This window comes from Mya arenaria, chromosome 16 (assembly GCF_026914265.1).
Source record: "Mya arenaria isolate MELC-2E11 chromosome 16, ASM2691426v1".
NCBI lineage: Eukaryota > Metazoa > Mollusca > Bivalvia > Myida > Myidae > Mya > Mya arenaria.
Window position 1 is genome coordinate 19,019,036 of NC_069137.1, and position 72,089 is coordinate 19,091,124.

Consider the following 72,089-nt stretch of genomic DNA (forward strand, 5'->3'; position numbering starts at 1 on the left):
CCATCATCATATAACAGACTACGAAAGTGATCATACCACTTTCTGGCTTCTATACTAGTATCTAAAGACTGCTTCGTTTTAGCCTGTTTATTTTTCTTCCACATAAAACATGGATTAATAAGTTCTTGTCTACTTTGTGTCTGTAATTCAAGAATTTTTACACCGCAATGGTTCTTAAAAGCATTTCTACAGTCCTTATATAGTCTTAGATCAGACGCTAATTTTGAAGAGCGAAATTTGCGTAAATACACATACTTTTGTTTCTTAAAAAAATCACAACGCTCATCCCACCAACGAGGCTGCAATGATTGAAAGTTTTTCGGTGCTAAAAGCATCCTATTTCCCGCCTCATAGTAAAAGGCGGTTATTTTATCAATCGCCGCGTTAATATCTTGATTTATAAGATATGTTATTAAACGCCTATTTTCATTAAACAGCGTGTTAATACTGTTGCGGAAAGAGTCACTATGCCTATCGTCCCATTTATATTTCTTCACGTTAGATAAAACTTTTTTGAATTAATACAGTCACCATTTCACCATTATGATTTGCTGCTAAACATTCAATATTAAATTTACATTTAATCGGGAAATGATCAGACTCGTGTCGATCAAGTACTTTAAAAACAACTGATTTCTCAAATAGCTCCGATGACGCGATCGTGTAATCTACAACACTAGCATCATCATTAGAGACACAAGTAAATTGGCCTTCATTGTCACCTGCCAACCTGCCATTCAAAATATGCACGTCAAAAATACAGCACAGGTTCACCAAAGATTTGCCAAAGTTATTACCTCGCACACTATCTATATTTCTACGGACCATATTGAAAGAACTGCCTTAATAATCTACTTCCCCAAAAATATAATTCAAATTATCTAAAGGTATATAGTCTAAATAATCGTTTGTTCTTGCATTAAAATCTCCGCTCAAATATATAAGTGCATTTGGATATTCAAACTTAAGCTCTTCTAAATTTGAAAACATATACAATATACCATTTTTCTCTTCCCTACAATTATAAATATGTGACCCTTCAGGGTAGACTTATGTGTAATACATAATTATATCTTTTAATTTAAACAACATTGAACATTTGCAGTATACTACAACACAATCATTATAACAACTCTTAATGCGTGAAATTATGTTCAGTTTCTGTAAATTACTTTTTATGAAAACACTTATACCCCCACTATTTCGTATATTACCTGGATTAAATGGTCGTACACTATCATGACTAATGTATGATTGTAGCAAATTACTAAATTCACCAATACATTTACCCCATGTTTCACACAAATGAATAATATCAAATGCATTTAGAAAGGATTTAAATTCCATATTGTTTACATGTTTACCTAAGTCAGCAATATTCCAGCTGACAATGTTTATATTAATCGCCCCCACAGTATTGTCATGGTTTGAATAGCCCCGGCCGTGTCCCTCATCCATAATTGATGAATCAGACAGTGCGTCGTCCTCGGGTAAGTCCGTATTGTCTATGGTTGGACGGTTTCCGCCGCGTGAATCATCTATGTCACTGGTCACATGGTTAACGTCCAATCGCTGCCCCGAGTTTATGTTTTCGTCAGGTTGACCTTGCGGAATACCACGTGCTGGAGCACGTGGTCGAGCTGTTGATCGCCGTAAACCAATTGATACGATTGATTGAGTACTGTCATTGTATTTATATACATGATCATTGACAATAAGTTTGTCATATCTCACCGAAGCGTAGTTTCCTTTCCGTCTTTCGGTCATCATATGCTCCCCAAGATGTTTTCTGTGTTGACGAACTTTGTCACTGTAATCCTGCTGTACAGACAATGAGTTGTTTTGCTTGAGTAATGTATTTGCACGTCCTAAAATAAGTTCACAGTCCTTGTACCGTGTAAAGCGAACCATGATAGAACATTTACTTAAGTCCCGGGATTTAACTCGATGCGCACGGTCAATTTCAATAGTGTCCGCTTGTACTTCCAAATTCAGTGTACCTCGCAGGAATGCGCGTACTTTGTCCTCGGAATCAGCCCATTTCTCATTGAGGAACCCACTTATTCCGTTAAAACGTAGATTGTTTCTGCGTGACTGGTTTTCAAGTTGATCAAGTTTGTTTTTAAGACTTGACATTTCTTCACGAAGCAGTTCATTATCTTGTTAAAGTCATTCATTGTGTTGCTTAAGTTCATTTATAGACGAAAACACTGAATCAATTTTATTATTTATTTCTCCGATGTCTGTGACTAAACGACCATTTTGATTATCTAGATCAGTTTTCATATTTCTAAGGAAAGCAACCATTTCTGATTCATTATTAGACCTACTGTTTCCGTTATTCATGGATGCCCCGGTAGAAGGTGATGATTGTGACGATTGTGGAGAAGTATATGAGGACATTGTCCGCTGTCTAGGTTCAACACCGTCCTGGGTTAAGCAACGGGGGGTCGGGACGTCCGAGGGTCCTCCACATGCCCCTCGGGCCTCCGGGTACTGCTTTTGATGACTTTTGCTGCGAGATGTATCTTGTTTTGGTGGCCCGGGATTACTCTCGACATCTCCACACGTGGCAATCAAAATGGCTGTGCACGTGCACACGCGAAGAAAGAGTGAAACTGTCCTCTTAGTAGTCCTAGTCACAATTAGCACATTGTAATGGAATAACCGCCAGGTGGCGTTTTATATGCACGAGTGGTTAATAGGCACGAGTATTTCGTGCGCATATGAATGTTAAGGCATTCAGCTCTAGGAGCCCGATACGCTAACATCGATACAAATAATTGTAAAATTTTACCAGCAAATCTTTAAGGTGAAAGTTTTCTGTTATTATGCAATTTCATCATATGAATGATCGTTTTGTTCTCACTTGTATACATAGCGTTGTAATCGACACTTGTATAACTTGTTATAGTACGTGTACATGAATCATATAAATGATATGTATTTTATTCCTAATTGTAAAAGAGCTTACGGGTGATGAGGCCCGACATCTAGTGGTACGAGACAAATCCTGTAAATCTGGATGACAAACAGGCAGGGGTTTCTGAGTTTTCCCTAGAAGGAGGATTTTAACTCAGTTTTTCCTTGGCCAGTCGACCGCGTTTGTAACCTCCATTTTTTTGTCAAGCATGCTGTTAATAAGACTTACTTTTCTCATGTTGCAAGTTTATCCTGTATACGTTTATCGGTGTCCCAAATCGCTTAACTGAGGCATCCAAAATAATATCATTGAAAAGTATTGATTTTGTTGTTTACTATAGGATAGGAGCTAATAGAATGGTTTAAAGGCAAGTATCATGTATGAATAGAACATATATATATTTTTTACATCTTTGCATATAAACCCATATAACGAAGAGACATACTTGTTCAGATATATTTTATATACCTTGCCGGTTTCAAACGATGTATATGTAATTTTAAGTTTCATTGTTAAAGTATTCGTTACAAGTCAATAACAAGACAGTTTTCAGACAAATATCAACTAAAGTTATAACTAATTAATTATTTATGGGGCCTCTGTTTCATAATATAACAAAAAAACGACCACTCCAGATAATCGTTTTTCATATTGACGACAATCTAGCATGCAATTAGAGTAAATGAATATAATATAAAGAAATGTTCACTTGGAAATAAATCGTAAACAATGTTTAAAAAACATTATTATTTCAGCTAAAAATAAATTTCATGTAAGAATAGAACATTAATATATGTTTTTACGTCTTTGCGTATGTACCCAAATAACGCAGATACACTTGTTCAGATTAATTTTATATTGTTATATACCTTGCCGGTTTTTTGTCTATTAATGAAAGTGAATTACAAGAATTGAAGTAATTGGCAAGGCATGGTGTTCAAGACTTCGTGAAAGATAATGTGACAGAACTGACGCGCCGAAGTTTGCCAGGACCGAGAACGCGCTTGACGAGAATTTCATCCGAAACAGTTGCTTATCTGAGGAGTTTACAAAGATCAAACAAGGACAAAGAACTACAGTCCCACCGCCAAAACAATGCAACAACAAAATTTGCAACCATATGAAAAATGTCTTCCGTGATATGTGAGGTTTTTGTTTATCTCGTGCACAAGACTATGTTAAGTCGTGGCCACGACCTTTTTAGTAGTTCTTTGTGTGTTCGATTCACAATCGGTGAGTCAGTCGGTGAGTCAGTCGGTGAGTTAGTCGGTGAGATCGTAAGTTAATCTATTTGCATACGAATGTATATTCGTTGTGTTGGATAAGATATAGCATAATCAAAGACCGACAGTTCATATGTATATATTATAAACTGCGGTCAATAGGACCTATGACATGAAATATTTAGTGTTCGAAACCGCACCTCGTAGATTGAGTTATTTCTAGATTCACAAATGCTCACTCTATAAGTCCAATGTTTGATATGTAAAAAGGTACATGGTCATGATTGAAATCGAATCGCACTACTGTTAAAAATATGGTTCGTTACAAAAAGAAATTCGTTTGAAACAGGGTATCACAACAAGCGTATTTGCGTGTATTGTACACAATTGCAATTGTGACTGATATCTCTTACATATGTAAGCTTTACGGACCTCCAATGTTTATACATGGCACTTTCACATAGATTATCAAACCAGTTTGGTTTGTTTATATCACTTTAATCAGATCGTTTTTTTGACGTGCAATAAAATTTTTGCTTTAGAACTAAAAATATGCCATTTAAAGTGCTTTTACTTAAACTTAAGCATACATTGTATATGTTCGCAAACTATAATAAAGTGCGAGTGGGGTAAACTTACACGTAATAAGTATATTTTTTTATATGGGGGAATTCCATATATACCGTTGGTATGTGTAGATATTTATTGTTGTGTTATCCTTGCATAGATACTAGAAGTGTGTTTGTATGAGTATTAATAAATTGATCTGCGAAAAAATTCAAGCTGTGGGAAATTGGAATAATACAAAAGTAAATTCATGAAATCAGTTTTTAATGACCAAAATAAATAATGTTTATTTACTCTAGCTAACGTTACGTATGTTTCTTAGAATATCAAAAACGTCCTGAAAATAAAACAATTTTAAGATGCAACTTTTATGTATGTGATCATTTAAAAAATGTGAATTAATCAAGTAATCTGAACCAAATTTACTAAATTATACGGGAAATGACCTCTATCGCTGTTCCACCAACTTTGTTTTAATTGTTTAACTCTTTTTATAGAGTACGTTTCTCTACGGAGAATCATCGAAAACATGTGTATAATAATTTATAATTATTCTCAACTGTTTCAAAACAATAGGTATTTAGTGTAGTTATACTGTTAAGGTAACATTTTAACCAAACTGCAAGACACACTACAAACTGCATTTACCTTTTGGTATTACTATGATTCTTGTAACCGAGCCGAGGCATCAGTGCCTTTTCTTTAAAAAAGCAATGCCGACGTTCAAGGATATATATCTGATGAATAGCAAATGTAAGTGTTATCCATGCCTCTAAATTAGTTCATGTATATTGTTGAATATACGATATAAATTCGGCAGGTTTATTTGGCGTTTACATTTGCGAAGTATGTGTTACCTACAGTACATATTTCAGCGCAAAAATATCATATGATAACAGGGTGATGTATTTTGAATAAACTGCACAGTTTTCAAAAAATGTTTTATATAATTTTGACCTTAGTCAATTAGTCCATTGATATGGTTGTCGCATATTTAACTTTAACCAATAGCATCAACTCTTGCTGATAAGTCACATCTCTGCGCAACTGCATACCACATTCGTTGACAGTAGTAGAGTTCTCAATGATTATTTTCTAGTATTCTACAGTTAAACTGTTATTATTATAAACATTTACGTATGCAATAGGCTTTGTAATAGTACATATATTCAATTATAATTGATTGGAATTAATTTATTCTGAAGAAACTTTATTTTGTACCGGCAACCATATTATTTCGTTAACCGGACATATTGAATCTTGATAATCGTCTTTTTACGAACCGCTAATTTTAAAGATTTGTATACAAGATATATTACTGTCCCGATCATGTTTAATGCTTTCTAAATTATTAAATTATATGTCTTCTATATTTATTTAACTGTTTGCGAAACTTAATTTTCGATAACAATAATTTATTATCTCCGATGTCAGAGAAACAACCAATCGTATTATCCCTTTTGTTATGCACGAGTTATCATATGACTTTATGTGCGTCAACAAACCCCTTCTTTCCGCGTGCATATACATCTCCAATTTATCACATACATTGTACTTGTTTAACTATTGATTGATGTATTTCTCCTTTCAGGCAAGAAGAGAGACGATTGTAAGTATGTTTTTAAAATATAAATTTTGATGTATCGCAAACTCGTTTATGTATACATTCCTTTATTTAAATATCGATGATGTTTATGAAACGAAAACATAATGTTTCAATGTCGGCTTCTATTTTAGTGTCAATGTACCTTAACATGTGTTAAGATGTATTTAACATAATTTATCAGGTCGGAAGACACAAATCATTTTTTGTATGTTTAATGTAGACCATCAGTATCAATTCTACTCGTCTTACATGGCAGCTTATTAATTATAAAGCTAGTTTTATACATCCTCATATATAAATTTGAATTAATACCAACGTAGTTCGTGCATGCTAAATTATATGTGTATATATGAGCAACAATATCGAAAAGGATGAAAACAAAGTTACAATTTTGTGTTTGCTTTAATGAAAATGTACAGCAAGCCAACCATGGTATACGTAGTTATATTATTTTGTTTTAAATACAAATGCGTGAATATAAATAAAAAATAATTGTATTTCTAGGCGAAAACTTGATTCAGGAATGTTCATGAACTATTTAAAATGTGTTTCATAATTCTTGTATAACTTATGTAAACAACTTCAGTTTATACCCCGATTGGGACACGGCAGAGTATGACAATGGCGGTCCGTTTGCTCCGTATGGAGCGGGCGGAGGTCCACCGGAAGTTGCGGAAGGCGGGCCACAGGAGGAAGCATACGTCGGTCCACCGGAATTGACACTGGGCGTACTGCCACCGAATACCATGTTCCACGGGCCTTCAGGGATACCCCAGAACAAGTAATTATCCCTCATTGAACGACATTTTAAATCGATCACACTTGCCTTTGCATTCTCAGCGAGGCTTTTTAACTGATTGTTTTCACATTTCACATGTTTGAGTTCATTTTTTTTATAATCCTATATCGCTCGTGTTTTGTACAGACGTTGCTAGTAATCCATCATACTGGTCACTGATAAATGAATGACTTGCTTCAATGTCCTCGATGTTTGACTCCAGTAACCTTTTAAAAGTGAAGCAAAATGATTTTCTTATTTATCAAATCGATTTAATAATATGATGCCGGGAACATTTTGGTTAAATTGGTTTGTTGACCACATGATGTGTATCTACAGTCAGTTGGGCATGTGACCGAAAACTCACTTCTTTTCTGTTCTGAAATGACAGCGGGAAACACAAACAGTGCTCCAAAATCTTACCAATAGTCCATCGGCTAATAACCACGAGAATCACTCGCCCAGAAAATCCAAACACTATGCATGATAATGGCGCTGATTAGAAATTCAGTACACTTATCCTACCCGCAAAATGCTGAAACATAAGTAGCAATCAACGAGAGCTAATTCAATTTCTGTGGTAAATGACACATCTTACTAATAACACCATATGTGCCAGTGCAGTTCTGAACAATAATATCGTCATAAATTAAACCCATGGAAAATGTGGCGAATAATTACATACTCGTGATCTTTAATCGTTACATGTAATTTGCGAAAAAAAAATATACATGAATTGATAATTGTGAAGTGTCGTTCAACGTTTAGTAAGTAAGTAAGTAAATAAATTGTTTATTATAGTGACATGTGTATATAACATAATTACATTTTCAATACAAACATATAGTATATTTTACACACGGCCCATCGGACCTATAAGTCACCTAAATATTAACGTTATGTAAAGCATATATTTATAGTTATACATTTTTAAATTTGTATGTTACAGTGCAGTTAACCTGGTATAGGTAATCGAGTTTATACATATATAGCATCTATGAGTTATAAATATGGAGATTGTTCAAAGAGGTAATAATTTCATTCGATAAAGATTGAAAGAAAAAAGCGAAAGCAAACGTGTACATGTGCAAATATATGGAGGCAAAATAATTAAACATAAACATGTGTATTGAATAGAAACACAATGTCATTCATGCGTTAAGAATATATCGTATTTCTCCTTATGGTGTATGTCTTCACAATATATTTTGCTAACTGTATGACATGTTTTTGCATGAGATATGTGATTTTGCCTGTATCAGAGAGGTTTACAAATTCATCGTTGGACATAAGTGGTCCTAAACATGTAGTTCTTGCAGCATTGTACAATTGACATTTTATGACAAAATGGCACTCGTTTTCCACTTCTTGGGAATCACAAAGTTTACAGAGTCTGGAGTTGACTGGTTCACCTAAATAACGACCTGTTTCTATTCGTAGTGGCAATATACCAGTCCTAAATTGAGCAAGTAATGAACGTTCGTTCTTCTTAAGAGCCAAGCTCAAATACTTTTCACATTTAAATTCTTGTTTAAATTCACGGTATGTTCGTAGTTTTGGCATGGATCCTACATCTGTTGACCAAATGTTATTAGTGTAATGATTTCGCACAAGCATATGCACAGTCGGGATTTCAACAGGTAGCTTAACATTGAATTTATCCAATAATCTGATATGCATCATGATGTCCTTGACCTCGCTTGACCAGTTTGTAGTACATCTGTTATAGTCCGTTTCAAATACTTGCGCGCATAGCCGGTCTCGGTCCATTAGCACGAGTCTATTCCAGAGGCGTAGCATATTACTCCATCTGCGGTAGCGGGTGGGAATCCACCCGGTGTCCCCGGTTAGGGCGGGTATTGGAGCAAATCGATGAACACTAAGAGCGTAACGTAGGGCACGGTTTTGGACGTTATCTGATGATTGAAATTGCTTGTATCCCCAACCCGAACTACAGTTATCCATGACGGGCACAACACATGCGCTATGCAATTTTTCATAGGGTTTAAATCCAAGGTCCTTCAGTGTGTGTACTTTACTGATGACACTTCCAAGTGCTCTGCCGGCCCCTTTCGAGAGACCTTCACAAGTAAACGAGAAGTCGCCTTTATCTTGGAAAACGATACCGAGGTATTTGTATTTGTCCACGATTTCAAGGACATTTTCACCGATGTGGAAATTAAACTGTGGTCGTTGAGTGCGTCCTTTCCGGAAGTGCATGCATTTTGATTTTGACGTATTAATCATCACACGCCAACGTTTACACCAGCTGTTGAGAACATCTAGCATTGACTTCAATTTTTCCTCACTGTCGGCCATAAGCACTATGTCATCAGCGTACATGTGCATTGATACCTGATTTTCTCCAATAGCTACGCCACAACCCAGGTCATTTATTTCCTTGACGAGATCGTTGGCGAAGATGGCAAAAAGTGTCGGCGACAACGTGCAGCCCTGTTTCACGCCTGTTACAAAGTCAAACCAGTCGGTGTGAGAGTTATTTATCCGGACACAAAATGAGGAACTGGCATAAATATTCTTGACCGAGTTGTATAACTTTCCATCTACTCTAGTCAGCAACAGTTTGTACAATAGCATGTCTCGATCAATATTAACAAAACAACGTCGCAGGTCGATATATGCCGCAAAGACGTTCTTGTTGTTTCTAACAATACTATTTAAGGTGAATACATGATCTTCACACGATCTATTTGCCCGAAATCCGTTTTGTTCATCCGCAAGAAGATTTTCAATTTCAAGGTACTTCGAGAGCCGTTTATTCAAAAATGCAGTATACATTTTGCTAACGCACGATAAAAGGCTAATCCCTCTGTACTTCATTGGTATTCGTTTATCAGATTGAGGATCCTTAAGTATTGGGTAAATAATAGCCTTTCTCCATATTGAAGGGATAATGCTGGTGTCGAACACTAATTGAAATAATTGCTGTAGCACGGCAATAACTGGTGGATTTTTCAAAACGTCATACGGTAAATTGTCTATTCCGCAGGCCGAACCAGATTTACATTTCTGTATTATAAATGCTATCTCTTCTAATGAAATGTTGTTATTCAATGATTCGTTCGTTTCATATAGGGGATCATTTATATTGTTCTCAAGTAACAGTTTATGTAACTTTGCACGGTTGTAATGTCCATTGTCGAAATTATCAAATTCCTGGCAATTGTACAAGTCTTTGAAGTCCTCTTTCCACCGGTCAAATACTATGTTTTCATAACTCGTAACAGATCCGTCGGCTTCGTACACTTCAGTAGGAATGCGCGAGTCTCTCCGTGGTTCCAGCCCTTTGATTTTGCTCCAAAACTCTTTGGGGTTATTTGCCTCAAAGGTCTCGATTTCAATGGTTTGTCCTTTCTATAAACACGTTCTGTTCTATGGAGAGTCTTGTAAAACTTATTCCTGGCTGTAACATATTCCGAGTACAGACGTACTCTTAATGTCCTGTCATCCCTGCACTTAAGGAATCTATTTTCACGCTCTCTGAGCTCGTTCCAAAGATCTTGCAATTTATTGTTCCAGAATGGTTTTGTGTGTTTCAGTCTTTTTGATGTTCTTTTTGAACTTGACAATTTCGGAATTTTATCACTCATTTCAACCAAAATCACATCGCAAAGAGTTATGTATAGACTGTCAATAGATTCTTGAGTCTCCCTTGAGTTTTCTTTTTGCATGATAAGAGAAAGTAAAGCAGTTCTGACCCTCTCACTGTCCATGAAGTCAGACCGGATACGCCGAAGGTTAAATCGATCTTCGCGGGGGGTCTCTGTAGCAGTATTTGTACCAGATAAAGGTGCACTATAGCCCGTGTCAATATTTACACTTAATGCGCAGTGATCAGGAATGCGTGAACGCTCACTCAATAATCCCTGTAATCCTTGTTGATCAATAATGTCATGGGGGTTTATAACTTTAAAGTTTTTACAGCGCTGATAAATACCGTGTGGGACACAAATAAAATCAACAACAGCTTGCCCTTTTCTCGAAATAGACGTAAAGTTATCTAGATCACGTTGAAAACGGCCGTTTAATACACAGAACTTAGAGTCACATAGGAATTCAACGAAATCATGGCCGTGCTGGTTTACAGTTTTATCAATAACCTTTCTCTCCGGTATGGAGTCGCATTCATTAAGTAAATCTGATAATGAGCCTATCCTGGCGTTAAAGTCCGAACATATAACCATCTGGTCACAGTTTGCATGCGCGTATATCTGCGTTAAAAGATGCGCAAAGAAGCCCTGCGCATCTCGTCCTCGTGTGGATCCTTCCGGTGGCAAATAGCACGATAATACAATAAAATCGGACTGCGTAGCTTTATTTGTGAAGTTAACAGCTAGAATTCCGTCGTAGGCTCGGTCAACCACGCCAACATCATAGTCATTTATAATCCGCTGTTTTACCAAAAGTCCGACACCGCCAGACGCTTTGGGTGCATTTCTGTGAATTTCGGTTCTATTGAAGCCAAACCATGAATATCCCTCAACCTCTATTACATTTCTGTCAGGTAAATGAGTTTCGCAAACGGAGATGATATCAGCATCAAATGAGTTGATTATTGCAACACGAAGATTTTCATTGTCTTTTGTCCATCCGCAAACGTTAATATGCACTATATGGACGGACGTTCCAATGGGACGGGGTGCATCCTAGTTACCATCACGTGGGGCAGTGGGCTGCTGGTCGGGACGGGTGCGGATGCGTCCGTTGGCATCAACACGGTAGTTGGCGCCCTGTGGGAGATGGCGAAGAAGTGTCCATGCGTTGAGCTCTATGAGTCTTTCTGCGTGGGATTTGCTGCTCTTAATGAACACGTCGCGATAAGTTTCAATGTCTTTCAGCTTCATTTTGTTTCTGAGAACGAGTACCTTTTCTTGAATTTCGCCAAAGCTTATTTTCAAAGGACCCGGTTTTCCTTGAATTTTGCTTGGTAGACGTACTGTTCTCGTTATTGATACGCGGGAAGAAACCTCTTCACCCAATGCACGTATTAGGTTATTTGCCTTTTCAAGAAGATCCTCGCCGTCATGCTTCTGTATCCCAGTGGTAATAGTGCAGAAGTCAGGGTCATTCAGACGATTTACATTGCGCGGGGGCAAGTCGGCCGGGGCTTGCACACCATCTTCGACAGCTCGTATGCGAACTTGGACGTCCTTCATAGAGGTCATAAGCTCATCAATGCGACTAGTCTCTTTGCCTATGTCGAGCGATATTTCATTCTTGAGCGATTTTAGTTTAGAATCAATGTTTATGTTTATGTACACTCACAAGCTTTTCTGCTGTGAATTGCTATTGCACTATTATAATATATTTACCTTAACGGTAAACGTAAGGAATAAATTTTGATGTTAATGTTTTGGACAGGTTGAAGAAAACATGCACATTTAAGTACTGTGTCACTAGTGTGAAAACACATCAACACTTGTCTCTTTTTTTAAGGCTCACATTAAATATCCCGATTTATTTATCCGCCTTGCCAGATAAACTGTTTCTATCAGCGGCATTAACCCAGTATTCTGTATTTATACAACAATTGCAACATGTCTTGGTTTAGGCTATATATTCAACATGTATAAACTAATGAAGGATAGCTAAGAAAAATCGTTGAATCGTCACTATGGATTGATACAAAAGCACGATTTGTAACAAAGTAAATATCCAATATGAAATTTATGAAGAGAATCTTAACATTATTGAGCGCAGTCAATGGGAATGCGCATGCATTTTAATCAAAATATTTAAATTATTTTCTGATTAAATAAGATGTACAAAGTAAATTTCATCAAGTGAAGTCATTAGATGAATACATTTTTCTACCATTTACTATTGCTAAAACTCTCATTTTTTTTTCTAAAAACCATTTTGATTATGTTAAAGGAATTTTAAAACATTCAGAAAATATATTCATTTCACCAAAAAATAATCACTTTAATCGAACATATCAATATTGATTATACAGTTCATTCATATCATTCATGTCAAAACATCAACACTAATTATTTAACTATTCGCCGATAAACAACAATATCTTCAATGAGGGAGTGAATATGAAGATTATATTATGATTTGTAACTATTGATAACCGTTTGCCAATGTGTGTTGATGTGTGCATGTTACCTAGTTTAAATTCCAAGTAATCTAATTCGACTGATGTCCTGTTTCACTGTCCGTTCAAAAGTGAATATACCCTCGTGCATTGGTGTTAATGTTGATGGGTGTGGTATATATGCGTTGATAGTATGTGTTAGTAGATGTGTTTATCGTTCAATGCTGTTTTGGTAATTTCCTTGTACCTTCTGAAATGGTTAATAGTTTATTATTATATATTTACACCTCAACTTCCATTCCTTAAATGAACTGTCTTTCGGCAATTGCGTTCATCAATCGATGAACGCAACATCTTCGGATATGTTCGGATCATAATTCAATGCATAACAATATACATGAAAGCTATTGATCTTGTTATTGGTTGTATTGTGTCTGCAGGTCCCGTAAAATATAGATCAGCATTTTTAAAAGTGTTAGTTTATTATATTTTAAATATATTGGTACCAGAAGTGTTTCAATTTTACGTTTTAAAGTGATTTCAAGTGGTTGATCTTTTCCCGCGTTATTGTGACGTCATTTGAAAACATGTTTCCGGTTATAGTCGGGTCGTTCTATTTATAGAATGGGTAAGAACGGATTACTGAAAGGTTTTCTTAAATGAAATAAAGGAAAAAAAACAATTCTTGAATGAAATAATGAACTAGTGGTGTAAATATAAGGAATGAATTGCGGGGTTGATGTCATTATCGGGGATATGAACGCAATTGGGTTGGTCAATGTGTGTGGAGTCCGAAGGACTCCACGCGTACTTTGACCAACCCAATTGCGTTCATACCCCGATAATGACATAAACCCCACAATTCATTCCTTAAATATTTCAAATTAATTATTGACGCATTATTGACAAAGTTGCAGCATATCATTCATATCGTGTGAATAACATCCTTTTTTATAATCAATTTTAAAATATAATAATACATAATTTCAAGATCGATTATGGCAATATTCGTTACAAGGCAAGGAAGATAGATTTTCAGAACAATCGCAACCAACATTATAGTTTATTAATTATTTACTGGGCCTCTATTATGTGTAGGGTCTTAATAACTTATGAAGTGCCAACATTCGTCTTTATAAGCTGGCTAATATAACAAATAACGAACACTCCAGATAATAAGTATTCATATTGAACGACAATCTGACATGCATTAAGAGTAAATGAATAAAATATATAAAAATATACACATGGGTATAAATCATAATTGATCTAAAAAAAGACAGTGTTACTTCAGCTGAAAATAAATATTATTTTCTGCGTTTGAGTGAAACGAATTAGAACAAAATTTCTTTCCATTGTAATGGAATAACCGCCAGGTGGCGTTTTATATTATTAATATTTCGTGCGCATATGAATGAAAAGGCATTCAGCTCTAGGAGCCCGATACGCTTACATCGATACAAATGATTGTAAAATTTTACCAGCAAATGTTTAAGGTGAAAGTTTTCTGTTATTATGCAATTTCATCATATGAATGATCGTTTTGTTCTCACTTGTATACATAGCGTTGTAATTGACACTTGTATAACGTGTTATAGTACGTGTACATGAATCATATAAATATAATTATTCCTAATTGTAAAAGAGCTTACGGGTGATGAGGCCCGACATCTAGTGGTACGAGACAAATCCTGTAAATCTGGATGACAAACAGGCAGGGGTTTCTGAGTTTTCCCTAAAAGAAGGATTTTAACTCAGTTTTTCTTCGGCCAGTCGACCGCGTTTGTAAGCTCCATTTTTGTCAAGCATGTTGTTTATAAGACTTACCGTTCTCATGTTGCAAGTCTATCCTGTTGAGTTAATCGGTGTCCCAAATCGCTTAACTGAGACATCCAAAAAAATATCATTGAACAGTATTGATTTTGTTGTTTTCTATAGAATAGGAGCTTATAGTATGGTTTTAAGGGAAGTATCATGTATGAATAGAACATATATATAGTTTTTACATCTTTGCATATAAACCCATATAACGAAGATACATACTTTTATGTAATTTTAAGTTTCATTGTCAAAGTATTCGTTACAAGTCAATAACAAGACAGTTTTCAGACAAATATCAACTAAAGTGATAACTAATCTGTTACGTAATATAACAAAAAAACGACCACTCCAGATAATAGTTTTTCATATTGACGACAATCTAGCATGCAATTAGAGTAAATGAATATAATATATAGAAATGTACACTTGGAAATAAATCGTAAACAATGTTTAAAAAACATTATTATTTCAACTAAAAATAAAATTCATGTATGAATAGAACATTAATATATGTTTTTACATATTTGCGTATGTACCCATATAACGCAGATACACTTGTTCAGATTAATTTTATATTGTTATATACCTTGCCGGTTTTTTGTCTATTAAAGAAAGTGAATTACAAGAATTGAAGTAATTGGCAAGGCATGGTGTTCAAGACTGTGAAAGATAATGTGACAGAACTGACGCGCCGAAGTCTGCCAGGACCGTGAACGCGCTTGACGAGAATTTCATCCGAAACAGTTGCTTATCTGAGGAGTTTACAAAGATCAAACAAGGACAAAGAACTACAGTCCCACCGCCAAAACAATGCAAGAACAACATTTGCAACCATATGAAAAATGTCTTCCGTGATATGTGAGGTTTTTGTTTATCTCGTGCACAAGACTATGTTAAGTCGTGGCCACGACCTTTTTAGTAGTTCTTTGTGTGTTCGATTCACAATCGGTGAGTCAGTCGGTGAGTCAGTCAGAAAGTCAGTCGGTGAGTCAGTCGGTGAGTTAGTCGGTGAGATCGTAAATTAATCTATTTGCATACGAATGTAAATGCGTTGTGTTGGATAAGATATTACATAATCAAAGACCGACAGTTCATATGTATATATTATAAACTGCGGTCAATAGGACCTACGGCATGAAATGTTTAGTGTTCGAATCCGCACCTCGTAGATTGAGTGATTTCTAGATACAAAATGCTCACGCTATAAGTCCAATGTTTGATATGTAAAAAGGTACATGGTCATGATTGAAATCGAATCGCACTACTGTTAAAAATATAGTTCGTTACAAAAAGGAATTCGTTTGAAACAGGGTATCACAACAAGCGTATTTGCGTGTATTGTACACAATTGCAACTGTGACTGATATATCTTACATATATAAGCTTTACGGACCTCCAATGTTTATACATGGCACTTTCACATAGATTATCAAACCAGTTTGGTTTGTTTATATCACTTTAATCAGATCGTTTGTTTGACGTGGAATAACAATTTTGCTTTAGAACTAAAAATATGCCATTTAAAGTGCTTTTACTTAAACTTAAGCATACATTGTATATGTTCGCAAACTATAATAAAGTGCGAGTGGGGTAAACTTACACGTAATAAGTATATTTTTATATGGGGGAATTCCAAATATATCTTTGGTATGTGTAGATATTTATTGTTGTTTTATCCTTGCATAGATACTAGAAGTGTGTTTGTATGAGTATTAATAAATTGATCTGCGAAAAAATTCAAGCTGTGGGAAATTGGAAGAATGCAAAAGTAAATTCATGAAATTAGTTTTTAATGACCAAAATAAATAATGTTTTATTTACTCTAGCTAACGTTACGTATGTTTCTTAGAATATCAAAAACGTCCTGAAAATAAAACAATTTTAAGATGCAACTTTTATGTATGTGATCATTTAAAAAATGTGAGCATTTTCTTAATCAAGTAATCTGAACCAATATACTAAATTATACGGGAAATGACCTCTATCGCTGTTCCACCAACTTTGTTTTAATTGTTTAACTCTTTTTTATAGAGTACGTTTCTCTACGGAGAATCATCGAAAACATGTGTATAATAATTTATAATTATTCTAAACTGTTTTAAAACAATACGTATTTAGTGGAGTTATACTGTTAAGGTTGCATTTACGAAACTGCAAGACACACTACACACTGCATTTACCTTTTGGTATTACTATGATTCTTGTAACCGAGCCGAGGCATCAGTGCCTATTCTTTAAAAAAGCTATGCCTACGTTCAAGGATATATATCTGATGAATAGCAAATGTAAATGTTATCCATGCCTCTAAACTACTGCATGTATATTGTTGAATATACGATATAAATTCGGCAGGTTCATTTGGCGTTTACATTTGCGAAGTATGTGTGACCTACAGTACATATTTCTGCGCAAAAATATCATATGATAACAGGGTGATGTATTTTGAATAAACTGCACAGTTTTCAAAAAATGTTTTATATAAGTTTAACCTTAGTCAATTAGTCCATTGATATGGTTGTCGCATATTTAACTTTACCCAATAGCATCAACTCTTGCTGATAAGTCACATCTCTGTGCAACTGCAAACCACATTCTTTGACAGTAGTAGAGTTCTCAATGTTTATTTTCTAGTATTCTACAGTTAAAATGCGTGAATATAAATAAAAGTAATTATATTTCTAGGCGAAAACATGATTCAGGAATGTTCATGAACTATTCAAAATGTGTTTCATAGTTCTTGTATAACTTATGTAAAAAAAACTTCAGTTTAAAATACGACATCCTTATGTACATACTGTACGTACCTATGTTTGGATTTAAGATATAAGATACGTCTCCTTCTGTCGCAAAATCTTTAATGATTTCGTGATTGTACACGCGTGGAAATTAGTTTCAAGGCCATGAAAAAAATCACAAAAAGGAAGATATTACGAACTTAATTATATTGCAGAAACCGAATTTTAATCAAACAAGGGTCAGGAATAAAACAAAATAAGGAACTTACTTTTCTTGGTCACGATAATAACTGAAGTTTGTATTTACTCAGCAAAGTTCAAGCAAGTTTCACCTTTAAGACCTAACATTATTGGGGAGAGTTAATGAAATTCATAAGGATCTTAAACTCAACACAAAACAATCAAGAGTCGCATTCTATGCCTGTCATATTTCAGTTTTTCAGAAGTAAATGATCATTCGATGCCAGTCTTGTGGTAAACAATCCCTAAAATTCACAATATCACAATATCTAAAATGTTACCAGCAAATGAAAACCAAGTTTGTTAACATGCTTATACGTTAATACGTAACCTACGTAACCATGCATATAACGGGAACACGTTATTAACATTGCTACGCTAGTACCGGAATACGTTATGAACATAGCCATGCTACTACGTGAATGTAAATATTTCTTAGAATAAATTATAGCAACGTTAACCCTAGTGGCATGCTTGTTAATGCTGTACTATGTCTATTATCCTTTACCTATTTATAATCATCATTCATTTCAATAATATCACTGTAGCAGACATATTGTAAAATGTAATCAGGACATTATGAAACCATTGTTATGAACCTTATGACTAGTGTACAAATGCAGCATCACCTTCATAAAACTAAGTAAAACAAATATCACCTGATTTTCAAAACGTTCACAGACATCCTGACATAGCAACTAACTAATGATTGGTTGTTTTCACTTTTCAGCTCAATGAGAAAAACATTGATTATTTCAAAATAGTTCATGAACATTCCTTAATCAATAGATTTTTTCGGGAACTTGTCTAGGCTGATCGAGTGAATTAAACATTTAAATTATGTAGTATAATGTCTTAAATGTTTTCGCTTCTGTCCGGAAAGGGCGATTAAAAGACTGAAGGATACTAATTTGAGGTGAACGGCTCTTGTATTACTACTCCTTCATTTATTACGGATTATATGCAAAACAAATGACTATGTCAACAGTGTTTGATTAAACATAAGGTGACTAGGCCGATCTGATGAATTCAACGTTTGGAATGTTAATTACTATGTCTTAAATGTGTTTCTTTCAGACAGTATCAAAATATTAAAAAGCTAACGGAAGGGAATTTGAGGTACATAGTTTATCGCTCACGACTCTATGCAGTTTCGTATAAAATAATTCGCATATGAGCTTACCATTTCTTGGATAGAGGACATTTCCAAATATAAATACAATATATTCCAAAAATGAAACCTATAAACAAATAAGCTCACTTCTTATATCAAGTCGATTTTAAGATGCATCAGGCATAATATGACTCTCGTATTTTCTGGCAAGATATGTAAAATAACAGTTTTCTATAAAGAATGTATGGAGCATACAACTTCTTTTTTACAAATAGTGCATGGTCGAGATTGACTCAGAACTGTGCGGCAACAATGTACATACATTTAGCAACATTTTTTGTATTCACATAAACATGTGCCTGACATGAAAATGAAGAAAACAATTAAAATTCAAGAACATTGTTATATAATATAAAATATATCTTGTTTCTCGCATATGTAAAATTGACAAGATATGTTTGACTAATAGTATAAACGAATTTGATCGAAACAATCAGCATACAAGGGTTATAATTCTCATAAATAATATGAACATTGTATTTCCACACGACTCATGCATCGGCAGACTCAATACCGGACGCCCGACATTACCTGGTGATCTTATACTGGTATCGTTTTTCGACATTCTATGCATTTAATGACGGAATTAACATCCACAAAATGTGACATGTAGCTATGCTGTTAACCTAATGATGAGAAAAAAGACAAGTATCACTATGTTTACTAATGACAATACTATGGCATTAACTCTCTTTCTGTACGATTTAATGAAAAATACATGTCTACGTATTTATGCAGAATTGTGGTTGTTGCTGACAATGACAGTTTATAGATGTACTTGGCAGTACGGTTTTTAGCAAAAAATGTAAACAGGTGTTTGTATATTCACAAAATGATCAGGCCCTTTCTCTGCTAGGCTGAAATATATTCGGAAACTTTGTTTTACAAAGTGTACAAACTAAGCAAACACCTTCTGTACAACACGTGTTTGGTTTAGGATTCAGCATAACATGATTAATAGCGTAAAATAGTTTAGTAACTGACAAACAGGCAAACATTACTTAACCATGCCTTTGTGAATACTAATATATCATGTGCTTTCCTCCTTAGTATTCATGGAAATGAATCATGCGCATCAAGGTCAAAATCCTTTTACAAATCACTAAGGATGGTAACCGGTGATCCGGAATCTAATCCGTTCGTTGGATTTTAACTTTATAAACGCCCGTTCTTCATGTGTTCTGGTGAGACCAAATCCGCAATGCTTATACATTGATGCAGCTTATTGTGAATGCCAAGCCGCCAATGCAAGACACTATGTGTCGTCAATACTGTTAACATAACAATGAAACTTTGAAACATATGGAGACGAAATTCACTCCATTTATGTATATCATGACATTGGACAGCTATGTAATCTCTTCCGTTAAATCAAAGCATTGATGAAGTATTGAAACTATGACTATCACATAATACAATATGTGGTGTCATCAGAACAAATATAACAATTGTACTTAAGATCATTTTCGTAAACATAAGTATAAATATATAAGCAACATAAAATCGAACGCATTAAACATGTTTAACGTTGGATGTTCAGAAGGGTTCAAAAAGCTAAATTAATGATTAAACTATTCAAGCGTCTCTATATATGAGAGTTTAATACTTTATTCTACATTGGGTAATGCTACGTACCGGTGATGTTTGCAGTATTTTACGTACCGGTGATGTTCGGAATATGTTACATACCGTATATATTCGCAATATGCTACGTACAGGCAGTGTTCGCAATATGCTACGTACCGGTGATGTTTGCTGTATTTTACGTACCGGTGATGTTCGGAATATGTTACATACCGTATATGTTCGCAATATGCTACGTACAGGTAATGTTCGCAATATGCTACGTACCGGTGATGTTCGTAATATGCTACGTACAGGTGATGTTCGGAATATGTTACCTACCGTATACATTCGCAATATGCTACGTACCGGTGATGTTCGTAGTATGCTACGTACCGGTGATGTTCGTAATATGCTACGTACCGGTGATGTTCATAATTTGCAACGTACCGGTAATGTTTGTAGTATGTTTCGTACCTGTGATGTTCGCAATATGCTATGTACCGGTGATTGTTTTCAATATGCTGCGTACCAGTGATGTTCGTAATATTCAACCTACCGGTAATGTTCGCAAAATACTACGTACCGGTGGTGTTCGGGTTAGCTTTGTAAAGATGATATTTGCAGTATGTTACGTATCGGTGATGTTCGCAATATGCTACGTACCGGTGATCTTCGTAATATGCTACGTACCGGGGTTGTTCGAAATATGCTAAGTTACGGTGATGTTCGCAATATGCTACGTACCTGTGATGTTCGTAAAATGATGCGTACTAGTGAGGTTCGTTTTATGCTACGTACCGGTGATGTTCTCAAAATGCTACGTACTGGTGATGTACGCAGTATGTTATGTACCGATGATTTTCGTGACATGCTACGTACCGGATATATTCGCAGTAAGCTACGTTCCGGTGATTTGCGTAATATGCTATGTACTGGTGATGTTCGTAATATGTTTCATACCGTAAATGTTCGTAATTTGTTATGTACCGGAAGTGATCGCAATATGCTACGTACAGGTGATGTTCTCTATATACTCCGTACCGGTGATGTTCGCAATATGTTACGTACCAGTTATGTTTGCAGTATTTTACGTACCGTTGATGTTCGATGTAGGTAGATACCGGTGATGTTCGCAGTATTTGACTTAGCGGTGATGTTAGGCAGTATGTTGCGTAACGTTGATGTTCGATGTAGGTACATACCACAAATATTTGCAGCATGTTACGTTCCGTTGATGTTCGCAATATGCTACGTACCATTGATGTTGGCAGTATGATAAGTATCGGTGATGTTCGCAATATGCTAAGTACCGTTGAGATTCGTAATATGCTACATACCGGTGATGTTCGTAATATGCTACCTACTGGTCATATGCGTATTATGCTACGTACCGGAGATGTTCGTAATATGCCATGTACCGGTGATGTTCGTTATATACTACATACCGGTGATGTTGTAAAATGCTACGTACCGGGGATGTTCGTAATATGCTACGTACAGGAGATGTTCGTAAAATGATACGTACCGGTGATTGTCGTAATATGCTACGTACCGGAGATATTTGTAATATGCTACGTACCGGTGATGTTCGCAATATGTTTTGTACCGGAGATAATCGTAATATTCTACCTACGGAGATGATCGTAATATGCTACCATTCTTGTAAGGTTTGTAATATGCTACCTACCGGTGATATTCGCAGTAAGCTTCTTAGCGATTATGTTCGTTATATGCGCTGTACCGTTGATGTTCGGAATATGCAACATACCAAATATTTTCTCAATATGTTATGTACCGGTGATGTTCGTAATATGTTACGTACCAGTAATGTTTGCAGTATGTTACGTACCATTGATGTTCGATGTAGGTATATACCTACTTTTTTTCGAAGTAAATTACGTAGCGGTGATGTAGGCAGTTTGTTACGTACCGTTTGTTTTCGATGTAGGTATATACCACAAACATTTCCAGCATGTTACGTACCGTAGGTGTTCGCGAAATGCTACATACCGCTGATGTTTACAGTATGGTATGTACTGGTAATGTTTTCAAAATGTTACGTTCCGGTGATGTTCGCAAATTGCTTTGCACCAGCGATGTTTGCAATATACTACTTACCGGTGTTTTTTCGCAATATGCTCCGTACAGGTGCTGTTCGCAATATGTTACATACCGTCGATATTCACAGTATATTACGTACCGGTGATGTTAGCAGTATGTTACGTACCGTTGGTGTTCGATGATGGCACATACCAGAATTTTTTTCAGTATGTTACGTACCATTAATTTTCGCAAAACTACGTACCGTTGATGTTTGCACAATGCTACGTACCGGTGATTGTTAGCAGAATGTTACGTACCGGTATGTTACAATCTACCAAAATGAGCCTTGGTGTTCATATTAATTCATTTTACATATGTGCCCATTTGAGGTCCCGCAGTAAAACTATTTAAAAAATAAGGTTCATCAGTGACAACAACTCCTATGGCATTATCCATCTAGTATTGTCCGGTTTGATGACAACAATTCAGTTATATATCTACACGCATAATTGTGGTCATTGCTGATGTGTATATGTATATGAACAGATAATTTCTGTACTCTGCTTGCATTGAACTATACTCTTGGTGAATGATATGTTCGAACTTGCAAACATGACATAGATTGTATTAGATTTTCCGAAAAAACAACACTTGAGTATGACTTAAGATTGTAGATTCGTGCCTAATTTTATTTCTCTAAATGTACGAAATTATTTTCAAAGTGAGTAATATAAATGTTTAAAGATAAGAGACTGTTTGTAAACAAATTTTGCAACAAACATTGCATACGATATTTGTCATTAATTTATGTTTTGTAAAAAGGCTTGAACATTGGTTTGTCTCGAAAATAATAATAACTTTTACATGATTTCGTTTCAGGCAGGAAAAAACGATTCAAGATCTGAAGGATGAAATATTGAGGTCAACAATTTATGTTTTACGTCTTTTTTTTATGAAACTTTCACTATGCAAAACAAGTGACTATTTCAATACAGTTTGATTCAACATTAGGTGTCTATGCCAATCGAATGATATAACGTTTGGATTGTTTGAAAAATAAGTCTTCAATATTTTCTTTTCAGGCAGGAAGAAACGAATAAAAAGCTGACGGAAGATAATTTGAGGTGAATGATTTATGTTTTACGATTTCTTTATTAACCGTTATATATGCAGTGTCGTGCATTGTCTTCGCGTGTGAGCTTACCCTGTCCTTGATTATCTGCATCTACGACACTACTTATATAAGGTCAATTTCAAGATGCCACTGAAATTAAAAGACTCTCGTTTACTCTGAAAGGTTCTGAACTGATATAAGTATTTAAATAGAATGAAACAGTTTTCTACAGTATAAAGTATGTATGGATCATATATTTCGTAAATTTAATACTTTATACTCCATCGCGGGGATAAACTTAGAACTGTTCTGCAACTATGTGCATAACCTTAACAACGTTTTCTAATCATTTACATGGTCATGTTACTTCAATGAAAATGAAGAAATCAATTAAAAATCAAATACTTGCTTTGAATATATCTTGTTTCTCAAAAGACTGAGGACGTATGTTTTAATACTGATAATTAAGAATTTGATAGAAACAAAAACGCGAAAGGAAACAAAAATAGCTGCAACGAGCGTAAATGTATGCACTCTTTAGTAATCCCCTATAGGCTACGAATAAAAAAAAAACTAACTTACTTACAATATGACATTTTATTTAACACAGTAATGCACATGGTAAAATGACATCCGGAACGGCCATGCCACAGTAGGCGTAGGATTACTTTTGGTGTAGTAACATCCAGAATCGCCATGCCGCAGTAGGTGTAGGATCCCTTTGGTGTTATTACATCCAGAATCACCATGCCGCCGTAGGTGTAGGTCCACTTTGATATAGTTACACCAACAATCTCTATGCCGAAGTAGGTGTAGGTTCACTTTGATGTTGTTACATCAGATATTGCCATGCCGTCGTTGTTGTAAGTTCACTTTGGTGTAGTTACATCCAGAATCGCCAAGCTGACATAGCTTTACTTGACATAGCGTTGTTAAACCTAAGGTACCAAAAAGTGACCGGGATTTGACCAAATTGCAAAAAAAATAACACTTAAGATTACAAAAGGCAGCCACTTATGTCATGTTTACAGACTCTATTCACGCTATAGTTAAAAGCATATAACGTTTTAAAAGGCAATGATTTACATTTCAGCAGCATTCGACAATGTGCGTCACTTCACATTTATTTAAACACATTTGGAAATTGGTATACGTGGACGAGACTAAGAACACTAGTTAGCTGGTTCCAAGTAATCAGTAGCTAATCAGTCGTAAACAGTTATCTGTCCGCACCATTTACGGTACTCCTTGAAATCTGTCAGGATAGAATTGTACTTCCATGGCTATAGTTATTTTTAATGCAATTTATTAATAAAACTCAAAACGACTCAATCATCGGTGGACTTAAAACCGTAATCCAGACACAACCTGGTGACGTCACACAGTAAGCATTGTGTTTGAAAGACTGTGCGTTAAATGTATACGGACTTAATACTTCATATTGAAGACCTGGCGTCCGTGTTTGCATCCTTGTGTTTAAGCATTTTTAACACTTATTAAGGGATACTCTCAAAGATTCCTGTTGAAATATTCTCAGTAAGTTACGTACCTTTGATGTTCGCGAAATGCTACGTACCGTTGATATTCGCAGTACGCTACGTACCGGTGATGTTCGCAATATGATACGTATCGGTGATGTTCGGAATATGCTTTTTCCGGTGATGTTCGCAAATTGATACGTACCGGTGATGTTCGCAATATGCTCCGTACCGGTGATGTTCGCAAAATGTTACATACTGGTGATGTTCACAGTATATATTGTTCCGGTGATGTAAGCAGTATGTTACAAACCGTTGCTGTTCGATGAAGCTACAGATCAGAAATATTTGCAGAATGTTACGTACCGTTGATATTCGCATAATGCTACGCACCGGTGATGTTCGCAATATGTTACATATCGTTGATGTTCGATAAGGGTTCATACCAGAAGTATTTGCAGTATGTTACGTACCGTTAATTTTTGCAAAACTACGTACCGTTGATGTTCTCAAAATATTACGTACCGGTGTTTGTTAGCAGTATGTTACGTACCGGTATGTTACAATCTACCAAAATGAGCCAAAAATGTTATTTCATTTATCGTATGTGCACAATTGAGGCCCTGTAGTAAAGCTATTATAATAAATAAGGTTCATCCGTGACAACAACTCCTATGGCATTATCCATCTATTTTTATCCGGTTTGATGAAAATGATTCAGTTCTATATCTACACGCAATATTGTGGTCATTGCTAATGGTTATATGAATACGAACAGATAATGCCTGTACTCTGCTTGCCTTGAACTATCCTCTGAGTGAATGATATGTTCGAACTACCAAAATTCGTCGAACATGACATAGATAGGATAAGATTTTCCGAAAAATGCACTTGAATATGTTTTAAATTTGCAAATTCGTGCTAAATACTTTTTATCTTAATTTACGAAAATATTTTCAAATACAGAAAAATAAATGTGTCAATATAGAGACTGTTTGAAAATAATTTTTGCAACAAACATTTCATCCGATATTCGTCATTAATTTATGTTTTGTGAAAAAGGCTTGAACATTGGTTTTTCTCGAAAATAATGTTTTTGTTTTTAATTCTACATTTCCCAAATGTGTTAATGTACTTTTTGGTTCAACATAAGGTGTCTAGACTAATCTGATGAATGTAATGTTGCAATTATGTTATTATAACCTTTAAATGATTTCGTTTCAGGCAGGAAATTTCGATTCAAGATCTAAAGGATGAAAAATTGAGGTGAATGATTTATATTTTACAGCTTTTTTATTAATATTTCGTTATGCAAGCGACTATGTTAATACAGTAATATTCAACATTAGGTGTCTATGCCAATCGGATGAATCTAACGTTTGGATTGTTTAAAATATGTCTAAAATGTGTTCCTTTCAGGCATGAAGAAATGAATAAAAAGCTGACGGAAGAAAATTTGAGGTGAATGATTTATGTTTTACGATTTCTTTATTAATTGTTATTTATGCAGTGTCTTACATTGTCTTCGCGTGTGAGTTTAACCTGTCCTTGATTGTCTGCATCTACGACACTACTTAGATAATGTCGATTTCAAGTTGCATCTGAATTTTAATGACTCTCGTTTTCTCTGAAAGCTTTTGAACAGATATAACTAGTCAAGCAGAAGTTTAACAGAAGTCAGTATTTGTGGATCATACAGTTGGTAAAGTAATACTAAACACCCAATCGCCGAGATAAATATAGAGCAGTACTGCAACTATGTACATAACCTTAACAACGTTTCCTAATTATTTTCATAGACATATTTCTTCGATTAAAATTAAGAAAACAATTAAAAATCAAATACTTGGATTGAATATATTTTGTTTTATCAAAAAACGAGGACATATGTTTTGATACTGATAATTAAGAATTTGATAGAAACAATCAGACAAATTTACAATTCACTATTTAATTATTCCCTAGCAACACAAACTTAAGCTACGAAAAAAAAACTAACTCACTAGCAAAATGATATTTATTTAACATGTACTCCATGAAATCCGTCAGGATTTAATTGTACTTACATGGCTCTAGTTATTATAATGCAAACTACTGAAGAACCTCCAAACGGCTCATGCATCGGTAGACTTAAACCCGTAATCCCTACACAACCTGGTGACGTCACACTGGTAACATTGTGTTTGACAGACTATTCGTTTAATGTCGGTTTGAATATCCTTTAAATATGACATGCTGTCAATTAGAAAGTCAGAACAGAACATGCATCACTATTTCACTGATGATAATTTGAGCAACTCTAATGACATTGACCATACGCGAAAATGTGGTCACTACTATTTATGAATATTTGTTACATGCATAATAATACAAATCAGACATTTAGTGTGTATCTCATTCCAATAAAGTATTTGCTTCACCATTTTGAAAGTGACCATAATTCATATTTAATTACATTTCGTGCTTGTTTTTATGAGCAAGTAATCAAAAAGAGTGTTGTTTTTTTTTATTTATCATTGAAAACACACACCAGACAGAATGAAATGCACTATTTCGATGTCTGACCCTATAAAACATGAAAGTGATTTTGGCTGAACAAGGTTTTAATAACACAACCTTAAAAAACAAACATCATTAAGCTTTATTTACCATTTTGTATATGAACATGAATGTATCCGGGTCAAAAGGTTGAATTCATATTCTATTAGATTTGATTGCCTTCGTAGTATTGTGTATGCCTTGTACTTCGTTGTATTTGAACTACTATATTTCAGAACAAAGCAACTTGAGAAATACTGTTTCTTGTATTACTGGCTGCATTCGGACTGTCATGTCTCTCTTGAAACACCTGCAAGAACATACATAAGTATCCACCCACCTGACACAAAAGGCTCTCATCCAAATCAACCGAACGTGGTACAATCTCTGGAGGAGGATATTAAACGCCTAGGGAATCCAACTGAGATTATGCCTTTAGTCGGTCTGAATGCTGACGAAATAGATGAATGGTACAAAACAATTGATGTCCATTTTAAACAGTGGACTGATGATTACCGAATGCTAGAAACAGCTCTCGTTAAAGGATCAGACGACTTCAAGAATTACTTAGAAAAACACAAACCTAGCATTCAAAACAAAATGTGTCCACTCTACATCTATTCAGCTGCCTGGGATCACACATTGACACACTGCGACAGCTCAAGATGGCACAAAGATTGAGGATACTAAGCACTTACGTGCCTGAACATAAATTATCCATTTTGCATAGCTTATGTTTATACATTCTCATACTGTAACAATATATATGTACACTATTATTTCATAGATTGGTTTTTTTAGTATTTGTAGAATTTTAGTGATGTGTTAGTCTTGTTTCTGGTGTATGAATTAGGGTATGTAATGTTAATATGTATGTGAATCTAGTTCATTGTCGTTAAGGTTCTTGTAGTGTGTCCATAGACAAGTTCTTCTTCATATTTCCCTGTAGTTTGTGTTGTATCATTGTGTAAAATGCCAATAAAACACTAATAGTGAAAATTATAGTAATACTTGCGTGCAATATGTAAGTCACATGACAGTTTAATATTTCGAATCTCCTTTTTGTATTACTGCAAAACAGTAAATTTAAAAAGTGTATAAACTATCCTGTGAACAACATAGCTGATCTCCTACTATGCAATGTATTCCATTTCTTACCTTCTAATTTAAAGTGACAATCTTATTCAAAATCAATACATACCCATGTATAACAAACATAAATTTATGTATCAACACTGATAAACCTTTAAGTACTTACTAAATAATGCATTTATGGAAAATATTTATTTCTGACATTAAGATTTTAACAGTTTATTTTATAGCAGAACGCTCAAAAATATCAAATAATTGGTGAATGCTAAAAGATTTACTGTGGTCTACATAACGTAGAAATACCGTGTTTTTGCTCATTTCATTCAAATTAAACGTTGTATCCTTCACAAGAACCATTGTTTTCGACATTTATTATTTTTAAATATTAGAAAGGTATTATTAATTGTGGTAAATCTTGTTTGGGAGTAAGAGTGCATCTTTAACTCTAAAGCACAAGTAGATTGAATAATAATTGGCTTTGTCATGACCGATATATTACATACTACTCAGAATAAGTAAAATAAACTTACTATACTTTAACACATATTGTTTGAGTGTGCAAGTGTTGTTTCCCCAAAAATAAGTAATTGCTTTGATAGTGTAGCATGTGCACACTTTTTGGTATTTTTACATAGTTGAAAATTAAATAAATGGTACATTATATAGTATTTGACTGTTCTTTATGTTGTAATTTGTGAAATAAATGATTGTATTTTAAAAAGTTGTTGTTTCATTAATTAAGAAAGAAAATAATACAATGGGAAATATTTATGCTTGTACTCAAACAAACAAGTATTTTAAACAAACTATAATTACATGCCAAAAGTATTGTTTTATAATTTTGTTTCCTGAAGAAATGGTTGTGGTAAAATAAAACATAGGTATATTACATACCCAAAATTCGAAAAAGTACTTGTTACAGAAATGAAAAAAGTAATAGTATTTGACGAAATCAAACGACTTATTGGATAACTTTATTTAGACTAGATTCAAACGTGTTATGTTTTCATCTGTCTCTGTCATGCTACAATATACCAAAATACATGGGATTTAGTTGTTCCCATCACATATTTTAAAAACTCCATTTTAAAAAGTGTCGGACAGCATTTGCTCCGAAGAATATATATATTAATAACTTTACATTTGGCATTTAAGGAACCGTTTATTTTGTTTTTTGATATTGACAAACCAAGGAAGTTAGTTAAAATAAACGTTAATGAAAACTAATATATATTGTGGTTATGTTTCCGGACAATCACACAGCACCACGAAAGCAACACGTTTACTAAAGATTTTAATCGCCACACTGTGCTATTAGACTAGTTTTTATTTACTTTTCTTAAATATTAAATTATGTTCACAAAGAAACAAACCAGATAAATATTTTACAAAGTTATATTGGCTTGCATAAAGATAAACTAAACCTGCTTAGGGATCCCAAAGAACCGTTTGATTACGTATGCAAAGTATGACATATTGATAATTGAAAAAAAACACATAGTAGAATTATATCAAACAATCAGAGTTCAAGTATATACTGATGATGAGTTATCGGACCAAAACAATGATGCGGGTTACATTAGAAATTAAGAGAACAAATAACCACCGGAGCGGAATCACTAAGACAAGTATTTTAAGAAATGGCAGATAATTAATTGAAACAGATTTGTTACAAACATAATTAAACAGCCTGTCAAACAAAAACCGCAATCAACGAGATGCCCAATATTAAACTTTGGACACAAAAATGGTTATGCTTTGAAGAAAACATAGTTGGCGAAATTCGTAAGTAGTGGGGATGAGCAATTTTGAGAAATTGCCAAAAGCTATGCGGTTCTCCATTCTTCTGATAAGCCTGTCTGGCGATCTCGCTCTGCAAGTTTGTTGAGTGCTTAACTAACATGGAGTTCTTTGAGATCATCAAGGATTATGTGGACGGTAAATTCTTACTCTTATGCTTGTTTTTCGTTATAGTCACATTAACCTAATGGTTGTAAAATCCTGGTTTGGTGCCATTGCAATTTAGAGGCATTTAGCCTAAAATATTTACTCTCTTCTTCATATTTATCAAAGGGGTCCTTCCTACAAGCTGTCTAGCACTGAAGAACTGCAATTTAACAATGTCAGAAATTCTCGTTAAACAGGTGCCATGTCAAATAAGTAGATATTGAGAGTTCCTTACATTACATTAAACATATGTGGCAGTAATAAGTCTTCAAGTTTTATATGGGTTTAATGTACATTTCAACTGATTTCAAGAAGATTAATTTTCGTTTTTTTTTTTAAATTGCATTTGTATTACCTGTGTCATTTTTCTGTCGCAAACAGCCTCGGATGTATGACGGCGCATGAGTAAAAGTCGTTCACAGAGTTATAAATATTTTTTTAACTAATTATGATGAGTTGACATGCAATTTTCTTCTTTGAAGTTCAAACCGATTCATAGTGAAGTGTTTTATTGCATACACATTAAGAATCCTCAGACTAAAGTTTCTAACTAAACTGAAATTGCAAAATAATACCAGCATTTAGACTCCTTGGTTCATTAACTTGCTTGGTGTTAAGCACCGAATCACGGTATACAACTTTCCTGCGTTGAACTAGTACTAAGTACACCATTTGCTAAGTACCACTCGCGGAACCAGGGCAGGGGTTGGGGGCGCACCCGGCGCATGCCTCCCCTATAATAGTCCAATTTACTTTTTATTTCAATAAAGGAGAAACAACCAAATGAATTTCGGTTCTAGGGGAGGGGCACAATTCAAAAGGTTACGCCCCTAAGTTACGCCCCCTCTAAAGTGGAATCCTAGAACCGCCTCTGAGTAGTACCCTTAAAATGCCGACCGCTAGGCAAGCGAGGGACTGGTACCATATTTAACCTTTTTCGATATGACACTGCCGGGCATTTAACCCCGACCTTCCGCACCCAAAGCAAACGCTCTCCCACTGCAATATTGGGCGGTCTTATACGAGAAAACAAAATATTTATTAACTGAATGCCCTTCAATTATACGCCTTGCACTAGATTAAAATAAAAATCGGACACTATCCTATTTAGCTTTGTTGAAACGTCAAACACGAGGTAAACTGAATCACGACGAACAAGTTACGTACTACTGTCTTACAATCTCTATTGAAATGGTGTCATGTGCTTACATTCTGATTACATCATTCCTTATTGATCACGTCATAACTTTATGTAGTAGTCGAAGAAGACGTTTCCAGTGATGACGTCATAACTGACAATGATGATGACGTCATTGACTTTCCTGGCGGTCCCGATGATGAGGTGGATTTCGATTTCCTGATTGACGCAAAAGACCTTTCCAGCATTGGGGAGAAGATATCGAAAATGATGGAAGGTTGCACACTATTCTTATCAATATTGCTGTTTCTCAAACATATCTGATGAGATATCATCAGAAACAACATGTTTCAATGATATGCTTATGAGGCTATGGTAACATGCTTATATAAACGGTATAACATTATTATATATCATAAGAATGCAACCTACACTCGCAGCCAATGCAGTTGCAGTAAGGTATTCATTTAGTTCAAGGTGTAATCATTAGGAATTCGAATTTTCGTGTGTTTTTAAAGATCCGCATACTGCCACTCATCCGATATATTTGCTTGCGTAATATTTTGCGTTTGCAATGCTCTGAATTGAATCTTAAATCGCAGTCACGATGTCAACTGGTGACAACACTACCGCCATTTAAATATCAGCCAAACCAACATCAACGCAAGCCCTACTTTGTACTACAAACACTACGGACTACTTTTCGATAAGATTTATGAGTTAACATTATAGATTAGCCGTGGTCTATGAAATAACTGCTTCCATTCCCACAAAAATGTTTACCCCAGTAGCCATCTGCATTATAAAGGCGACACAATAAGTTCCAACCACTATCTTTATTTCAGCAACTCAAAGCAGCCATTGTCTAAGCTTGTGGCGCACCGAAACGATAACTAAAGCCATCACCAATACCACAACCATCAACTCCACAATAACTAAAACCATCACCAATACCACAACCATCAACTACACAATAACTGAAACCATCACCAATACCACAACCATCAACTCCACAATAACTAAAACCATCACCAATACCACAACCATCAACTCCACAATAACTTAAACCATCACCAATATCACAACCATCAACTCCACAATAACTAAAATCATCAACAATACCACAACCATCAACTCCACAATAACTAAAACCATCACCAATACCACAACCATCAACTCCACAACAACTAAAACCATCACCAATACCACAACCATCAACTCCACAATAGCTAAAACCAACACCAATACCACAACCATCAACTCCCCAAAAACAAAAACCATCACCAATACCACAACCATCAACTCCACAATAACTAAAACCATCACCAATACCACAACCATCAACTCCCCAATAACTAAAACCATCACCCAAACCACAACCATCATCTCCACAATAACTAAAACCATCACCAATACCACAACCATCAACTCTACAATATTTTCTCCTATCTTTAATTGTTATGCAAAGCAAATGCCATAGACTAATTTTTTCATCACTTATACTTGTAGCTTCACAAAGCAGCCATGGTCTAAGCTGGTGGCACCATCACCACCATCACCACAACCACAGCCCCCACCGCAAGATATGCTCATGTCGCCATCTCTTCTGCAAATGCTGCATCAGCCACACGTTCCGTATCAATCTTATCTTCAAGAAGTTCCACTTCCGGTTCAATCGTAAGTAGTACAGTGTTGCATTGGGATAACTTCTTTTTGATATTAAGATACATGGAATTTGCTCGCGTGTCCTTCTTAATCTATATCGAAAAAAAACCTCTGTCCATAATTCGATAGCGGAAAATGCATTACTTATTCCTGATTTTCCTGCGTACCATTCTATAACCTCCATAACACATCAAAATCAATAATTTTTAATTGGTAGTCTCAGTTAACCACTTGGGAAACAGATTATCATGGACAGCATGAACTTGCAACATGAGCAAAGTATGTCTAGGTAACAACATACTCAAAAAATGGAGCTTACAGACATGGTCGACTGGCCGAGGAAAAACTGAGATAAACCCTCCTTCTGGTAATAACTCAGAAACCTCTGCCTGATTGTCATCCAGATTTACAGGATTTGTCTCGTACCACTAAATGTCGGGCCTCAATATCCATAAGCTCCTTAATAATGATGTATAGAAAATATATCATTTTCATGATTCTTGTTTACGTATTTATCAAGTTGTACAAATGTACAATGTAGTACATCAAGTTGTTCATTCATATCATGAAATAGCAAAGTAACAGAAACTTTCACAAAAATATTTTTTTTTGTAAAATTTAACCATCAATTTAATCGATGTGAACGTATCGATTCCCCATACCTGAATGCCTTTACATGCATATGCACACGAATAACTCGTGCTTATAAATCACCACCTGGTGTTATTTGGTTATAAACTAGGAAAAATAATTTCCTGCTAATTCTTTTTACTCAAACGTAGAAAATTATATCCAGATGTGTATTATGTCGTAAATGGTAATTAAACTTTTCTACGTTACGAATAAATAAATCATTCAAGTGTGTGTAAGCTTATTTAAATTCGCATGCGTATCGTTTGACTACCTTCCTTCTAATTACGGGTTCGAGTTGACCATCACGTTGTTTCGTTCTTTATACAACATGCTTATCGTTTGGCTGTCTTCCTTCCAATTACGGGTTCGAGTTGACCATCACGTTGTTTTGTTCTATATATAGCATATGTATCGTTTGGCTACCTTCCTTGCAATTACGGGTTCGAGTTGACCTTCACGTTATTTTGTTCTATATACAGCATGTGTATCGTTTGGCTACCTTCAAACTACTGGTTCGAGTTGCCCATCACGTTGTTTTGTTCTATATACAGCATGTGCATCGTTTGGCTACCTTCCTTCCAATAACGGGTTCGAGTTGACCATCATGTTATTTTGTTCTATATAGAGCATATGTATCGTTTGGCTACCTTCAAACTACTGGTTCGAGTTGAGCATCACGTTGTTTTGTTCTTTATACAGCATATGTATCGTTTGGCTACCTTCAAACTACTGGTTCGAGTTGCCCATCACGTTGTTTTGTTCTATATACAGCATGTGCATCGTTTGGCTACCTCCCTTGCAATTACGGTTTTGAGTTGCCCATTACGTTGTTTTGTTCTATATACAGCACATGTATCGTTTGGCTACCTTCCTTCCAATTACGGTTTCGAGTTGACCATCACGTTGTTTTGTTTTATATACAGCATGTGCATCGTTTGGCTACCTTTCTTGCAATTACGGTTTAGTGTTGACCATCACGTTGTTTTGTTCTATATACAACATGTGCATCGTTTGGCTACCTTCCTTCCAATTACGGTTTCGAGTTGACCATTACGTTGTTTTGTTCTATATTCAGCATGTGTATTGTTTGGATACCTTCCTTCCAATTATGGGTTTGAGTTGACCATGACGTTGTTTTGTTCTATATACAGCATGTGTATTGTTTGGCTACCTTCCTTCCAATTACGGGTTCGAGTTGACCATCACGTTGTTTCGTTCTATATACAGCATGTGTATTGTTTGGCTACCTTCCTTCCAATTACGGGTTCGAGTTGACCATCACGTTGTTTCGTTCTATATACAGCATATGTATCGTTTGGCTACCTTCTTTCTAATTACGGGTTTGAGTTGACCATCACGTTGTTTTGTTCTATATACAGCATGTGTATCGTTTGGCTACCTTCCTTCCAATTACGGGTTCGAGTTGACCATGAAGTTGTTTTGTTCTATATACAGCATGTGTATTGTTTGGATACCTTCCTTCCAATTATGGGTTCGAGTTGACCATGACGTTGTTTTGTTCTATATACAGCATGTGTATCGTTTGGCTACCTTCCTTCTAATTATGGGTTTGAGTTGACCATGACGTTGTTTTGTTCTATATACAGCATGTGTATCGTTTGGCTACCTTCCCTCCAATTACGGGTTCGAGTTGACCATCACGTTGTTTTGTTCTATATACAGGATGTGCATTGTTTGGCTGCCTTCCTTCCAATTACGGGTTCGAGTTGACCATGACGTTGTTTTGTTCTCTATACAGGATGTGCATTGCTTGGCTGCCTTCCTTCCAATTACGGGTTGAGTTGACCATGACGTTGTTTTGTTCTATATACAGCATGCGTATCGTTTGGCTACCTTCCTTCCAATTACGGGTTCGAGTTGCCCATCACGTTGTTTTGTTCTATATACAACATGTGTATTGTTTGGCTACCTTCCTTCCAATTACGGGTTGAGTTGACCATGACGTTGTTTTGTTCTATATACAGCATGTGTATTGTTTGGCTACCTTCCTTCCAATTACGGGTTCGAGTTGACCATGACGTTGTTTTGTTCTATATACAGCATGTGTATTGTTTGGCTACCTTCCTTCCAATTACGGGTTCGAATTGCCCATCACGTTGTTTTGTTCTATATACAGGATGTGCATTGCTTGGCTGCCTTCCTTCCAATTATGGGTTGAGTTGACCATGACGTTGTTTTGTTCTATATACAGCATGTGTATCGTTTGGCTACCTTCCTTCCAATTACGGGTTCGAGTTGCCCATCACGTTGTTTTGTTCTATATACAGGATGTGCATTGCTTGGCTGCCTTCCTTCCAATTACGGGTTGAGTTGACCATGACGTTGTTTTGTTCTATATACAGCATGTGTATCGTTTGGCTACCTTCCTTCCAATTACGGGTTCGAGTTAACCATCACGTTGTTTTGTTCTATATACAGCATGTGCATCGTTTGGCTACCTTCCTTCCAATTACGGGTTCGAGTTGACCATGACGTTGTTTTGTTCTATACACAGCATGTGTATCGTTTGTCTACCTTCCTTCCAATTACGGGTTGAGTTGACCATGACGTTGTTTTGTTCTATATGCAGCTTGTGTATTGATTGGCTAGCTTCCTTCCAATTTCGGGTTCGAGTTGACCATCACTTTGTTTCGTTCTATATACAGCATATGTATTGTTTGGCTACCTTCCTTCCAATTACGGGTTCGAGTTGACTATCACGTTGTTTTGTTCTATATACAGCATGTGTATTGTTTGGCTACCTTCCTTCCAATTACGGGTTCGAGTTGACCATCACGTTGTTTTGTTCTATATACAGCATGTGTATTGTTTGGCTACCTTCCTTCCTATTACGGGTTCGAGTTGACTATCACGTTGTTTTGTTCTATATACAGCATGTGTATTGTTTGGCTACCTTCCTTCCTATTACGGGTTCGAGTTGCCCATCACGTTGTTTTGTTCTATATACAGCATGTGTATTGCTTGGCTGCCTTCCTTCCAATTATGGGTTGAGTTGACCATGACGTTGTTTTGTTCTATATGCAGCTTGTGTATCGTTTGGCTACCTTCCGTCCAATTACGGGTTCGAGTTGACCATCACGTTGTTTTGTTCTATATACAGCTTGTGTATTGTTTGGCTACCTTCCTTCCAATTACGGGTTTGAGTTGCCCATCACGTTGTTTTGTTCTATATACAACATGTGTATTGTTTGGCTACCTTCCTTCCAATTACGGGTTCGAGTTGACTATCACGTTGTTTTGTTCTATATACAGCATGTGTATCGTTTGGCTACCTTCAATCCTATTACGGGTTCGAGTTGCCCATCACGTTGTTTTGTTCTATATACAGCATGTGTATCGTTTGGCTACCTTCCTTCCAATTACGGGTTGAGTTGACCTTCACGTTGTTTTGTTCTATATACAGAATGTGTATTGTTTGGATACCTTCCTTCCAATTATGGGTTCGAGTTGACCATGACGTTGTTTTGTTCTTTATACAGCATGTGCATCGTTTGGCTACCTTCCTTCCAATTACGGGTTGAGTTGACCATGACGTTATTTTGTTTTATATACAGCATGTATTGTTTGGCTACCTTCCTTCCAATTACGGGTTGAGTTGACCTTGACGTTATTTTGTTCTATATAAAGCATGTGTATTGTTTGGCTACCTTCCTTCCAATTACGGGTTTGAGTTGACCATCACGTTGTTTTGTTCTATATACAGCATGTGCATCGTTTGGCTACCTTCCATTCAAATACGGGTTGAGTTGACCATCACGTTGTTTTGTTCTATATACAGCATGTGTATCGTTTGGCTACTTTCCTTCCAATTACTGGTTGAGTTGACCATGACGTTGTTTTGTTCTATATACAGCATGTGCATCGTTTGGCTACCTTCCTTCCAATTACGGGTTGAGTTGACCATCACGTTGTTTTGTTCTATATACAGCATGTGTATCGTTTGGCTGCCTTCCTTCCAATTACGGGTTGAGTTGACCATGACGTTGTTTTGTTCTATATACAGCATGTGTATTGTTTGGCTACCTTCCCTCCAATTACGGGTTTGAGTTGACTATCACGTTGTTTTGTTCTATATACAGCTTGTGTATCGTTTGGCTACCTTCCTTCCAATTACGGGTTCGAGTTGAACATCAAGTTGTTTCGTTCTATATACAGCATATGTATTGTTTGGCTACCTTCCTTCCAATTACGGGTTTGAGTTGACCATGACGTTGTTTTGTTCTATATACAGCATGTGCATCGTTTGGCTACCTTCCTTTCAAATACGGGTTCGAGTTGCCCATGACGTTGTTTTGTTCTATATACAGCATGTGCATCGTTTGGCTACCTTCCTTCCAATTACGGGTTCGAGTTGCCCATCACGTTGTTTTGTTCTATATACAACATGTGTATTGTTTGGCTACCTTCCTTCCAAATACGGGTTCGAGTTGCCCATGACGTTGTTTTGTTCTATATACAGCATGTGCATCGTTTGGCTACCTTCCTTCCAATTACGGGTTCGAGTTGCCCATCACGTTGTTTTGTTCTATATACAGCATGTGTATCGTTTGGCTACCTTCAATCCTATTACGGGTTCTAGTTGCCCATCACGTTGTTTTGTTCTATATACAGCATGTGTATCGTTTGGCTACCTTCCTTCCAATTACGGGTTGAGTTGACCTTCACGTTGTTTTGTTCTATATACAACATGTGTATTGTTTGGCTACCTTCCTTCCAATTACGGGTTGAGTTGACCATGACGTTGTTTTGTTCTATATACAGCATGTGCATCGTTTGGCTACCTTCCTTCCAATTACGGGTTCGAGTTGACCATGACGTTGTTATGTTCTATATACAGCATGTGTATCGTTTGTCTACCTTCCTTCCAATTACGGGTTGAGTTGACCATGACGTTGTTTTGTTCTATATGCAGCTTGTGTATTGTTTGGCTAGCTTCCTTCCAATTTCGGGTTCGAGTTGACCATCACTTTGTTTCTTTCTATATACAGCATATGTATTGTTTGGCTACCTTCCTTCCAATTACGGGTTCGAGTTGACTATCACGTTGTTTTGTTCTATATACAGCATGTGTATTGTTTGGCTACCTTCCTTCCAATTACGGGTTCGAGTTGACCATCACGTTGTTTTGTTCTATATACAGCATGTGTATTGTTTGGCTACCTTCCTTCCAATTACGGGTTCGAGTTGACCATCACGTTGTTTTGTTCTATATACAGCATGTGTATTGTTTGGCTACCTTCCTTCCTATTACGGGTTCGAGTTGCCCATCACGTTGTTTTGTTCTATATACAGCATGTGTATTGCTTGGCTGTCTTCCTTCCAATTACGGGTTGAGTTGACCATGACGTTGTTTTGTTCTATATGCAGCTTGTGTATTGTTTGGCTACCTTCCGTCCAATTACGGGTTCGAGTTGACCATCACGTTGTTTTGTTCTATATACAGCTTGTGTATTGTTTGGCTACCTTCCTTCCAATTACGGGTTTGAGTTGCCCATCACGTTGTTTTGTTCTATATACAACATGTGTATTGTTTGGCTACCTTCCTTCCAATTACGGGTTCGAGTTGACCATCACGTTGTTTTGTTCTATATACAGCATGTGTATCGTTTGGCTACCTTCAATCCTATTACGGGTTTGAGTTGCCCATCACGTTGTTTTGTTCTATATACAGCATGTGTATCGTTTGGCTACCTTCCTTCCAATTACGGGTTGAGTTGACCTTCACGTTGTTTTGTTCTATATACAGAATGTGCATTGTTTGGCTACCTTCCTTCCAATAACGGGTTGAGTTGACCATGACGTTGTTTTGTTCTATATACAGCATGTGTATTGTTTGGCTACCTTCCTTCCAATTATGGGTTCGAGTTGACCATGACGTTGTTTTGTTCTATATACAGCATGTGTATTGTTTGGCTAGCTTCCTTCCAATTACGGGTTTGAGTTGACCATCACGTTGTTTTGTTCTATATACAGCATGTGTATCGTTTGGCTACCTTCCTTTCAAATACGGGTTGAGTTGACCATGACGTTGTTTTGTTCTATATACAGCATGTGTATCGTTTGGCAACCTTCCTTCCAATTACTGGTTGAGTTGACCATGACGTTGTTTTGTTCTATATACAGCATGTGCATCGTTTGGCTACCTTCCTTCCAATTACGGGTTGAGTTTACCATCACGTTGTTTTGTTCTATATACAGCATGTGTATCGTTTGGCTGCCTTCCTTCCAATTACGGGTTGAGTTGACCATGACGTTGTTTTGTTCTATATACAGCATGTGTATTGTTTGGCTACCTTCCCTCCAATTACGGGTTTGAGTTGACTATCACGTTGTTTTGTTCTATATACAGCTTGTGTATCGTTTGGCTACCTTCCTTCCAATAACGGGTTCGAGTTGAACATCAAGTTGTTTCGTTCTATATACAGCATATGTATTGTTTGGCTACCTTCCTTCCAATTACGGGTTTGAGTTGACCATGACGTTGTTTTGTTCTATATACAGCATGTGCATCGTTTGGCTACTTTCCTTTCAAATACGGGTTCGAGTTGCCCATGACGTTGTTTTGTTCTATATACAGCATGTGCATCGTTTGGCTACCTTCCTTCCAATTACGGGTTCGAGTTGCCCATCACGTTGTTTTGTTCTATATACAACATGTGTATTGTTTGGCTACCTTCCTTCCAAATACGGGTTCGAGTTGCCCATGACGTTGTTTTGTTCTATATACAGCATGTGCATCGTTTGGCTACCTTCCTTCCAATTACGGGTTCGAGTTGCCCATCACGTTGTTTTGTTCTATATACAGCATGTGTATCGTTTGGCTACCTTCAATCCTATTACGGGTTCGAGTTGCCCATCACGTTGTTTTGTTCTATATACAGCATGTGTATCGTTTGGCTACCTTCCTTCCAATTACGGGTTGAGTTGACCTTCACGTTGTTTTGTTATATATACAGAATGTGCATTGTTTGGCTACCTTCCTTCCAATTACGGGTTGAGTTGACCATGACGTTGTTTTGTTCTATATACAGCATGTGTATTGTTTGGATACCTTCCTTCCAATTATGGGTTCGAGTTGACCATGACGTTGTTTTGTTCTATATACAGCATGTGCATCGTTTGGCTACCTTCCTTCCAATTACGGGTTGAGTTGCCCATCACGTTGTTTTGTTCTATTTACAGCATGTGTATCGTTTGGCTACCTTCCTTCCAATTACGGGTTGAGTTGACCTTCACGTTGTTTTGTTCTATATACAACATGTGTATTGTTTGGCTACCTTCCTTCCAATTACGGGTTGAGTTGACCATGACGTTGTTTTGTTCTATATACAGCATGTGTATCGTTTGGCTACCTTCCTTCCAATTACGGGTTCGAGTTGACCATCACGTTGTTTTGTTCTATATACAGCATGTGCATCGTTTGGCTACCTTCCTTCCAATTACGGGTTCGAGTTGACCATGACGTTGTTTTGTTCTATATACAGCATTTGTATCGTTTGTCTACCTTCCTTCCAATTACGGGTTGAGTTGACCATGACGTTGTTTTGTTCTATATGCAGCTTGTGTATTGTTTGGCTAGCTTCCTTCCAATTTCGGGTTCGAGTTGACCATCACTTTGTTTCGTTCTATATACAGCATATGTATTGTTTGGCTACCTTCCTTCCAATTACGGGTTCGAGTTGACTATCACGTTGTTTTGTTCTATATACAGCATGTGTATTGTTTGGCTACCTTCCTTCCAATTACGGGTTCGAGTTGACCATCACGTTGTTTTGTTCTATATACAGCATGTGTATTGTTTGGCTACCTTCCGTCCTATTACGGGTTCGAGTTGACTATCACGTTGTTTTGTTCTATATACAGCATGTGTATTGTTTGGCTACCTTCCTTCCTATTACTGGTTCGAGTTGCCCATCACGTTGTTTTGTTCTATATACAGCATGTGTATTGCTTGGCTGCCTTCCTTCCAATTACGGGTTGAGTTGACCATGACGTTGTTTTGTTCTATATGCAGCTTGTGTATTGTTTGGCTACCTTCCGTCCAATTACGGGTTCGAGTTGACCATCACGTTGTTTTGTTCTATATACAACTTGTGTATTGTTTGGCTACCTTCCTTCCAATTACGGGTTTGAGTTGCCCATCACGTTGTTTTGTTCTATATACAACATGTGTATTGTTTGGCTACCTTCCTTCCAATTACGGGTTCGAGTTGACTATCACGTTGTTTTGTTCTATATACAGCATGTGTATCGTTTGGCTACCTTCAATCCTATTACGGGTTCGAGTTGCCCATCACGTTGTTTTGTTCTATATACAGCATGTGTATCGTTTGGCTACCTTCCTTCCAATTACGGGTTGAGTTGACCTTCACGTTGTTTTGTTCTATATACAGAATGTGCATTGTTTGGCTACCTTCCTTCCAATTACGGGTTGAGTTGACCATGACGTTGTTTTGTTCTATATACAGCATGTGTATTGTTTGGATGCCTTTCTTCCAATTATGGGTTCGAGTTGACCATGACGTTGTTTTGTTCTATATACAGCATGTGCATCGTTTGGCTACCTTCCTTCCAATTACGGGTTGAGTTGACCATGACGTTATTTTGTTTTATATACAGCATGTATTGTTTGGCTACCTTCCTTCCAATTACGGGTTGAGTTGACCATGACGTTATTTTGTTCTATATAAAGCATGTGTATTGTTTGGCTACCTTCCTTCCAATTACGGGTTTGAGTTGACCATCACGTTGTTTTGTTCTATATACAGCATGTGCATCGTTTGGCTACCTTCCTTTCAAATACGGGTTGAGTTGACCATGACGTTGTTTTGTTCTATATACAGCATGTGTATCGTTTGGCTACCTTCCTTCCAATTACTGGTTGAGTTGACCATGACGTTGTTTTGTTCTATATACAGCATGTGCATCGTTTGGCTACCTTCCTTCCAATTACGGGTTGAGTTGACCATGACGTTGTTTTGTTCTATATACAGCATGTGTATTGTTTGGCTACCTTCCCTCCAATTACGGGTTTGAGTTGACTATCACGTTGTTTTGTTCTATATACAGCTTGTGTATCGTTTGGCTACCTTCCTTCCAATTACGGGTTCGAGTTGAACATCAAGTTGTTTCGTTCTATATACAGCATATGTATTGTTTGGCTACCTTCCTTCCAATTACGGGTTTGAGTTGACCATGACGTTGTTTTGTTCTATATACAGCATGTGCATCGTTTGGCTACCTTCCTTTCAAATACGGGTTCGAGTTGCCCATGACGTTGTTTTGTTCTATATACAGCATGTGCATCGTTTGGCTACCTTCATTCCAATTACGGGTTCGAGTTGCCCATCACGTTGTTTTGTTCTATATACAACATGTGTATTGTTTGGCTACCTTCCTTCCAAATACGGGTTCGAGTTGCCCATGACGTTGTTTTGTTCTATATACAGCATGTGCATCGTTTGGCTACCTTCCTTCCAATTACGGGTTCGAGTTGCCCATCACGTTGTTTTGTTCTATATACAGCATGTGTATCGTTTGGCTACCTTCAATCCTATTACGGGTTCGAGTTGCCCATCACGTTGTTTTGTTCTATATACAGCATGTGTATCGTTTGGCTACCTTCCTTCCAATTACGGGTTGAGTTGACCTTCACGTTGTTTTGTTCTATATACAGAATGTGCATTGTTTGGCTACCTTCCTTCCAATTACGGGTTGAGTTGACCATGACGTTGTTTTGTTCTATATACAGCATGTGTATTGTTTGGATACCTTCCTTCCAATTATGGGTTCGAGTTTACCATGACGTTGTTTTGTTCTATATACAGCATGTGCATCGTTTGGCTACCTTCCTTCCAATTACGGGTTGAGTTGACCATGACGTTATTTTGTTTTATATACAGCATGTATTGTTTGGCTACCTTCCTTCCAATTACGGGTTGAGTTGACCATGACGTTATTTTGTTCTATATAAAGCATGTGTATTGTTTGGCTACCTTCCTTCCAATTACGGGTTTGAGTTGACCATCACGTTGTTTTGTTCTATATACAGCATGTGCATCGTTTGGCTACCTTCCTTTCAAATACGGGTTGAGTTGACCATGACGTTGTTTTGTTCTATATACAGCATGTGTATCGTTTGGCTACCTTCCTTCCAATTACTGGTTGAGTTGACCATGACGTTGTTTTGTTCTATATACAGCATGTGCATCGTTTGGCTACCTTCCTTCCAATTACGGGTTGAGTTGACCATCACGTTGTTTTGTTCTATATACAGCATGTGTATCGTTTGGCTGCCTTCCTTCCAATTACGGTTTGAGTTGACCATGACGTTGTTTTGTTCTATATACAGCATGTGTATTGTTTGGCTACCTTCCCTCCAATTACGGGTTTGAGTTGACTATCACGTTGTTTTGTTCTATATACAGCTTGTGTATCGTTTGGCTACCTTCCTTCCAATTACGGGTTCGAGTTGAACATCAAGTTGTTTCGTTCTATATACAGCATATGTATTGTTTGGCTACCTTCCTTCCAATTACGGGTTTGAGTTGACCATGACGTCGTTTTGTTCTATATACAGCATGTGCATCGTTTGGCTACCTTCCTTTCAAATACGGGTTCGAGTTGCCCATGACGTTGTTTTGTTCTATATACAGCATGTGCATCGTTTGGCTACCTTCCTTCCAATTACGGGTTCGAGTTGCCCATCACGTTGTTTTGTTCTATATACAACATGTGTATTGTTTGGCTACCTTCCTTCCAAATACGGGTTCGAGTTGCCCATGACGTTGTTTTGTTCTATATACAGCATGTGCATCGTTTGGCTACCTTCCTTCCAATTACGGGTTCGAGTTGCCCATCACGTTGTTTTGTTCTATATACAGCATGTGTATCGTTTGGCTACCTTCAATCCTATTACGGGTTCGAGTTGCCCATCACGTTGTTTTGTTCTATATACAGCATGTGTATCGTTTGGCTACCTTCCTTCCAATTACGGGTTGAGTTGACCTTCACGTTGTTTTGTTCTATATACAGAATGTGCATTGTTTGGCTACCTTCCTTCCAATTACGGGTTGAGTTGACCATGACGTTGTTTTGTTCTATATACAGCATGTGTATTGTTTGGATACCTTCCTTCCAATTATGGGTTCGAGTTGAACATCAAGTTGTTTCGTTCTATATACAGCATATGTATTGTTTGGCTACCTTCCTTCCAATTACGGGTTTGAGTTGAACATCAAGTTGTTTCGTTCTATATACAGCTTGTGTATCGTTTGGCTACCTTCCTTCCAATTACGGGTTCGAGTTGCCCATCACGTTGTTTTGTTCTATATACAGCATATGTATTGTTTGGATACCTTCCTTCCAATTACGGGTTCAAGTTGACCATCACGTTGTTTTGTTCTATATACAGCTTGTGTATCGTTTGGCTACCTTCCTTCCAATTACGGGTTCGAGTTGAACATCAAGTTGTTTCGTTCTATATACAGCATATGTATTGTTTGGCTACCTTCCTTCCAATTACGGGTTTGAGTTGACCATGACGTTGTTTTGTTCTATATACAGCATGTGCATCGTTTGGCTACCTTCCTTTCAAATACGGGTTCGAGTTGCCCATGACGTTGTTTTGTTCTATATACAGCATGTGCATCGTTTGGCTACCTTCCTTCCAATTACGGGTTCGAGTTGCCCATCACGTTGTTTTGTTCTATATACAACATGTGTATTGTTTGGCTACCTTCCTTTCAATTACGGGTTGAGTTGACCATGACGTTGTTTTGTTCTATATACAACATGTGTATTGTTTGGCTACCTTCCTTCCAATTACGGGTTCGAGTTGACCATCACGTTGTTTTGTTCTATATACAGGATATGTATTGTTTGGCTACCTTCCTTCCAATTACGGGTTCGAGTTGACCATCACGTTGTTTTGTTCTATATACAGGATGTGCATCGTTTGGCTACCTTCCTTGCAATTACGGGTTGAGTTGACCATCACGTTGTTTTGTTCTATATACAGCATGTGCATCGTTTGGCTACCTTCCTTCCAATTACGGGTTCGAGTTGACCATCACGTTGTTTTGTTCTATATACAGCATGTGCATTGTTTGGCTACCTTCCTTGCAATTACGGGTTCGAGTTGACCATGACGTTGTTTTGTTCTATATTCAGCATGTGTATTGTTTGGCCACATTCCTTCCAATTACGGGTTTGAGTTGACCATGACGTTATTTTGTTCTATATACAGCATATGTATTGTTTGGCTACCTTCTTTCCAATTACGGGTTCGAGTTGACCATCACGTTGTTTTATTCTATATTCAGCATGTGTATTGTTTGGCTACCTTCCTTCCAATTACGGGTTTGAGTTGACCATGACGTTGTTTTGTTCTATATACAGCATGTGCATCGTTTGGCTACCTTCCTTTCAAATACTGGTTCGAGTTGCCCATGACGTTGTTTTGTTCTATATACAGCATGTGCATCGTTTGGCTACCTTCCTTCCAATTACGGGTTCGAATTGCCCATCACGTTGTTTTGTTCTATATACAACATGTGTATTGTTTGGCTACCTTCCTTCCAATTACGGGTTCGAGTTGACCATCACGTTGTTTTGTTCTATATACAGCATGTGCATCGTTTGGCTACCTTCCTTGCAATTACGGGTTCGAGTTGACCATGACGTTGTTTTGTTCTATATTCAGCATGTGTATTGTTTGGCCACCTTCCTTCCAATTACGGGTTTGAGTTGACCATGACGTTATTTTGTTCTATATACAGCATGTGTATTGTTTGGCTACCTTCCTTCCAATTACGGGTTCAAGTTGACCATCACGTTGTTTTGTTCTATATACAGCATATGTATCGTTTGGCTACCTTCCTTCCAATTACGGGTTCGAGTTGACCATCACGTTGTTTTGTTCTATATACAGCATGTGTATTGCTTGGCTACCTTCCTTACAATTACGGGTTCGAGTTGACCATCACGTTGTTTTGTTCTATATACAGCATGTGTATTGTTTGGCTACCTTCCTTCCTATTACGAGTTCGAGTTGACCATGACGTTGTTTTGTTCTATATACAGCATGTGCATTGTTTGGCTACCTTCCTTCCAATTACGGGTTCGAGTTGACCATCACGTTGTTTTGTTCTATATACAGCATGTGTATTGTTTGGCTACCTTCCTTCCTATTACGGGTTCGAGTTGACCATCACGTTGTTTTGTTCTATATACAACATGTGTATTGTTTGGCTACCTTCCTTCCTATTACGAGTTCGAGTTGACCATGACGTTGTTTTGTTCTATATACAGCATATGCATCGTTTGGCTACCTTCCTTGCAATTACGGTTTTGAGTTGACCATGACGTTATTTTGTTCTATATACAGCATGTGTATTGTTTGGCTACCTTCCTTCCAATTACGGGTTCGAGTTGACCATCACGTTGTTTTTGTTCTATATACAGGATGTGCATTGTTTGGCTGCCTTCCTTCCAATTACGGGTTCGAGTTGACTATCACGTTGTTTTGTTCTATATTCAGCATATGTATCGTTTGGCTACCTTCCTTCCAATTACGGGTTCGAGTCGACCATCACGTTATTTTGTTCTATATACAACAGGTGTATCGTTTGGCTACCTTCCTTCCAATTACGGGTTCGAGTTGACCATCACGTTATTTTGTTCTATATACAGCATGTGTATTGTTTGGCTACCTTCCTTCCAATTACGGGTTCGAGTTGACCATCACGTTATTTTGTTCTATATGCAGCATGTGCATCGTTTGGCTACCTTCCTTCCAATTACTGGTTCGAGTTGACCATCACGTTGTTTTGTTCTATATTCAGCATGTGTATTGTTTGGCAACCTTCCTTCCAATTACGGGTTCGAGTTGACCATCACGTTGTTTTGTTCTATATACAGGATGTGCATTGTTTGGCTACCTTCCTTCCAATTACGGGTTCGAGTTGACCATCACGTTGTTTTGTTCTATATACAGCATGTGCATCGTTTGGCTACCTTCCTTCCAATTACGGGTTCGAGTTGCCCATCACGTTGTTTTGTTCTATATACAACATGTGTATTGTTTGGCTACCTTCCTCCAAATTACGGGTTGAGTTGACCATGACGTTGTTTTGTTCTATATACAGCATGTGCATCGTTTGGCTACCTTCCTTTCAAATACGGGTTCGAGTTGCCCATGACGTTGTTTTGTTCTATATACAGCATGTGCATCGTTTGGCTACCTTCCTTCCAATTACGGGTTCGAGTTGCCCATCACGTTGTTTTGTTCTATATACAACAAGTGTATTGTTTGGCTACCTTCCTTCCAATTACGGGTTGAGTTGACCATGACGTTGTTTTGTTCTATATACAACATGTGTATTGTTTGGCTACCTTCCTTCCAATTACGGGTTCGAGTTGACCATCACGTTGTTTTGTTCTATATACAGGATGTGCATCGTTTGGCTACCTTCCTTCCAATTACGGGTTCGAGTTGACCATCACGTTGTTTTGTTCTATATACAGCATGTGCATCGTTTTTCTACCTTCCTTGCAATTACGGGTTCGAGTTGACCATGACGTTGTTTTGTTCTATATTCAGCATGTGTATTGTTTGGCCACCTTCCATCCAATTACGGGTTTGAGTTGACCATGACGTTATTTTGTTCTATATACAGCATGTGTATTGTTTGGCTACCTTCCTTCCAATTACGGGTTCAAGTTGACCATCACGTTGTTTTGTTCTATATACAGCATATGTATTGTTTGGCTACCTTCCTTCCAATTACGGGTTCGAGTTGACCATCACGTTGTTTTGTTCTATATACAGCATGTGTATTGCTTGGCTACCTTCCTTAAAATTACGGGTTCGAGTTGACCATCACGTTGTTTTGTTCTATATACAGCATGTGTATTGTTTGGCTACCTTCCTTCCTATTACGAGTTCGAGTTGACCATGACGTTGTTTTGTTCTATATACAGCATGTGCATTGTTTGGCTACCTTCCTTTCAATTACGGGTTCGAGTTGAACATCACGTTGTTTCGTTCTATATACAGCATATGTATCGTTTGGCTACCTTCCTTCCAATTACGGGTTCGAGTTGACTATCACGTTGTTTTGTTCTATATACAGCATGTGTATCGTTTGGCAACCTTTCTTCCAATTACGGGTTCGTGTTGACCATCACGTTGTTTTGTTCTATGTACAGCATGTGTATCGTTTGGCTACCTTCCGTCCAATTACGGGTTCGAGTTGACCATCACGTTGTTTTGTTCTATATACAGCATGTGTATCGTTTGGCTACCTTCCGTCCAATTACGGGTTCGAGTTGACCATCACGTTATTTTGTTCTATATACAGCATGTGTATCGTTTGGCTACCTTCCTTCTAATTACGGGTATGAGTTGACCATCACGTTGTTTTGTTCTATATACAGCATGTGCATTGTTTGGCTACCTTCCTTCCAATTACGGGTTCGAGTTGAACATCAAGTTGTTTCGTTCTATATACAGCATATGTATTGTTTGGCTACCTTTCCTCCAATTACGGGTTTGAGTTGACCATCACGTTATTTTGTTCTATATACAGCATGTGTATTGTTTGGCTACCTTCCTTCCAATTACGGGTTTGAGTTGACCATGACGTTGTTTTTTTCTATATACAGGATGTGTATTGTTTGGCTACGTTCCCGCCAACTACGGGTTCGAGTTGACTATCACGTTCAACGGTCATCGTCTGTTCCACAAGGAGAATTCACGTAAGCATTAGTGTAATAGTTAAAACATTTTTTCATTTTATAACGATAAAGAAAATTATGATAACTTTAATTAAGTCACTCTCGTTGGCACGATGATGCTCGAGAGGGTAGTCTTGTGTTTTCGGAGAAACCGGAGTACACAGAGAAAACCCACTTGTCAAGCTTAGTGAACACTAATCAAACCACACTCAACATGGCTGGGAATCGAACCCGGGTCGCCTTAGTGAGAAGCGAGTACGCTTACAGGACAACATAGGCATACCTAGTTTAGTTTTTCTTTAAACACCTTTAAAAATGACCGTGCGTCTGACAAAACTTGTTATGGCAGAAGAAAGGGAAACATTTTCATTAAATCATGTAATATATATGTTTTCGACCATTCAGTGAAGCATCCCCCTGCGCTATGTTTTGGCGTTCCTGGGCTTCGAACGTTTGCGCGTGTCTGTCTTGAAGTATACAACGTGAACCTGCAAACCAAACACATCTGTGTTCGCCTAGTCGGTGTCCTTGACCTTAAGGTTAGTTTTTTCTTGTTTATATATTACGTCATTTCCTGTTGTCCATATAAATTTTACGTAAATCAAAAAGTAATGAATAAATAATATGTGCTCGTCTGGTTGGTTTTCCTGACCTTCAGGTTCATACTTTCTGTTATCTGTGACGTCATATTTTCACGACTGTGACTGTGAAGATATTTTAAGGTATTGTTAGATCATTTTTACTAAACCTTGTTTATTTGAGCCATTTGTATTTGTACTTGTTTTGACATTAATTGAAGTGTTCAATTAAAACTTACAAAAAATCTTGCAGCTAAGCATAAGCATTTAAACTCAAAATTACAGCTTAAAAAGTCAATTTGTGTGTTTAAATATCGGGGTCTCTTCATACTCTTCAAACATATTTGCTAGTGACATATTTTAAACCTGTTATTTTCTTCTTCATCTTTTTATTGAACGTTTCCACTCTTGTTTCGATCATGGACCACAGCAGCATGCTTACCAAAGTCATAAATATAACGTTGTAATAACCATGATACAACGTCGTTATATCTCGCGACTGTGGCAGTGAAGAAATTGGAATATAGTTTTGCATCATTCTTAAGAATACTTACGTGAAAAACTACAGAAAAAAGACATAGACCCGGTTTAATGGCACTGGGTACACGCCAAAGACATAGAACAGAAAAACAAAAAATCACAAATAAGAAACATGAATGAACAGCACAAAACTCCACAAACAGAACAGTGCATAGATTATATGTAAACAAATTAAGTATGTTTTTCAAGGATTGCTAGATACCGCCTTCTAACGGTCAGTAATATGTAAATTTACTGGGTGGGGGGGGGGTAACCGATTCACGTGCACAAACCTCACTACAAATAAACAAATAATAATTAATTAATAAGTAAACCCCAAGTACTTCAATGATAAGAGATCTAAACTGTGTCTGCAGACGGAGGAAATCAATTCAGAACACCTGATGCAAAAACTTTTCAAAGATAGGATGCAGTCATTGTTTGAAACTATGAGCACCACACACAGTCTGCCTTATAGAACAGAAGTTTTAAAATTGTGTGATCATAGAGTTCCATAATCAAATGCATCATTGTAAAACTGGGAACAAATAAAGATTACATTATTAAAAATAAAAGCGACATAAATGAGCTATTTTTTTCTTCCAAATGATTACCTATGTAAAATTTTGTATGTTTATATAAGGCATTGTTAATTTGTGTTATGACATAAGTCAAAATGTACTATTAAATTTTATTATAGTTATATAGTTCAACTAAGCATGACTAACTCAAAATTACAATAAATAAATGTCAAATTGTGTCCAAAAATAAGCGTTCCGTTTTTAAATCGAAATCTTACACAGGTCTGCTAGAGTTTTTTTTTCATGTTATATTGCTTTCTTGCCCCTTTTGAATATTGAGCATAAATACCCTTGCAATATCGTTATATGGGCGTATTATTCCATTGTAATTACCATTTTCAGATTGTTATAAGTATTTCCAAACTTATTCAAGTAAAAAAATATATTGGCATTTTCTCTTGTCAGTAAGGTCCCTTCTATTTGAGTAGGGACACCTGCTATATTTCAAATGCAAAGCTAATTTATATTTTTCGTACTAAATTTCAGATTCACAAATTCAAAGTTCATCTGAAAATAGCCTGCTTCCGTATCCCCCTCATCGAGGCTGAGAGAGTCGCCCAGATGTTGGAGTCACGTGACTTACACGTGGCATCACTTGCAGAAACAAAATCCACCAATGGTAAGCGTGTACGGTTGTTTATGTATAAAGATATTTTGAAATCATTATCATTAAAAAGAACTTAAGTGGTGAGAGTTGTCTTGTGGTATAGGTGTCCGCCTCTCTCACCCAACATATCGTGGGTTCGATCCCCATTAATGTTGCTCTCTGCTTGTCTTTCAAAAAGGTCACACTACTGGTTTCTGCCCAGGAAACGGACTCGCGAGTGATTCTTATACCTTTTAGATTTCGTCACAAACGAGCTAAAATAAATCCGTATATACTGAATCTTACCTTAAAAACCAAAACATATTGAGCACATGTAATTTATTTATCCAGTTTGAAATAAAGTCACTGTTATGTCATGATAATAACATAAGGCGTGTTAAGTACGAATAATAACATTTCCATGCATCTACTATTAATTCGTTATTGAATCAAAAGTAGTACATCGGTGTATGTATACCACATGATAAATGACGTCTTAAATGCTAAGTCTGAAGGCCATGAGTTGGTTTGAATAAAGACTTAAAATAAGATAACTATTATTTCCTTCCACCATTTTAAATTTAAAAAATTGAAGTGCATGCCGCTTGAAGAGCCCCGCCTCTGAAAACAAACTCTGGTAAAATACCAAATGATTGGCTCTGTAGACTGCGCTAAGTTTGATTTGAAATGGTGAGGAAATAGTAAAGTGATCTTTGTTTAATGTCTTTATTGGAAGTCAAATTTTACCTTTCGATGAACCATTTATGACGCAATTCACCACGTGGTATACACACACTGTACATATCGCCATCAAACGATTGCTTAACATTCTGGAATATTTATGATGTTCTTGTTGTGATTCAGAAACAACTGTCTACAAAGTGGAATCCATCCACGATCTATTTGACCTGATGAAAAATCTCGATTTGACCAATGACGTCACTGAGAAAATGACGTCCGAGGACAAAGTTATCGATCTTTTCCGGTCGCTTCAAGTCCAGGATGACAACGAGTAATGAAATAAGCAGAACAATGGCGACTTCTTTCAAAAACATTAAACATATTTAAGAAGCAGTTGGAATAAGTGGATGTAACTACAGGGACATGCCTAGTCGCCTGCCTTTTACACATGTCCAGGGGCGGTATTCATAAAACTTATGGGGGCCGTGTCAAGAAAGGATTTCAGTCATAATTTAGCTTATCTTAAATCTGTATAAAGGGCACAAACGGCAATACAGCATATTGTTCTAATTTCCTCATCTCTGTGTTCATCTTTAATGATGGTATAAAGCTCATTTCACTCAAATTAGAAGCAAAATGATGGAACTTTGGTACTAATATGATATCAATTTACGACTAAAATCGACTAATATGTTTTATTGAAACGGTCCCAGAAGTAATTTCTTAACTTAAGTCACTTACTTAATTTTAGTATCTCTTTAGTCATATGAAATTGAAATAAAGGTTTTCAAAATAATATTATTTTCATTGACCTTATTGAAAAAAAAAATACTTTAATGTTAAAAACACTTATGCATTTCTTGCAATTTAATTATGAAAAATTTAAAAAATTACGAAATCCACTAGGAACACTCTTAAGATGCATTATAAATATGGTCCCTGGCCCCAATATCTCGAAACTGTAATTCCTATAATGCTTATGTTGCTGATTTTGATCAGCCGAAATAATATTTTAATTTGGTTTTGACAATGAAAATATGGTTAACGGGATAATCATTAAAATAATTTTGATTTGAAGTCTAAAATCTCTTAAAAATGTATATATTACGCGAATTTTAGAAAAAAAAAAATACAACTCTAGCTTAGCTAAATCGTGCTATTAGAGAGTTCAGAGGTTTCGTGATTTTGGGACCTGTTTAAAGACTGAAGACTAAAGAAATCAAATTCAACATCATAAAACATCATAAAACAACATAACATCAACCATCGAATGATTGTTAAGAGTGTTGAACGTTGTTAGCATCAAGGTAGTTAAATTTATAAGGTTAACATTTTTGTAACAAGCTCATATATTCAAATAAAACACGTACAGCCGAGAATGCTTATTAATTTCTATGAGAAAACCTGCAGATCACATAGTTCCAGAGAAGAAAATATTTGAAAGAGTATTACATCGATGACGTCAACGATATAAATAACTGACCAATAGTGTGAATGGAGTCAACGATGTATGACCATTAGATAAACAGACGTTATATATTAAAAACCACCCAAGTTCCGCTAATCGTTCAAAGGCGTATTTGATAAGATTGTGTTAATGAGTGGAAGACCTTTATGGGTTACTGGACGGTGTGTATTTTTTCGTTCAGGGTCTGAGTATTGTACCTTTTAATAGGGTCTTTTTATAAATTGGTTACTTGGTTTGTCCAGTTATTTTCATTGTAATTTTATATTAAACATTAATGCTCCAACTTTCTTGCTGTGTACAGTTTATGAATTGTATAAAAATGTCATATTCAAAGGCTAATCAATACATTTGAGAAAATGTGTGTGCGTAAATTATTGCTTCCTTTAACTTAAAAAACAAATAATTTGATTAATTCTGATTATACATAATATAAGGTATTTTTAAGATTTTAATAATTTCTTGATTGTTTAACCACAAAACCAGTGTTCAAGAATCATGAACAAATAATTTGCTAAATTTCAAATTAACATAGTATTACTATTTTATCGGAGATTCGTAGATTACGGGTTAGATTATTTCAGAGTTTTATTTTTATTCTAGTTGTACTACTATAAATATACTTGACCTGTTTGTATGTTTTAAATGTAAGCTAATAAAATTGCATTTACAGCGCATTGTCAGTTTTTAGTCCCACGTCTTTCCCCACTTTTTAATTCATTTGATATTTTAGGACATACATGTTCCATAGTAGATAAAACAATAATGTAAAGGACCCCGGGGCCTTATCATTCAAGCGATGGGTATGTGCAGTAACCGTTTTTCAATATAAGGTACACTTTTTTGTTTAAACAGTTTATTTCAGGTAGGAAGTTCTTGTTTCTCCTGTGTTATTCCTTTGTTATTTGTTAGACGACCAAATTCCATATACACCTTTAAAAGAAAGGACCCCTCCCGGGACACCTGGGGCCTTATCATTAAATCGATATGTATGTGTAGTAATTTTATTCATTTGAATAATAGGTGCAATGTTCGTTTGAACATAGTTTATTTCATATTATAAGCAACTTGATAAATATATTTGAACTTCAATCTTTCTTATTTTAAGTCGAACAAACATGGAAAGATGGTTATGTCATTCGGGGCTCCAATAATTGTTGTGGGGACTGGAGTGGGATCTTTTCCCTGGGGTTAAGTATGCAGATCAATTTTGAATGTTTCCAGACTTGTATCCATAGCGAGTATTCCTATCACATCCTACATAAAGTGAAGACATATTCCTGCCACGTGATTGTCCCATTTTGGCACAAGTTATATTTCTAACTATGGTTGTTGGGATGTAAGGAAATACGATTATGATGTATTAAACAAACTGATTTGTACGGATACCTATATGCATGCTTAAAACTTTGAATACAATAAAGTTGTTATCATCCAAGTGATCGTCGAAAAGTCCAGATTTGTTTTGAATGTAGCGGAGGGTTCGGTTATAATTGCTTACGTACTATTGCTGGTGCTAAATACAAAAACGAAAGTACACCACAAGCTTTAGAAGAGGAAACGTATGTGGTACGGTGTCAGAAATGTACAAATTGCCCATTTCCTGAAATTTTACAAATGAAGAATTAAAACTTTTACCTATATATAAAATCGAGGAATGTGTTTTGCTCTTGGCTGACAATGCATCCCAAATGACGAACGATGTATATAGCATTGCTATGTCAGGGGTTGGTATACTGGAGCAAAGTAACACTTTTTTGCACTTAACCACCTACTGATGTAGTACAGAGTATGCAAAACCAAACCGTTTGTGAGGGCAGAGCTTCGGTCCTGGTGTGAATGTAATGGAAGAGCCTTTCCCAACTGTATGTTGTTTACTTAATTTGTTCCTTTAGTTTTAATATTAATATGTTTTAGTACTGGGCTCGTCCATGCCAGTTTCAATGTATTATGGAATCAGCAAAATCATGTTATAACAATGTATTAATTGCCTTCACAACGTGATCATTTTATTAATCCTGAATCCAACGGAAACCGCAGGAAAATTATATTTTTCAGCTTCATATTAAAGCAATATAACACTGTTGAAGAAGTGTTCAATTGTACAAAGTATTAAGATAAGCTTATCCAGCTATGCAGCAATATTTGGACAGCACTCAGCTGGAAAACTACTGTCGGTGTGATCGTATTATACGTGACATGATATATTACGATAATATAGAAAGTAATTGTTTGTTTCTGTGTAATATGTTTCACCGAGTTAGCATCAAATCTATATTTCATGAGTTGCTTAGAAATAAAAGTATTTCCTGTTTTGTTCATGAGGTGAAATATGATAAAAATAAAAATAATAATAATAATAATAATAATAATAATAATAATAATAATAATAATAATAATAATAATAATGCGTTTAAGATCGTAATCTATATATTTCATTGTTCGATATTTTAATATGTCTTTTATATAACTCGTTGTAAGATTGTTAATATATTTATATACCATAACACTCGTTTTACATTTGAACGCTATTCAAATTGAAGCCATTTTTTAAATAAGTCATGTGATGGCGTTCTTATAGTCTTAAAGAAAATATTTTTTGCAGCTCTTGTTTGAAGCATGGTTATTCGTTTCATATGCGTTTGCTTACTTATCCCCAAACACTACAACAATAGTCAAACATGGGAAGTATATTTAATTTATAAAACAATTGTCTCATTGGTCCGTTAAAAAGTAATTTAGTCTTTTTAAAAGGGCTATCTTTGCAGTTACTTTCTTGGAGACAAAGTCAACTTGCAGATTCCTTGACAATGATAAATAAGCATTGAGAACTTTATTCATAAAATACGACAGTCAATATATCATATCGCGTCATTGAATACGGCATTCTTACGAACTGAAGACTGCAAAAACGCAATGATTAAGTAAGCTTTTTTAAATATACAAGTCTGATTTTTTTTCTCAAAATTACGTTATGGATTTATTTTAAACAAGCAAAATGGATGCCCGTTGAATCACTATTTAGTAGTTTATCATTTTACTTGATTCGAGGACAGAATAAGCAAACGTTAACCAACATAGCCATTAATCGCTGCAAAGTTTGCGTCATTTTTAGAAGATAAAATGCATACGTTTGTCATGTTATATATGGTTGTTGAAAAGGATATGCTTTATATAGAAACTAAAAGTATTGTGCATTTTCTTTAATAAACATCATTATTTTATACGCAAAGGGTACGTTCATTGATATTTGCAGATAATGCAATGTATATATTGTGTGGGCGACAATTTACGCAACAATAAGCTGCTTCAAAAGGTATATTTTATTTATTTTATGAGCCAATGACACTGAAATCACAAATACTAACAATAATCGCAAGCTTCGTATTCACATAACTATCTACAAACAGATGCTATGCAATGAAGCAATACAAACTAGAGACAATGAGCCGAAAGCTCAGAATTGTTTTATGATCGGTAGGTTTCATATATTGACTTTCATTTAGGCCAGCACAGTTCGGATCCATGGACGTATTTATGTTACACAAATAAAAATAACTTTAGAATAAATCAAATTATCCAAGACCAGACCAGATCGTAAAACTGTAATTCAGAACACTGCAGAACAACAAAAACGAGTTTTTTTTTACAAAGCAATATATACATTATTACATTCCTTGTATAACAATTAATTGAAATCCAATAACAACTCAGATGGTATTTGTACATTATTTTTTATTGAAAACCAATAGCGTATACTGACACTTCTCTTATATAATTTGTTATGATCATCCATCGCCATTTAGGATTTTTTTTTCATTTACTTGGCACTTTATATATTAAATTACTATATTTCCGAACAACTATGTGCCTTCACTAGCTGATGTAAACAAAACCATTGCGTTCATAATGCACTTAGTCACTTTTTATATCACGTTTGTAACAAATCGTCAGTTACTTTCGCTGATGAGATTATATTCTCATTGAATCCTTGCAACCTAGTTAGATGCTTGTTGCGACCTCACCGCCTAGGTAATACGTGTTGCATTGCATCACTTCTGTCCACTTATATGCACGTTGCATATTCACTTTCTAAGCCTAATTCGCTGTATTTTGACAGAAGGTTCCCCTGACTCAAAGTTGGATATTGAGACCCCGACTTGAAGAATCATTTTGGCCTTCCCCATCTCATTCATTTGCTTGAACCGCTATTTGGATTTCTTCCTCGACATCAGCTAAACAGAAAGAGGGTATTTGTTTCATTGTGGTGTAAGTTTATTTCACATAAAAAACTCTTCACATGAGCTTACGTGTGATGTCACCATGTTTGAAAGTTTCCTCCGAATCAGTATTTGCTCTTTAAAATTTGTTTAACCTACGAACCATATTCCTTTCAACAAACAATAAATCTTAAAAAATATTAGAATTATTTATAAATAAATGCACACACTTATTCATTCTTGTAAAACAGCATAAAACAAACAGATACAAATTTTGGCGTAAAGTGTTTTATGTACCATGTAATCTTCAAGCTTTTCCCATGCGACAACCATATCGTCGAATTCTTATGCGCACTCTTCCAATATTATCAGCATTGTTCTCATAGTCATGTTTGGTCGAAGAAGGGCCGCCAGCTTTAGCATGTGTTAGACCTGCATCTGTGTTCGTGGGTACTTAGCGACAATGACATCTCTGTCATCTTCTGTGAGTCCCAGACGGTCAGCGTAATACTCCCAGCCGTTGGCAATCTGGCTTGATAATATCCCTAAGTGTCTAACAGTTGTTGGGAGATCTGTAATCAAATGTATGGTTTATTATATGATGCAGTAAAGGGCTGGCGTTTCGTTCAAAGAAAAGCATACGTTCAAGTTGGTTGGATGAACCGCAAGGCGTCGGTGTTTCTTTAACTGATAAAGTGTGAAAGTGCATTAATAACCTTATGGTGAAGATATTATATATTGGCAATTCTCCAAAATTGAACAATTGAACAATTGAACAATTAGTATCTCACCTACAATGATCTTTATTTCTGAGACTAACAGCATAATTAGGCTAAACAAAACATAATATGTTTATCAAGACCCTTCCTTATTGATCTTCGGATATCTGGTACAGTTATATGTGCAGTAGATAAGTCATATCGCATCGCCAGGTGAATAAATGTTCATATTGGAACAGAAATACCTTTCCAATTTCTTGGAGGGCCAGGACCAGGATTTGCTTCAACACCAGATCGAAAAAGGAGTATCAGTATTGTACCCAAATCACATTGTGAGCCATGGTGTTGTCTTCCGCTTCTATTCAGTAAAGCGTACAACAAACAGATAATGATTTTTATCAGCCGGATAAATTCAATTCTGTTTTGTAACTCCAATATCAGGTTTATTTCTTGGAAATCCTTCCACAAGCCTCTGACCTTACTAGTTTCTGCAAGAAATGTGTGTTTTTAAAAAATGGTAATAAAGAATTGTGAATTGTATTGTATCTATGAAAGGTCATGATACTTATTGTGTTACAACAATCTTCTCTTGAAGCTAACCCTTAGTTGTATATTTACAAAAACATCGAAAAAAAGTTCTATAAGTCATCGACCTCAGAATAACAAACAAATCAACTGCGAACAAAACAAGCCAAATTCAGCGATAACTCGATTTTAGATTTTGACTTAAACTAACTGTGTTTATTTGTTGTTGTTTTTCTTACTAAAGGATAAAGCAATACATATAAACATAAATGTATTTATTTTCAGAGTTAATATAGTTAAATACGGTAGTGCGTTTATATTTCACATGGTACTGTTCGTTATTTGAATTTAATTTTCTTCGAGGAATATTAGTATTTTGTGATATTACAGCATCCGGATTAAGTTTGCAAATCCGGAATTTTTGCAAACTTATTTTCTTTGTTTTTCACCCAATGAATTTTTTTTGAAATGTGTTCGGTAATACTAATAAGAGATATTTTTTGTTTCCTGAAATATGATTTAGAAATATGTTTTTTTGCATTTAAAGTCAAGTTTTCCAATGGGATTCCCATTCGACAAAAGTTGAAGCTTTTTAAAGTCTATAATATATTCTATGGATGTCATATTAAGCGTCATCAACACATATTTGGTAGAGATATTCCTTTGAAACCCTTGCATGTGTTTCATGCAGAAATGATGCGCAGTCTCTTGATATCCTGTTATAATAGCTATTCCAGAGCTCACAGCCATAAAGAGCTTTTGATAAGACAACTGATGTGTATATTACTCTTAATGTCTATGCGCTGATGGTGTCCGGGTCGATGCCATTACTGCAAATATTCATATACGCCCCACGTAACTTGAAGCATGCGTTCTTAAAACATTCTTGTACCGGGAGTGTTTCATTACACACTATGACTAAGGGTATATAACTTACACACCTTGGTATCGGATCTTATACTAAGAAGAATGAAGGCTGTATAGTACTTGTTGGTATGCATTTTGTATTGAATACGACAACTGCACATTGTTTGAGTTATACAGGAATCTCAATGTACCATGTCATCAGCTACTGTAGGTGCGCTCATATTGATGTCATAAATGCACAAACCATTTCCACTTCGTGCCAATTCATCAACCAATCCGTTAATATAGGCCTGATACAATAGACGCGAACTCTTACCCCCCTAGCGGGTCCCCTGTAGTACCGGAACGTCCTCCGAATATAACCCCCGGTACCTCACACGACTCGTAACACCCGTGTACATGTTCCGTAGTGCTAGTATCGTGTTCCAGTCGACGTCGATTCTGAAATTTCTTCGTATTGGTTCAACATCAGCAGTTTAAAAAAAGAGGCCGTCGTGCCACACCCTGTCGAAGGCCTGACGGGCGTCAAGGAAACAAGATAAACGGGGGATGAGAACTCTCTGGCAAAATGTAAACACTCTCTCAATGAAAAACTAGTCATAATACATTCTAGCTGCTGTTAAAAACCACCTTGATGTCTATTCAGTTTTTTGTTTCTTTACACCGCTCCAGTAAAACGCATTCAAATATCTTTAGTATACTGGATGACAGAGTTTGTGCCCTGTAGTTATTTGGGTCATCTTTCCATTTATTTCCACCTTTGTGCAACGTAATTATGTGCCCCTTCATCAAGAATGTAACCAAGTCTCGACAAAGCGGTATACAATACCGAAAGGGGTTTAACTACTGTTTTTTGAGCGTATAGCAAGTGTTCATGACGTATTTAATTCGGCCAGCAGGCCTTCCCCTTCGGTAGCGTTTTAATACAACCGGTAACACTTCCGGTGAAACCGTAACTTCCGTGTCAAGTATGAGTCTTTCTAAAGCCTGATCAATACTCATTTCAACAGTCTGTTTCCATTCACTATCAAAATCCTCTTGTTCGGAGGGCATATATAGAGTTTTAAAGTAGTATCCACACTGTTCGACAATATCCTTCCGATTTCTATAGACAACGCAATTGAAATTCATTCCATCCCTAATTTCAGATTCGATTGTTTCTTTCTAGCATTAATAGTTCTCCAAAAGTAAACCGAGTCCGTCTCAGCTGAAAGTTCTAGTTTACTGTTTAAACGAAGTAAATATTGTTCCATATACAATTTGTGTCTCTTTCTAAACAACGCTTTCTCAGTTCTATACTTTACATATATATGGTATGTTGTATCACGGGGCCGCCCAGCCCTACACCATGCATCACGTGACCGCTGCATATCTTTATGTAAAATGGACAGCTCCCCATCCCAATATGGTTTTAGGAATGACCGAAACCTCTTAAAAGGCAACGTTTTCCTTGCATTTTCACGAATAACTTTTCATAATGAATCATAAAACATATCTACGCCATTTGAATCTAGCAATGTTTTATTCAATAACCCCAAATCATTCATTAACGCATATTCATATAACTGCCTGTGGTCTAAATTTACATTTTTCCAATTAATACAATTACACAACTCATCATTTTCATCTAAGTGCATATCATCATTTTCAAAACATAAAGAGCATAAAATAGGTTTGTGTCTTGACATGGTCAAACAATTATCATCCGCAACTTCACAATGCACAACACAATCAACTATTGCTAATGGCATACAAATATAGTCAAGAGTTGACGTAGTGCAGCCGTCATATGATACAAAAGTTTCTACAGAGCCTAAATAAGAGTAAAGCATGTTAACAGCGCACATATTACAATCATTCATGAATTTGTAAAGCATTTTGTCCTGATTCTTAACTGATTAGCATTGAAATCCCCCATGAAAATTGTCGCACCTTTATCAAAATACATGAAATATAAATCATATAAGCGTGTAATATACTGTTCATATTTTTCAATAGAGTGGTTTATACAAGGTAAATACAACAGGAAGATAAAAACATATTTTCCCGGTATGTTTTGAAACTGAATACCTGCGATTCTGTCATCATCAATATTTAAAGGCAAAATGAAATTATCATAACGTTTATGCCACATAATTGATACGCCGCCTCTACCTAATTTAGTGTTATTCAAGCTCGGTTTTTCGCAAATTGTATGGTGTCTGTAATCGCTTGAGATCGATTCCATGTTCTGAGAGTCCACATATATCAATAATCAGTATCCCCACCCGTCAGTACATCACAAAGGTACGCGGCACTAGACATGATGCCGGTTAAGTTCCATGTTAAGAGGCTAAGACTTAATGTAGATATTATTATCAGGTAATTAATGATAACAGCCATGTTCGATCAATAACACTTTTTTAACCTAATACCCACATTTAGTCAACATATATCGACAACACATTGAAACGACTTCCTTGAGGCCGACAAGTGTCATATTGCGTGTAGAATTCTCACGTTCATCGTCTTTATTGTCGCACACTTTTCGTCCGTAGTCTTGCCGGTCGCCAGTATAACGTCCTTCAGATTGCCTATGAGTCGCCCCACGGAGTCTAGGAGGAATCTCATATGATGTTCTTCGTGAATCTTTCGGTTTTTGCTTGCGTTCATCGCCCACTCGCGAAGACCATCGACGCTCTTCTCCGTCACGCGACTTCACTTGACGTGTATGTGAATCATGTCGACGTGGCTCACGTGACCGCCATGGTTTACAGCTCACATAATCAGGCCAAACGCCATCACAACAGTTAGTTTAACTAACACCCTCTGGCGATTGGCTCTTAATGGAAACACCTTCATTGATTTAACAGTCGGTCCCTTACTCTCAATCACGTTGGCCAGTACATCAGTGTTAACGTTAGAATTGAGCCCAAAGATGCAGTATCGTTCCACACGCTTGCGTTCCACTAACCGGAAGTTGTCGTCACTGCGATGTGTCATTATCACCGAAATAAGATTCCCTTCAATGTGAGATTCAGTGTCTATATTTTTCACGCAGTCGTCATCTAGCACCAATCTGTCGTCTGAAATATGTACATCGTCGAGCACCATGACGTCATTTCCGGTTGAGACAATTGCGACAGTGACTTTGTTCTCATCATCAAGAAATACCTCCATATGTCTCACTCTATCCTCCACCTCCATTATCCTGCCAACAACAGAGCTTGTAAGATTTTTCCCAGCTCCTAGCGTAGAGGATGTAAATGAACAGATCGAGTCACTACATTCAATAATGTCCGTTTTGATTTTTCCAGTATTATTTTTAATAGCACTCATCTGCTCTGATCGTAGTTTTTCACTGGCATGAAATGTTTGCTTTAAAAGTAGCAAGCTTGCTTGAAGCGATGAAACAGGGTCTCTAAGATAGGCTAACTCACTTGCACATCTACATTTTTCAGTAATCCGACGCGAAGTCGGTGTACTCTTTCTTCGTTGCTGGGCGACGGACACGCGGTGCGTTTTACCTACACTTATTATGGATTTAAGAACACTAAAATCACCACCCTCAGTCACCTCAATAATGCTGAAGATGTCCTGATCTAACAGCACAGCCAGCGGCTCACCCGAACGCAAAGCCATTCGCCTCTTCAACTCTGCGTCCTGACCAAACGGGAAATCTCCACTGACCTTATTCCGATTTTCGAAGTACTGACGTCTGATACGATCAAGGTCACTCTCACTCGATGTATATTCCGTTAAGATATAATGTACACACATGTCTCTAGGATATTCTCGGTACAATTGAACAAGTTTCAGATATTCCTCGACGACCCGGAAGTCGACGTCTTCCAACCAATAACGTTAGTATCGTCACTGTCACCATGGTGACTGTTTTGATCACATGACTGGACAGTCTCGTTATCACTGTCACACATGGCATGATCCTCTAGCCATTGATCCTCGGTGTTGGTTATAACGGTCTCGGGGTCACGCTGATCAACCTGTTCCGTGGCTAAATCCGATAATTGGAAATTGATTCTGTTCGCACCAAAATCCATTTCTAATCCGTTTGACTGAACACTTGTCACGGCTTCACATTTTCACAAGTTAATACTCCAATTGAAACAAAGGGGAAAATTAAAAAACTTAATTAACTCACTTATATTCCAACCTCTGTTACTAAAACATCCATATTCACATAGCACACATAAAATGCTAAATCCACATATTAATTTTGTGTAAACAAACACCATAAAACATTACTAATTACTAATTTATCGAAAATAACAGAGCAAATTTCGCGTGACTTCGCGCTTTTTCTAACACGTAGGGTGTATTCCACATATATTAGAATAACAGCGTTTCTTATAAACTTTTCATTTCTGACATTTGAAGGTGGAGGAGTTCTTTTTACATAAAATATTTCTACTGCGACTATTTTTGTCGACAACATAAAAGACGGAGTATCGAAAAAAGAGTCTGAACCTGGCCACAGTGGGCCGCCGCAAATAGGTGTCACGTGTCGGAGAGCAAGGTAGGCCCTCAAGGATAAGGAAGACCTTGTTCAGGCATTTGGTTTGTTACTCAAATAGTTGATACTCAGCTAGGGAACTTTAAATGAACCTGAAACACAAGACATCAGAGGGCAAAATACTAGTCAATGGTAAGCATTTTCATGATCAAAGCGACAGTTGGAACAATATTGGTGCAAATTTTGATATTATTGTTACTATTGGGTACGGATATAGACTTTTATAGTATTTTTTTTAACTCCTAAGACTCCTAACTCCAAACAATAATATATTTGCAATATTAAATTTGAATTTTGCTCAGGAACTGTATATGGCATGCTCAAAAATGGTTTTATTACTAAAAGTCAAACAATTCTACACGTGGCGAGTCACTAAATTGTGTCTGTGAATTATGACAGAAAGAAAATATTAATTTTAGATTTTGTATATAAATGTATTTGGAAAGAAAAAAAATGACATCTGAAGATTAGAAAACAGGAATAAGAGTATATTGATAAAAAAGTGTTTGCTAAAAGTTTGATGTGTCGAAAGGATACTTTCACATTTTTACAAGGACATCGTACGTATGGGGTTTTATTATAAAGGGAAAGTACTATTGTTGTACAGTGATACCGTCCTATTTAAGTAGCGCCCCTTTTTCATTTTGTTACAACATTGAGTGAATTTGTGAGATTGGAGATACAATGCAATTAAAATCGTAATATTCCTTTATGATGGTTGTGGCACGAATAAGAATATTGAAAGTACAATTGAGGATGCAAAGCATGTCAGAAAAAATAACCCAATGCATGTCTGCTGATAAACAATGTAAAACCATTCTGGTATCCAATTCAAATACTTGAGTGAAAAGGTTTAATCTGGGAGAGTCTACAGTTGTCTATTGAAAATAGTTCATACAGTAATCTCGCTAGATTTATGACCATAGTTTTGTATCTAGTAATTACTTCGCGTGCCTCTTTGGAAAAAAAGGTTTGCAATAACCTCAGAAAATATGTTTGTTTCAGGACATGACTTCTGGATGGACAGTATTGACAACAAAAATTGCAAAATTATTTCTGTAAATGCACCCATTGACGTTTTGAAAGTTCATATCGCTCGATGCTAGATGTTCTGCATGTAATGGTTTTATTGCAAGATGTACATGATTAATATTTCATGATATGTGGTTCGACGAAGATCTTCACCTTTTAATGAATTTAAAGGTGCTATTTTTAGCACTAAGAAATTATGGCGATTATTTGCACGAAAATCTATACAATGGTTATCCGATTCACAGACATGTGCGCAAGAAGTTAAGGTAGGCAACCCAAAATTAGAACTGCACGAATTGGCGTTACGTATTATTGGTATTTGCATTATCAAGAATATAAATGTCGAGATTCAATCGGTACCTAAAAAGTTAAATAGTTTATCTGATGACATAAGTAAAAACAGAAACACTGATAAATGAAAGGCTTTTTTCCATTATGCCAAAGGTATTTTGAGGCCCTTCACGATTGATATGATCGCCAATGAAAATATAAAAGCTGCACGTTACAATTACGATTCCTTCGATCTTGAAACAGAGGCTGTCAACAGTGTTACCCAAAATTGGAGAAACGATCATAACTGGGTTGTCCCCCCATTCATTTAGTCAGTAAAATATTATACAAGCGTTGGCTTGTAAAATACACATATTTTAGTATGTCCAAAGTGGCCAAGCTCACAATTTTGACCTCGTCTGTTTGATGCAGATTTTGCATGAACGGTTTTTTCCTGTAATGCTTTTTTAACAAAACACAGCATATATTTGTTTGTAATAAAGTTTCTGTCTTTGGTCAAGAAAATTAACTAATAGAGGTTTGACTGTTTGTTTTTAAAATTAAAATTACGGGAAATGAATTGCGCATTCATTTATTTTTATAGTCCTAGTTATAGCATTTACACCTTCTGAAGATATATATATATATATAGATAAGAATATTGCAAACTTAAATATATAATGTCGAAGGGGTTTATTTTTGTTTATAGTTCTACCTTTCAAGTTAATATTTAAATGTGGTACCAAGTTTGTATGGTGTATCAATTGGACAGTTTCTGTTCGTATCACATACTTTCGAAGTCGTACTCTGAGTGCGAAAATTATCGGACAGTTTTCAAAACATATACAATTATACTTATCATTACTCGTGAATGTGTGTTTTTATTTTTTTGTAAGTGGAGGACGTGCATTGTGAGCAAAGAATGTACAGATTATCGTGAAGAGAGTGAAATTGTATGCAGAGTTGTTTTTATTCAAGTCCCTTGGGCAGTGTCTGCATGTATCAGATACTTGCGCAAATCTTTTGAATGTGAACTAAATGTAATTGTATTTATATCTTATTAATTTATTCATTTTTGGAATTGATATTTAATATAATTCCTGGATTTGTATTTACAGATTACAGATGCCTTTAAGATGGGAAATTGGAATAATCAAGTAGAGCTCGCTAGATATCTCAGAAACTATCATGAATATTTTAAGTATATAGTTATTCTCTCAAAATCGAAAAAAAAATCAATATAGCTGTTATTTAAATATTTCTAAAGTTGGTTCAAAAGATATAATCTTAAATCTTTACCGACATCTGGTAACCATTTAAGCTTGTATCGTGTTTCTCTGAAAATTTCAAATCCGTGTAAAAATGTGTTATATTGAATAAGACAATTTTAAAATTATTTCAAATTATCAACGGTTACTATCTATAAAGGCACAATAATTTGTTCAAACATATATATATTGGATTCATTTTCAAATACGTCATTATATTCAATGTTTATTCTTCCAAAATTCGAAACATTGCAATTAACACACTTCGTTTCATGTTGCCTTATACATGTGCATTTCAAATAAAGAAATTAATACTTATTTTTTTCTGTTAAACTACTGTGTATAACAATTAAGAGTTTCAATTAGTTCAGCTCTGTTTTGAGAATTATGTTCTGCTATCACACTAGTTCCGCCGTTGTTCCTCTGGCATTGTCGGTTTGTTTGTTAATTTGTTAGTTTTAATTTTCGGAAAAGAGAGAAATACTATGTACTAACCCTTGTATCGGCTACACATCTAGGTTAAAAATGCATGTGAGCATTTGTTAGTCAATACTCAGCAAATGCATGATGTATTCCATCGAAACTTAAGACACGTGCACCCATCCATCAAAACAACGAAATACATGAATCTAGATCACTCTGTATTAAAATGAAAATTATAGGCCTTTATTGTTCGAATAATTATTGCTTGTTAAAGGCCTAGTTTAAAAACGTGTATATGTACACAACCTCAATTAATTGATCTTAATCGTATTGCCTAATTGTCTTATCAGATATCCAATCTAAGTATCCTGCTGTGCTTATTTTTTTATGTTTTATTATAAAAATGGACCCTGAATGGCTCTCAGCCAATAAACAAATACACAGGAAATTGGCCCCTACTGTGACACCGGTGCAATTAAAAGGAGATGGACAGCAGGTGATTATCATGCCAGACATTCCTTAAACTATGCCTTTAAGGTATTGCATCTTAGCAAAGTAATGTGAATATCTGCGCATTCACTTGCTGTGCCGCATACATACCGTTTACAGTGGTGGTTCTAAAAAATCCAACCTTCTTAATTGATCTAGTAAGATAACCCTAATTTGCATATCATGCAATCCTTTATTATTCGACTTTAAAATTATGTTTTAGGTTTGACATGTAAACATGCATAACTTAATATATCAGCATTTACTTGATATATTGCATTGAAGCTTTATGTAATGCCTTTCAACTATCAAACCCACGTAATGCATTACGTAAGTTCTTGCGTATGATTCCATTCATAGTTACAAATGGTCGTAAACTTGGTGTCACTGACGTGCAAACCTTGCAAATGTGAGTATGTGTTGTACGGGATTCCGGAGAATCCGGATAAAACACAAATGTCCTACAAAGTCGCCACTAGCAAAAATCAATGCAATAACTCATTTCGGAGCGTGATTTATTTACACAGAAGAGAGGAAAATCGTTATTGTGTAATTCTGTTGGAATAAAATATAGTAGCAATAACTTCCCAAAGTTGAAAGACAATCGAGAATGGCCTTCCCGCTTTCCTTTCGAGCTATGAATGAAATGTGAAGGTCATGTTTTATACTTATTCCGATTTGAATGTCATAGATTCTGCAATACCTTTTGTTACTTTGCTATTAAAGGGTTTATATTAACTTTCACATCCATTTAGGGTTCTCCTGGATCGGACACTACAGAGGCAATTCCAAAAGCCTTAGAGTTAATCAAGCTCCTGTTTAAAGCCACAATTCTGAAGGGCAAACAGACACTAACTGAGATCAAGACAAAGTCAAAATGCACAAACTATTTTCATTAACAATGGTAGAGTTGACTGCCCTGGTATGGCCATTCTCTCACTGCGGGTATTACGACTGCTCAATATAACACTTGCCCAACATCACTCCATACATGTTAAATCATGTAAGCCACAACCGAACAACCATCAACTGGGAAGCAATGAAGTTACAATCTAGCATAAACTCATCAATTAACTGAAAGTGCTCATCGACCAGATACAGGTATCAACTGCAAACGAATAAATAGCGCCAAGGAAACAATAATAAAGTCACCAGGGTGATCTGTGTCATTCCATACTAATTAAATATAAATGCTGCCACTTAGCCGTTAATATGTAATATTTGTTCTACTCTATGGAACTTCAAAGACTTGTAGTTTTATTTTGGAAAGTCTGCTACGCTAACGTTGGAGCTGTGACTGTATCACATTCCTTTGACAACTCTTATTATTTACACGTCTAATATTCAAATCAACTATGCACGCGGAAGAGATTTTGACAGTATATGAAGCTGGTAAGATCATTATATCATCATCATAAGAGCATACGCATATTTCATAACTTAATATTTCGCAAAACCGGCTGCCAGTTGGTGTCCGAAAAGAAAACACTTTCTTCCTAAAGTATGTGATAAACATGTACTTTATTCGGATATAAACGAAACACAATTCGTACATATTCAGTTTGGTTTAATGAACATCTGTACACCCTCAAGTAAACGTTTTAGCTTGAAACATCCTTCACCCTGCAACAGAAATACCACATTAAACTGAATGTTTCAAATATTGATTGTATAATGTTGTTTTTAATTTAGCCTTCATCAATATATTGAATCAAATATGTTTTGACCAAAATACCTCTTGATGGAATGTTATATACGTTGGTTTAACTCGGTATGAACAGATGTTTCCAATATGCACTTGACATTTTGTGCGAATTATGGTTGACAATCAGTTTAAAGATGCGCTCTAATTCCCGGTTAAATTATGCCACAATTTATAATATTGTTTTAATATTCCAAAAGGAATGAATAAAAGTCAAAAACCATAGTCCTTATGAAGGATAGCGAGTTTAATTTGAAAGAACTGAGCATAAAACACGGTATTTCTACCTTTTTAGACTGAAGTAGACCACAGTAAATCTTACACAATTCACCAATCATTTAATATGTTTGCGCTTTCTGCTTTTAAATACACGGTAACAATCTTGTAATCAGTAAAAAAAACATACAATTCATTATTTAGTAAGTAGTTAAATGTTTACTAGTCAAATTCGATGTTTGTTTTACATGTGTATGTATTGATTTTGAATAAGAGAGTCACTTTAAAACCTGAACCTGTAAGAGCAGAAAAGGAAATTGATTAGTCATTACTTCCCATGAACTATGTTCTAGTTGGGTTTCAATTTTCTGTTAGATATAATAATTCTTACCAATTACACCCGGGATTATGCTGGCATCTGTGCAGTTTGAGTTGCAGAAATCTGTTGTACAACAATGAGAACAGACTGGCACATTCCTCCCTTCCCTGTCCAGCTCAGCCACGGCTCGTTTTCTTGTATTACTGCACAGCTAGAACAACAAAATAGAAATTTGTTGTCCGGTTAGCGCAGCGGCTAGCGCACTCACTTCCCACCAATGCGACCCGGGATCGATTCCCGGCATGGGCGCATGTGAGTTTGGTTAGTGGTCACCAAGCCATACAATATGTTTTTTTCCGTGTACCCCGGTCCCCCCCCCCACAACACAAGACCACACTCTCGCGCAACATCGTTCCAACGAAAAATACTTAGTATTAGCTTTCATCACAATCCTTGTAAACTATAGAATGTTTAAACTTAAATAGGAATGACACTGACCACGACCGATTCAATTGGAATGTCAGAAAGGTACATAAATGACTGCAGACAGACTAAATCTTTATTTCCGGTTTATTCATTGTGTAATTTCTGTTATGAAAACTGTCTAAACCAGTTACTAAATAAATGAAAATTACCGCGGCCCATACAATTGCACAACGGCAAGGTCTAATTTTACGGCATATTTTTCAGCAAAATACGCGTTTACATTGCATTGCTAGAATAATGGATGGATGTAACTGCATATCATAGCGATAAATTGAAAGACGACATTATTCTATTATCACAAGAAATACTCATTCAACAACAGAATAATTGAGCATGTTGTGTTCAGACAGTTCTTGGTTTTATTATACACACCTGAGCGTCAGTGCATCCCGTAATGAAGTGTCTGTCATTTTCACCCCACATATACTCCTCAATCAAGCACGCCTGGAAAGATATAATTACTTGGTTCTAACACGAACGTTAAAGTTGCATACCCTTCACCATTGGGGTCGTTAGCTGGAGCAAC

At 36.2% G+C, this 72,089-nt stretch overlaps 1 protein-coding gene and 1 long non-coding RNA gene across 2 annotated transcripts in view; one reads left to right on the forward strand and one right to left on the reverse strand.

Annotated features, from left to right (window-relative positions):
- The first annotated feature begins 2,344 nt into the window (after positions 1–2,344).
- Positions 2,345–29,560, forward strand: LOC128221463 (uncharacterized). Its single transcript, XM_052930069.1, has 8 exons — positions 2,345–2,493; positions 6,305–6,322; positions 6,906–7,100; positions 23,620–23,661; positions 23,823–23,864; positions 26,557–26,598; positions 26,752–26,793; positions 28,107–29,560. Exons 1-8 carry the CDS (start codon positions 2,345–2,347, stop codon positions 28,549–28,551), a joined length of 975 nt encoding a protein of 324 aa, XP_052786029.1. The 3' UTR covers positions 28,552–29,560.
- A 41,603-nt stretch (positions 29,561–71,163) lies between these two features.
- The window catches only part of LOC128221882 (uncharacterized), a 1,685-nt gene continuing 759 nt past the window's right edge, over positions 71,164–72,089 (reverse strand). Inside the window, exons 2-3 of the long non-coding RNA XR_008259015.1 lie at positions 71,936–72,007; positions 71,164–71,288 (exon numbers count right to left, since the gene is read on the reverse strand). This is a non-coding gene — a long non-coding RNA (uncharacterized LOC128221882). The remainder of the gene's footprint in view (positions 71,289–71,935; positions 72,008–72,089) is intronic.

Coding starts and splice junctions, on each gene's coding strand:
- LOC128221463 (XM_052930069.1), top strand. CDS start 2,345: ATGGATGCCCCGGTAGAAGGTGATGATTGTGACGATTGTGGAGAAGTA. Junction 23,865..26,556: donor CTGACGGAAGATAATTTGAG/GTGAATGATTTA, acceptor ATTTCGTTTCAG/GCAGGAAATTTCGATTCAAG. Junction 26,794..28,106: donor CTGACGGAAGAAAATTTGAG/GTGAATGATTTA, acceptor ACTATATTTCAG/AACAAAGCAACTTGAGAAAT.